Source organism: Papaver somniferum, chromosome 8 (assembly GCF_003573695.1).
Source record: "Papaver somniferum cultivar HN1 chromosome 8, ASM357369v1, whole genome shotgun sequence".
Lineage (NCBI taxonomy): Eukaryota > Viridiplantae > Streptophyta > Magnoliopsida > Ranunculales > Papaveraceae > Papaver > Papaver somniferum.
In genome coordinates this window covers 99,504,687-99,576,775 of record NC_039365.1, presented here as the reverse complement: position 1 = coordinate 99,576,775, position 72,089 = coordinate 99,504,687, and the positions used below count along the sequence as shown (strand labels likewise).

At 36.8% G+C, this 72,089-nt stretch overlaps 1 protein-coding gene and 1 long non-coding RNA gene across 2 annotated transcripts; both read right to left on the bottom strand.

Annotated features, from left to right (window-relative positions):
• Positions 1–21,412: 21,412 nt before the first annotated feature.
• On the bottom strand, positions 21,413–23,204 carry LOC113301679 (glycogen synthase-like). Its single transcript, XM_026550465.1, has one exon. It carries the CDS (start codon positions 23,126–23,128, stop codon positions 21,659–21,661), a length of 1,470 nt encoding a protein of 489 aa, XP_026406250.1. The 5' UTR covers positions 23,129–23,204; the 3' UTR covers positions 21,413–21,658.
• An 11,212-nt stretch (positions 23,205–34,416) lies between these two features.
• Positions 34,417–38,481, bottom strand: LOC113305894. Its single transcript, XR_003338564.1, has 3 exons — positions 37,278–38,481; positions 35,676–35,831; positions 34,417–34,561 (listed from the first exon to the last, which is right to left on the bottom strand). It is a non-coding gene; the product is annotated as an uncharacterized LOC113305894 (long non-coding RNA).
• Between the last annotated feature and the right edge of the window lie 33,608 nt (positions 38,482–72,089).

The window sequence follows — 72,089 nt, the reverse complement described above, 5'->3', positions numbered from 1 at the left end:
AGCTAGGGTCTGGAGTAAAGGTTTTGTGGGTACACCTCTGGTAAACCCTCCGGAGACAACACTCCGCCGCTAGGCCACCTAGCGGTTTAACGGCTTGCTGCACGTGCTAAGTGTAGTCATTTTTCTAGATTAGTTTTTCTCGAGGACTAGCAAATAATAAGTTTGGGGATATTTGATAGACACATTTTTGTGTCTTAGTTGTCCTCAATTTTCTGTATTGTTGGTACTCAATTTCGTACTTATTGTGGTGTTTTATGTGTTTGTAGGTATTTTTTGGAAATAAACGTTTTTGTAAGAATCAACTCGAAAAACTGCTACAGGCACCCCCGGAGGACATTTGCTAAACGCACCCCATATTTGGATAAAGGGCACTTCAATTGAACACCTATTATTCGCACCCCAGGACTCAGATATGGGGAAACCTTCTTCTTCACGAATTCAAATTTGAAATTGGCGGGAAAATGTGGCAGACTATTATCAGAATTAGGGTTCGTGATTTAGAGTTGTTTTAGAGAGATCAATGGCTGAGATTCTTTGGGATGAGTTGTTTGTGTGTAACAGGCGTGGTATGATTGTTTGTTTTGACTGAATTTGGCTAGATAATCCAAGGGATCAAACCAGGACAGTTCGTACAGGGAAAAATATGTTGTCACCTGCATAACTGCTGAATCGAGTTTGAGAAGATTTTGTGGGGATTCTTTCATGGTTCTGGACTTGTATGGGCCTGTTAAGACGAAACAGGACTGGTAACCCGGTTAGTTTGAGCAAAGGATGAAGTTTCCTTGGTGTTTCAGTCAAACAGGGAAGAAATATATTCTCGGCTTTATTTCTGGGAAGTGTTTGAGGATTGCGCGTGTCTGAAGTGTTGGGATCTTTCTGTTCTTGTTCTGAGCGAAATTGGAGTATGTTTGGATGCAACAGAAGCGTGTAGGAGTTAAACAGGGAAAGAAATCTCGGTAATATGCAGTGTGAGTAAAGAGAAGATATTGAAATTAACTAGTGATATTTTGAGGTCCTGTTGAGTATAAAAGAAGTGTTTGAGGGTCGTACAAGGGGTACGGAGTGATTGGGGAGAGACCAGAGCAAAGAAACGTGAGTTTGAGAGAATTGATGCTGCTTCCATTGAAGAACATAAGACCACAGAGCAGTCGTAATTGCTACAGTGATTGCGAAACATAGTTGACAGTCGTACAAGCTACGTGACAACGACAATTTCCTTTTATCGTTCTCTGTAACAGTGTTTTGCAATAATTAAAAACATTGCAAACACCCGATTTTCATCATTTTCTCTCCATTTCATCTTTGTAAACAATTTTTGAAGCAATGAACAAATAGTTTGAGCGTGTTTACACAATGATGAGCTAAACCCATCCTCTGGGGCGAAGGAGAAAGCTATTTCACCAATGAAAAGTGGTAATCTCTAATTTATGCAATTATTATATGATTATTTGCCTAGATAAATAAATTGATAAAATGGTTTTTGTTAATTAATTGTCATTTAAATTGATGGAGCATGCTAGCCTAGGGTTTTGATGTCCCATACTTTCGATTTACAATTGTTATTTCTAAAAAATCAACTATTGCAATATTAAGAATCAATTTGAATGCATGATTTGCATGATTATAATTATAGAATATAAATCACTTTGATATTGGTAAATAGTGGATTCTATATCCCCAGTCTTCTCCATATTTTTCATATCACTTTTATTTAAGTTTGCTATATTTTTAGTCTTAAAATTAAATCTAAAATCTATTGATTTCACAAGTCTCAACGAACCTATTACTCAACATCATTGAAAATCACATCAGGTGAGCCTATCCATGGTGATGGGGAACCCGAGAAAGATGAAAGTTCAGAGTCCAGTGATGGCGAGAGTAGTTCTTCAGACAGCAGTGCTGAATCTTCCTCTAGTCGGTCTGAAAGCGAATCAGTGAGTCTCCCGCATGTTTTTTCTTCTTTCCTCTCGTCCTTTCTCTTTAGAAAATATCTAATCAGTGGTATCATAGTTGGAAGCCGTTTCTGATGATGGCCCTGAGACGGAGACTGGCGGAGATACAGCTTTGTCTCCAACTGTAACAGCCGCACCGGGCGACCTTGAAATGGATGTTGATCGAGATGAAATCGTCGTTGTAACTCAGACAATGGAGAGTACTCCAGTGGCCGCAGGTGCAACTATCGTTAGGAATCCCTTTCCGGTTGCTGATGCAGTCACGGGCGCTACTTTCAACCCTCCATATCTGGTTCCTCATCCAGATCATGTGTTGATCGGGGGATTTAGCGTGCCAACCAAATACGCGGCGCTATACACTAGGATATGGGAAAGCTAGGGACATATCGCCACGACCAAGAAAATTACTAGTCGATTTGCGTTGGTTAAGCGTGTGGAGGAAGCTTTGTCTTCGATTGACGACATGTGCAATGTGACTGGTAATACTGTTTCTGAGGATGTAGTTTCGAGCTGGAGGTTCCATCGTGACACGTATGTAAACTTCAAGTTCAATGTTCCTTGGTTCATTGAAGGTTTCTCTGAGGTTGAAAAGTTGATGGCCGAAACAGTCAAAGGTCCTTCTGCAGATATGGTAAAGAAGCAGAAAGCGGAAGTCGAAAAGTTGTCCAGGAAGATGAAGTTGAAGAGGGCGTCTCTCCAAAGCACGAAAGAGGCTTTTGCCAAGAAGATCAATCCATTGTTGAAAAACTTTCCTTGAATGCATTTCTGTCTTCTAAACTTCTTATTTTAGGTTTTTTTTTTTTGAAAGTCAAATGAAACGCCTAGTTTATGATTTTGATTTCCTGGATTTTTGGTTTGACAGATAAATGTTACCTTGAGGGTTTTGGATTATTATTTGGAACGAACTGTTTTTAGAACAACGATGTTTTTTGGTTACGATTGCGAATGGTGCAAACATCCCAGGAAAGCCACTGAATCGTGAGCATTGCTTGTCGACAGAGAGCATGAGATGAAACATAACATGGCTATTTGTTTCATCATTCCCGTGAAAACCTGAAGTATTAAACCACTTATTTTGTCTAGGCAAGACTTACCCGGTTTTTGGATCTTTTGGTGAAAAAGGAATCTCCCGGATGTAAGACCGAGTTTTGTGGGAAACATCGTCGTGACTGTGAAAAGTCCCCAGTCATTCCTTGTCGTGTTGCCGATCCCTGGGCGTATCGTTTGCTTCTAACCCCTCGAAAGTCCCCAGTCGTTCCTTGTCGTGTCACGACTGGTAATCGAGCCGCCTAGTAGCTGAGTCGTCGATTCCTGAACGGATCGTTTGATTTTACTGTCCTGACGTATGGGTCGAGGTATGAGATAGAGGATTGAAAATTAACATCGTGACTGAAAGATCGACCTCCCACTGTGGTCGCAAATTGTTTGAGGGTGAAAACGGTTTCTGCTGATTTTCGTAATTTCGGGTGTGTGGGTGAGAAATGAGTTTAAACCCTAAACAATGTACTACAAGGGAGTACTTTAGATTCGAGAGATCAATTTGTACAAATCCGGCCTAAACCAAAAAATGGCCATTCCATACTTGCTTCGGTCACAAAGTGAAGGAGAAGGGTTGGTTTTGGGGAGGGAAGCGAAGAGAGTGTTGAGACCAGAATAGTTGATTCTGGAAGAGTAGTTGTTTCACGACTTGTATCATAAAGTGGGAAGCTAACAGATGGAAATCTAGCAAATATTTTCTGAGTGATGTATCCTCCTGACCTGAACTTGTTGTTCGGTGGAAATAGGTAAGACCTATTTATAAAAGTCGAAGTGAAACGTACTCTGGTCTCGTAAGAAATGGAAAACAGATGAGTAAATGGGAGGAGGTGGTAACCGGTAATGCCTGGAAATGATGTTCCATAAAAGAAAGCGTTTCACCATTACTCCCTGTATTTACTAACCGCCTCATCCTTATGACACCGTCTTATAACGGGCGTAGTGTACGCCGCACGCTGTAAAACGCCAAACCAATACACAATGAGCATCCCCCAGTTTGTGACATGTGTTGATGTCTCGAGTGTTTTCGTGGAAAACATGTAGCATGTTGTTGTTCGGAAAGTTGAGCTTGGGAGACTTGCCGGCTCGGTGGTGACCTTCGACGGTCGAGATTTTGCATCTTGAGAGGAAGGGTAGCCGTTGATTATTGCAACCCTTCGTTTGGTATCCAGTGGCATGAAAGCATGGCCGGTACGGCTTTAATATGGCCTAGTTTAGGCGCGGCCATAAGTTAGGGTTTTGGCTTTGTTTGGGCGCGACCAAACTAGGTCTTGGCGTCGGGCCAAAGGTTGTCATGCTTTAGCTGGTAACCTTGGGTTGCTAAGATATACATCTTAGATGGAAAAGTGGTCGTTGATCTTCGCAAGCCTTTGTTTTGGTAGCCGCATAAGGAAGGACGGCATGGTATGGCGCGGCAAGGTGGTTGGCATGCCATTGGCACATGTGGCATGGCTGGCATGCCTTGGCGCGGTTTGGGCGTGGCCAAAACAAAGGTTTTGGCGTTGGGCCAAAGGTTTCCATGCGTTGGTAGGCGACCTTGGACGGCTAATATTTGCATCTTAGATGGAACGATGGTCGTTGATCGTCGTCAACTTTGTTTTGGTAACCGCATAGGGAAGGCCGGCATGGTATGTCGCGGCAAGGTAATTGGCATGCCACTGGCACATGTGGCATGGCCGGCATGCCTTGGCGCGGTTTGGGCATGACCAAAACTAGGGTTTTGGGCAAAAGGTTACCACGCGTTGGTTGGAGACCTTGGACGGCTAAGATTTGCATCTTAGATGGAAGGATGGTCGTTGATCGTCGCAAGCCTTTGTTTTGGTAACCGCATAGGGAAGGCCGGCATGACATGGATTAGGCGCGGCAAGGTGGATGGTGCGGCATGCCATTGGCACATGTGGCATGGTCAGCATGCCTTGGCGTGGTTTAGGCGCGGCCAAACTAGGGTTTTGGCGTTGGGCCAAAGGTTACCATGCGTTGGTTGGTGACCTTGGATGGCTAACATTTGCATCTAAGATGGAAGGGTGGTCGTTGATTGTCGCACGCCTTCGTTTTGGAAGCCGTGAAGGGAAGGATGGCATGGCATGTCTTAGGCGCGGCAAGGTGGATGGTGCGGCATGCCATTGGCACATGTGGCATGGTCGGCATGCCTTGGCGTGGTTTAGGCACGGCCAAACTAGGGTTTTGGCGTTGGGCCAAAGGTTATCATGCGTTGTTTGGCGACCTTGGACGGATAAGATTTGCATCTAAGATGGAAGGGTGGCCGTCGATCATCGCGCGCCTTCGTTTTGGTAGCCGCATAGGGAAGGCCGGCATGGTGTGGCGCGGTAAGGTGGTTGGCATAACGTTGGCACATGTGGCATGGCATGCCTTGGCGCGGTTTGGCGTGGCCAAAACTAGGGTCTGGGCCAAAGGTTACCATGCGTTGTTTGGCGACCTTGGACGGATAATATTTGCATCTAATATGGAAGGGTGGTCGTTGATCATTGCACGCCTTCGTTTTGGTATCCGCATAGGGAAGGCCGGCATGGTATGGCGCAGCAAGGTGGTTGGCATGCCTTGGCGCGGAGGTGTGGCTGGCATGGTTGGCATACCTTGGCGCGGAAGTGCGGCTAGCATGGCATGCCATTGGCGTAGTGGTGCGGCTGGCACGGTTGGCATGCCTTGGCGCGGTGGTGTGGTTGGCATGGTTGGCATGCCTTGGCGCGGAGACGTGGCTGGCATGGTATGCCATTGGCACAGTGGTGTGGTTGGCATGGTTGGCATGCCTTGGCGCGGTGACGTGGCTGGAATGGTCTGCCATTGGCACAGTGGTGCGGCTGCCATGGTTGGCATGCCTTGGCGCGGTAGCATGAGAATTAGGGTTTGGCATATATGATGTCAGTCAGTGTTAAGGGTTCTGCCGTGGAACATGACCCATATAAAAAAAAAGGTACCCCGGTAATTCTTACGTAGGCATGCTGATTGATTCAATAAATGTGCTAATGGTCATAGTGACGTCATGTCAGATGTGCAGTTTTACGATTTTGACCAAAACCACCATCAACAGTATCATATTTCAATGTCTCTTAGGAATTAGTTGAGTTATGGAATACCTCTTGTTTTGGATAAGCTATAGGAATGATATGCTTTGACTGGGTGTTAAGCTCTCAATAGGCTAACCAGATCTTACCATAGTGATATTTAAGAATCATACTTGAAGAGATAGCTCGGACTCAAAGCACATGTGAGTAATAGGAGTTTGTTGTAAGATAACACTACCAATATTGGAAGGAATTGTTACCATTACTAGTGGAAGGCATGCTGAGGAAAGTATTTCTCTATACTAGTGGCTAATCCACCTAGGAGCTTCCCAATAAGTGTAAATTCAATACATGGATGAATATAGTATAAGTACTGAAATACTCCATAAATATATTTAGAATACTGAGATTCCAGCTAGGAGAAGTCCTAGCACATATATACTTATAAATGTATCTGTGATACATATTTAGAGGCGGATTTACAAGTTTTTTCCCTTATCAAGAAACCACTATCAACAGGTGTATACAACTACCTCTATACCCGCAAAGTAGATTTTAACTAATCAATAATAATGAGGAAGATGAGAAAACTTCCTACTGTAGTTTGAACAAACCCTTGTATCACCACTTGAAAAGATGTAGTATTGATGGATAAATCCTCACTAACACTGCCATATAAACTGATGACAAGATGCCTCTTCTTCTTCATCAAGCTCACATCAGATTTCCTTCTCCCTTATCAATCTTATTTTTGATGTCGCTCAAACCTCTCTAAATCTTTCTGGTTTTCATGACCAGGTAGATGGAGAAAAACCTCATTATTGTTCTTAACATAACATAGATATGTTAGATGGTTCCCTCTAACAATTAAGGGGCACTCACTGTTCAGACTTAAGGAGTAATAGGCCTAACAGTCTCCCCTCACGATTTAATACTAGGTATTTAATTATCACTGCCAAACACAAAAGTGAATATGCTTGTGTTTGGTAGTGACTTAGACATCATGTTAGAAACAAATTTGTAAATTATTTGAAGCAAACTAAGAGAGTAGATGATAAAAAACTAATGAAGATCCTACTGATTCAGAGGATTTTGACATGAAAACGCGGAAGGATTTCTTTTATGAGAGAACCATCAACAATCATATATCAAAAATATAGTCGTTATTGAGTTTAAATTACGAATCCCAAGGCTAGAAAAAAGGATAAATCTATGGCGAAATACTGAACTAGACAATAGTAATCCGACTGTAGATGGATAGTCATTATCAGGTGTGGTATTTATGTAGTTTTTGGTTAATTAACAAACCTTTAATCCATTTTATAAATTTAAGAAACATTCAAATGGTCGTATATTCTTTGACTAAGTGATGTCATTTTAAAAAGTCGAAATAATCCTCCAAAATCTTCCATTTTTAACCTAATACTAGTTCGATAAAAACATATTGAAAAATGAGCAGGAAAGTATAATTTTGTTTGTCGGCATGAACTTTCGAACTTGTTTGTAATTCTCTTTTCTTATCTATATTAGCTTTAAATTAGAATCGATAATTTTCAAGGGATTATCTCTAATTTTCATAATGATAATGATATCATTTACATTATTTGGTTCAGTACTCAAAGAGATATGATTGTTTAAATAATATGTTTCAAACTTAAAAAATGGACTACAAGTTTGTTAATTACCACGAAAGACACGAATATACCTCTAAGAATATACTAATTTTACACGTAGGGGCATACCTCTAAGCATATACTGATTTTACATATAGGGGCATATGTCAACATTAGACGTTAGTATATATTTGTTATGTGAAATTCATCTTTCTCGAAGTTTAAAAACCCTAAACCACTTTATTTAATTCATTGTCGAAAATTCTTGAAACGTCCTAATATTTTGTCGAAATTAATTTTAAGCTTACAAAACCTTATTTATTGATAATAAACATTAAAATTACTTTTTTTTAATCAGAAGAGAAGTTGTATTAATAGAAAGAATATACAACAGCTCTACCAGGGGTAGATGAGAGAAAAGGGGAAAAAAGACAAAAAGGTTACAGACTTACAGGACTATGTTCCAATTACAAAGCACTGTATTCGAAAAATTTAGATGTACTTGATGACCAGCTACAGATGCCCCAGCCAGGACAGACGACTTAACTTCAAATATTAGATCATCATCAGTTTTGTAGAGATACTACTCATCAAATCTTCTACAATTCCTTTCGCTCCAAATGGTGTTGACAATTTCCGCAGGAAGTAAGCTCGAAATAAATTTACCAGATTGTGAGAAGTGATTTCCATGCAAAATCTCTTCCAGTAATCTCAAGAACCATGAAGTACCGATACCCAACCTGTACTAGGTAGAAGACGACACCAAATCTTATATGAAATTTTACAGTGTAAGAAAAGATGGTCCTGTGACTCAGTACCCGTTCCACAGATAACACATGAATTATATAGGTTTATACCCTTGTGTTGCAATATGAATCAAGGACCACATTAAGATGTTTAGTTTAGGTGGTACCTGCAGGTCTCCAAATGAAACAATATGGAAAATGTTCCACTCAAAAATCAGCAACTAACCTTGCATAGAGTGATTGACAGTGAACACACCCTTGGAGTCAAGTTTCCATCGATGAGTATGTGCGAGGCCATCTCGAGATGGTGAATTATCGCCAATGATAGTGAGCAGAGCATCAAATTATTCCGCCTCTGAGTTTGTGAGCAGACGCTTGAAATCAAACCTCTAACCCCCTTCCAAAGATATCATATTTTCCATTGTTGCGTTTCTATCTCTGGATAACTTGTACAGGTTAGGAGAAGTAGTCGAAAGAGGTAACTGGCCACACCATATGTCATTCCAGAAAGCGATTATGCTGCCTGAATGCAAATAAAGAGTCGAGTTACACTGATTAGATTCTGCAATAACACGCCAACAAGAGACTCCATATGTTTGAGTTACTTTTCTAGGCATCCAATATGAGAAATCAGTACCATATTTGTCTTCAATTATCTTGGACCAAAGATTTTTCTTTTCGACACCATACCTCCAACACCATTTATCTAGTAATGCTAAGTTCATAAGTTTAAGATTGCACACACCTAGACCACCTATTTCTTTGGTCGCACGAACCATATCCCAATTTATCAAGTGAACCTTCTTTGTACTCCCACAAAAAGTTGTGCATCTTCTTTTCAAACAACTTGAGAACTGAAATTTGGGCTTTGAATAAAGAAAAGTAATAAGTGGGAAGGGAGGATAAGATGCATTCTAATAGAGAGAGTTTACCTCCTTTTGACAAAGATATACGTCTCCTAACTAATAACCTAACATCAAACTTCTCAATTATTGGGTCCTAAATTCCTTTAGAGCCAGGTTTAGCGCCAAATGGCATCCCCAATTACATAAAAGGTAAGCAATCAGTTGAACAACCAAACTCCTGAGCCTAAATGTTTAAGTCAGCGACATCCCCAACAACAGTGAGTCTCGTTTTCGATGTATTAACCTTTAGACCTGCTATGAACTCAAAACATTCTAGTGCTGAAAACAAGTTATGTAACTCCTACTTTTTATTATCTACAAATAAAATCGTATCATCTGCATAATGAACGTGATTGACTACGATACTCGTAGATGAAACAGAAAACCCACTGAATAGACCTTGATTAGATGCTTTATCCATGAATATTGAAAAACCCTCCATAGAAATGTTGAACAAAAGAGGAGAAATTGGGAAACCCTATCTTACACCTCTTGTACTAGTGAAGTTGCCAGATGAAGTCCCATTGATAAGAACCGAGAAGGAAGATGTTGAGTAACAAAACCTCAACCAATTACACTATTTTCTACCGAAACCCATTTGATAAAGTACAAATACAAGATATCGGCCTCCAATGAATCTGGCAAACGCCTTTTCAAGATCAATTTTGCACGCTAAACCAGGATTTCCAGACCTTAGTATAGAATATAGCTACCAACTCGTTAGCAATCAAGGTACCATCAATAATTTGTCTTCCTTCAATATAAGCATATTTCACTGGAGAAATAAGTTTATCCAGAACAAGATTTAACCTTGTTACAAGGACTTTTGCAATGATCTTATAAACACTAGTGAGAAGGCATATAGATCTACAATCCTTGACTGTCTCGATGTGGTCTTTTTTTGGTTTGAGAGTAATAAAAGTAGGATTATGTTTAGAGTAAATAGTACCTGAAACGCAAAATTCAGACACCGTACCCATAATATCTCCCTTGATGAAATGCCAACACTTCTGAAAGAAAAGAATAGGGAAACCGTCCGGACCTGGTGCTTTGTTATTACCCAAATTTCTGATGCCATGTAAAACCTCTTCTTCAGTGAAAGGAGCTTCTAAGATAGCTGCCTCGGTAGATGTGATGGTATCAAATTCAATTCCCTCTAAATTAGGTATGATAATCTCTTCTTCCGTAAAAAAGAGTTTTGTAATATCTTACCATGTGGTTTAGAAATTGTTTCCTATATGACACTAATTCATCTCTGATATAGAGTTACCTGATTCTGTTTTATCTTTTCCTAGCTGAGGCATTACTGATGAAGAAAGACGTATTCCTATCACCTTCCTGCTGGTATTTGATTTTATTTTCTAACAAGTTTCCTCCATTTTTGAAATATTTTCGACTTCAGATTTTTTCTGGAAATGCGCATTGCGTTCTTATTCAGTAAGGATGTTATCTTCAGCTAGGCCATGAAGAGTTTGTATCTCATAGAGGATTGCATTCAGCGTTGTGTTGTTGTGACCAAATACTTCTTTGTTCCATACTTTTAGCTTTGATTTAAGTTCTTTTAACTTCAGCCAAAGCACAGGTAATTGTAAGAATCCATTCTCCAAGAACCACATAACTTCAAACCTGAAAGGATTATGTCCCCAAGAAAGATCGGAAATATCTAAGAGGAGAGGAATGTGATTAGAGGTAGGTCTGAATTTGGGTAATTGGGTAACAAAAGGGTAGTGTTGTTCAAAAGATGGGAGATAAGAAACATGTCTAGTCTGCACATAACAGGGTTTGCTTGACCATTTGACCATGTGTATCTTGCACCCTTTAGAGGTAAGTAAATGAGGTCATGCTCAATAATGAATTTGTTGAATTTTTTCATGCTTCTGATGAGCTTCTTACAATTGTTTTTCATCACACTTCGTAATTGTGTTAAAATCGTCACCAATACACCAAGGAAGGTTAACCCAATATCTACAAACATCATCCAGTTCTATCCAAAAATATGTCCTCTCAACTGATTTATTTGGCCCATAAACGTTAGTAAGAAGCCACTGGAAGTTATCAGGATTGAGAACATGTACTCACTGACTAGTGATGTAGGAGTGAAATATCGCACATGTTACTAAGCATGCGAAGTAAAGACTATAGAACTTAAACGAGGGAGATCGCACACAACAAGGTTGAGATGACGCACCGGACGATGTCAGCAAAGTCACGAGTAAAGTGTGAAGATCTGTGTGAAGTATAGTTTGTGCGAGAACGAGTGGTTGTATACGAGCGAGTGTATCGCATAGAGATTCCAAAAATAAAGGATCTCTTAGATGCCATCCACTATGTAAGATCTTATATAAAGAGGAGAGGTAATTACTTGTGGGGGGAATTCTTTTAGTGAGTGTTAGTTAAGAAATCAGGAGAGAGAAAGTAAATCTAGGAGCAAGTAAGATTGTTGTAATACTTGTATACATCTTGTAAACCGACTTAAGTATTGATAAATCAATGGAGAGTTTAATGATAATTACCTAATATTGATCATAGTTATAGTGGAGTGTGGTTGTGAGGAAACTTGCAACTACATTTTTGGCGCTAGAAACAATTTTGGGTGATAAATCCTGTTAGAAAGTTTACAAAATCTTGAAAAAGAAGATAGATCTGAAGATTTAAGAAAAACTAAGAAAGAACAATAAAGAATCTATGGAAAAAGCAAGAATCGTAACAATACAAAGAAGAGGTAGAGATATGCAGTGTAATTCTATAACCAAAGAATCAATCTCTGATGCGGATTTTTAAGCAGGAATAACTGGAAGGATTCATAAGCTAAATCACGAAATAAAGAAGGTGGAAACGGTAGAAAAGGAGTCTCCATTAAAAGAATGGGAAAAAGTGGAGATTACATTTGCAGCAGATGAAATTCTAGAAGAAAATCTAAACCAAATAAATCCATTGGTAATCACAGTTACAGCTGAACGAGGAAAAAATATTGCGATCAAAAATAAATCAGAGGAATGGATGATCGATAGAACACTGATAGATACATTCAAAGCAATGGGATACGAAGATGCAGAGATGACACGTCCAACTTATAATATACATGGATTCAATAAAGCAGTCATAAAACCAAAAGGGGGAATTGTGATGCGAATATTACTGGGAGAAATAGAAACAAAGATAACACTATGTGTGATTGATATAGAATCACCGTACAACATGTTATTTGGAAGGCCATGGGTGCATGCGATAAAGGTTGTAGTATCAACATTGCATCAATGCATCAGATTCCGAGTTCCAAGTGGTATAAGTGAAATTAAAGGATATGTTATGAGTGCGAAGATTTTCAATCGCACAGATGTACGAAATTATGAAGGAAGAGCAAAAAAGCGAAAAGAACGATAGAGAAAAACAAAAGAACTAAAAAAAGAAGGATGAGCTTCGGACATATATGATCAGAGCGAAGGAGGGAAAAGGAATACCAAGTGAAGTACTAGTGAAGGAAGGTGAACAGATTAAAGAAATTAAAGGACCAACACCAATGGGAGAACCAAAAGCAAACTTTACTGCAGTTGAACCAACGAAAGAGATAAACATTGGATCCAAAGACAAGCCAAAGATATTAAGAATATGAACTAAAATGGATAAAGAAGAAGAAGAAAAAATGATAAATATCTTGCGAGAATATAACGATATCTTCGCATGGAGTATGGAAGAAATGCCAGGAATAGATCCGTCTGTCGCATGCCATAAATTGGACATTAATAAGAATGTAAAGCCGTTCAAACAAAGAATAAGGAATATTGCAATTGATTATCATCCTCAAATAGAAGCGGAGTTGCAGAAAATGTTGGATGCAGGAATTATACGGCCAGCAAAATATCCAGAATGGATAGCAAACATGGTAGTCGTACAAAAAAAGAATAAAGGGATAAGGATCTGCATAGACCTCACCGATTTAAATAAAGTGTGTCCTAAAGACAGTTTTCCTTTACCAGATATCCGTCAAATGGTAGAATCGGCATCGGGAAAAGGTAGAATCTCGATGCTGGATTGGTATAAAGGCTATAATCAAATCCCTTTAGCTGAAGATGATCAACAACATATTGCTTTCTTCTCACCAAGAGGTTTATACTACTATACGAAAATGTCGTTTAGATTTAATAATGAGGCTGCGACGTATCAAAGAATGGTAGAGAAAGTATTTGAAAAGTGGATACATGAAACATTAGAGGTCTATTTAGATGACATGCTAATTAAGGGTAAAGAGACGAAGGGTCATGTTGACGATTTGCGAGAAATATTTGAACAGATGCGACAATTTAATATCAAAGTGAATCCAGAAAATGTGTCTTTGGTGTATCATCAGGAAAAATTTTGGGTTACATAGTATCCAAAAAAGGAATAGAAGTTGATCCATAAAAAGTACAGGCAGTTAGAGATATGCCACCCCCTGCAACGGTGAAAGATGTTCAAAAACTAAATGGGTTGATAGCATCGTTGGGAAGGTTTATCTCGCGTTCTTCGGATAAGTGTAAACACTTTTTCAACATATTAAATAAGGGAACCAAATTTGAGTGGACAGAAGAATGTGATAAAGCATTACAAAGCATAAAAAATTACTTGGTGAATTTATCCATTACGCAAAAGGCGAAGCCAGAAGAGCAATTGTTACTCTATTTAGCATCAACATCGCATGCATTAAGTGCAGTATTTTTACGTTCGGATGAAGGAATAGAAAAACCAATATATTATATAAGTAAAACATACAACTCAGCAGAGAAAAACTATTCAAAAATTGAAAAATTAATTCTCGCACTGGTGTATGCATCATTCAAGCTTCGCATTTATTTCCAAACTCATAAGATAAAGGTATTAACAAGAGTACCAATTGAAGCCACAATGAAGAATTCAAAGAGATCAGAGAGAGTTGAAAGCTGGAATACACATTTAGGAAACTACGAAATTGGTTATGAAATTTTATCTTCACCAAAATCTCAAGTTATCGCAGAGTTTCTCGCTGAGTTTCCAATAGAAGAAGATGAATATGTAGAAGATATGATGGAAGTGGATGAAGAACATGGGAATCCTAAAGACTTATTAACTGATCAAAATCCAAATATATGGGAGATATTAGTCGATGGATCATCCAATGGAGAAGGGAATGGAATTAGTATTGTATTCATTTCACCAACAGGAGCACGAGTGGCTTACTCATTCAGGTTGGAATTCGCATCCACAAATAATGAAACTGAATATGAAGCAGTGGTGCATGCACTAAAACTAGCCATTGAAATGAGGATAGAATATGCGAGAATAACTAGTGATTCCCATTTGGTAATTCATCAGATAGAAGGTACATATAGTACAAATGAACTATCTTTACAAAAATACAGGAAGCTGGTTATGGAGTTAGCAGTGCGAATTCCAAAAATAAGATGGAGACATATAGGCAAAAAGGATAATAGACTCGCAGATGCATTGGCTTTCATACCATCCATGTTAGTAGATCCGGTTGCAAGGGAAATCAAAATACAAACACTTCTTTTATCATCTATAGAAAAAGGTGAAGAAAAACAAACAGATGTGATGCTAGTAGAAGATACGGAGGAGGAAAATGTGAGTGAAGATAAGGATTGGAGAACTGAGATCCATTTGTATTTAGAAAAGGGAGAAGTTCCAAGAAAAAGGTTAGAAGCACATAAATTAAAAAGTCGTGCGACAAATTACGAATTAAGAGATGGTGTGCTTTATAGAAGATCATTTCTTGGACCTTCGCTCAGATTTCTTACGCGAAAAGAAGGCATGGAAATCTTAAAGGCATTACACTATGGAGATGTTGGCAATCATAGTGGAGGAAGGTCACTCGCATACAGAGCAAAGATTCAAGGATACTATTGGCCGTACATGCATGAAGACGCAAAACAAGTTTCAAGAAGATGAGAAGAATTTCAGCGTCATGGCAAAAAGATACATGCACCCGGAGCAATGTTAAATACATCAACAAACGTATGGCCCTTTGGAAAATGGGGAATAGACATTGTTGGACCGTTCATACCAGGAACAGGACAAAAGAGATACTTAATCGTCGCAACAGATTACTTCACAAAATGGGTAGAGGTAAAGCCGGTTCAACATATTCGAGACAAGGACATATTCACATTCATTTTTGAAAATATTATATGAAGATTTGGCATTCCTGCACAGCTGGTATCTGATAACGGGAAACAGTTTGAGGGCGAAAATATAGAAATGTTGCTTAATGCGTTCAAAATTCAAAGTGGAAAATCTACTCCTTTATACCCACAAAGCAACGGACAAGTAGAGACAACAAACAAAACGATCGCAGAGACTTCGAAGAAGAAGTTAGAGGGGCATAATAAAGGGTGGTGCGAACAAGTGCATAATGTAGCATGGGCTTACAGAACAACAAGGAGGGAAGCAATAGGAATGTCACCTTTCTGTTTGACATATGGGGTAGAGGCAGTGTTACCAACAGAAGTCATCATTCCTACCACAAAGAAAGAAGCCTGGGAGAAGAATCTAAGCGCAGATCTAATTTTAACAAAACTGGATGATCTAGAAGAAACAAGAGAAGTCGCTTTACAACATATGGAAAATTATCAAAGAAGACTAGCCCGAGAATACAACAAGCGTGTTAAAATAAGAGAGTTTCAGCCAGGTGAATTAGTGTTACGCGAAATTCCAATTTACCAGAAAGGGGGATATGGGAAGTTAGAAAAGAAGTGGGATGGACCTTATATAATAAAACGGGTAGTTGGAAATGGAGCTTATCAGTTAATGGATCCAGAGGGAAGAGATACAGGTCGTAAATTAGATCGACCTTGAAATAGGTTATACTTAAAGAAGTATTATCCATAGAAGCTTGCGAGATAAATCGCACAGATACAAAGTTAAGCAAGGATGTAACATCGAATATAATAAATGAATGCGCATATTTCATTCAAAATTAAGAAATTTTTCTTAAAAGCAAAATAAGACCTTGATATAAGGCAACAGAAATGATATTTATTATCAGATAAACTAGGAATCCGAATGTGGCGTGCAACCTAGTTCGCATACATGCAAGAGGAAAAAGAATATATAAAAATAAGACCTATCGCACGTCATAGTCGGAGAAACCTAGAAAGCATGACTCAAGGAAAAGCAACACCGACCCTGGAACTTGAGTTGTGGAGATTTGGGGTGAGAATAAACGAAAATGCCCATCCGGGAGAGATACCTTAAATTTTCAGTCTAAGATAATAATCTTAGATTGAGAGCCTAAGGTGAGAAAGTCTCTCTCAAGGAGTGCACAAACTCGATCAGGGCGCCGAGGTACCCGGTTGAGTCAAGAGTGCATGGGGCGTCTGGAGCATACCTTGCCACTTTTGACAAGTCCTGACTATGATGCACTCAGTCCGAAGATACCCCACCTAGGGTGAAGTCTCGCAACCATAAACCTCATCGTTAGTGTATGCGAGACTGCAAAATCAACTGGTTGTTGAATTACCAGATGGGAAGAGCCATAACCTTAACCCGGTAGAGGTAAGCTTCCTTGAAGGGGAAATCAGAGGGGAAGATAAGGACGGCACACTCCATTAGGGAGCTGAATTGTGTCAAAAGACGTAAATTTCATGAGACTTTTTACTCACGGGAGTATTAAGACTTGTCATATTTATGCATTAAAACCTGAAGAGGTAATAATACAAGAAAAAGGTAAGACGAGATCAATGGGTCGATACACTACAATGTAAATACTGCATGCGATCTCGTCGCACAGAAATAAGGCAAGATAAGACCTTTACATAGGAAGGAAAAATAAGACCTCATAAGAAAAATTATATAAGCTAATTCTCGTTTTGCAGGTAATTCAAAGACATAATACTGCACACTTGTTTCATACAAGAAATATAATAAGAGGAAAGTATGGGAATTGAAGTACCAAAATATTATCTTTCTTGTAACAAACAAGTTTAAAACATAAGTGCATCGAAACAAAGAAGGGAAATCTTGATGAAAAAAAAAAATTAAGAATGCTCAACAGCGACATTTTGCTCAACCAAGGACTTTTCAGCATCTATACTGGTCCTAGGATCCTCAATTTCAGCATTGAGTTCGCTCACAGGCTTTTCCTTCTCAAGATGATCTTCTTCGCCCTCTTGATCTCTTTCATCGTCACTCACAAAGTCATAATCACTGTCTGCTTCAGGATATTCTTCATCTTCGCCTATGGTAAGAGAAGGGAGCTTTACTGCAGGAAGAGAGTTGCTTAGAAGAATTCTATTGATTATAAATTGAGAATTGGCATGAGCCTTGCGAATAGCTCCTCTTTCAAGGTTTCTAGAATTGATCTCCAAAAAAATTTGTTGATATGTGAGTCTTCTTCGCGCTCTGCCACGAGAAGCAGAAAGAGAAAGCTCCAGGTTCGTATATTCTTTGCGAGCCTTGGATAAATCAGATCTCAATTGGATAACAGTGGATTGATGTAATCTTTCAGAATCTGCGAAGAATAATAAACAATATTAAATAAAAAATCTACATAAACAAGATGCGAAGAAATGACTAAAGAATAATGAGGCAGTCAACTATAGCTGACTACCTTCGCAGAAGTTAGAAAAAGCAAGGGTATTATCCTTCATATTTTCCATAGTCTTGTCAAACTCATCACCAACTGAACCATGAAGACGGGATCGAATCTTCTTTTCGTCAGTAGAGAGAGACTTATTCTTTTTCTTAAGAACATCGTGGGAATGCTTTAGAGATCATATTGTTCTTGAAGCTGATTCTTCTTCACAGTCAGATTTATTTTACTTTGGATAATTTTTTCATTCTGGGACTTTAACTCCTTAAACGATGTTTCATACTGCTCCTTTAACGAGCGAAGAGTTCGCGCTTGGTTCTCGTTTATTTCATGAAGAATTGAATATTGGTGCGAAAACATCGCTTCCTTCTTCAAGAAATAACGCTTCTCCTTAGAAAGAATACGATTTTCTTCTGATAAAGTTTCGTGTACCAGATTAGCTTCGCATGACAATTTAGAAAAGTGGGATATTTGACTATTTAATTCTTCTATTTATTGAATGAGAAGATTATTTTCATGAGTTAAATTGTTAATCTGGTCAAGTGAATATGAATGATGGTTAGAAAATTGATCTAGTTGAGTCTGCAACTTCTTGTTATTCGCTTGGGTATCCTCAGCAAGATATTGAAAATTATATCTTTCCCATATTCGCTTCTGGTTTAAATCTTAACAAATGCATGGAGAAATTTACAAAAATGTTGAAAGGGGAAGAAATGTATAATAGAGTACAACAAGCAATTTGGATATGATGATAAATACCTCTAAGATTTCGATTTTCACTACGAAGATTCTCGGCATCAACATTCGCAACTTCGAGTTCTCCTCTCAACTTTTGCACTTTCTGGAGTTCCCCTTTTAGTCTAGTGACTTCCTTTTCTAAAGAAGCATTCTGTTGCGAAAGTTCCAGCTGGGAACAGTTATATTCAAAATGCCCTTCAGCTAAAATCATGCGACGATGAGAGTCCTAATGAAGAAAGAAGATAAAGTTAGGAGATTAAGAAGTCATAATTAAAATAACATGAAAGAAGATAAAGTTAATATATGAGAGATAGTTACCAAGACATCTAGAGAAACATGGAAACTAGGATCAATTTGAGAGAGGATCTCATTCCTTGTAGCTCTATCAGAAGGGAATTCGCACATAAGCTTACTCAAAGCTGAACATATGCGAAGTTTGCAAGGATCATTGGTTAAAGATTGAGCAGAATTGATAATATCGGATAGAGCTTGAGAAGCAGACTTCACACTATCCAAAGCTTTCTTACTCAGAAAAAGGGAATTTAGTAAAAAAAAAAAAGAGAAGATGAAGAAGAAGGTATAGACATAGAAGGGGAAGGCATGGAGAAATCTATAGGGATAGACAAATCAGCAGAGTTTAGTTGAGAATTGGTATTGATGAACGAAGAGGAAGTTTGATCCATATTCAATACATTCGCAGAGGCAATAGTAGAAGCACCTTTTACCCCTTGATCAGTAGCAGGTTCCTTTTCAGGAAAAAGTTCTTCAAAAGTAACAGAGGCATTCGCATCAGAAGCTTGAACTAGAGAAATAAAAATATTTGCCTCAGGAGTTTGAGTTGTTACAGGAGTAACAGGAGAATTTGTGTGCAAAGGTTGAACTGTTGTTATAGGGGTGACATCTCCGACATTAAAATCAAGAATAGAGAGGTTCGACTTAATCACAGTAAGCTTGCGAGATTTCTTAGTTTTAGGTCCTTTGGCATCACCCATCTCAGAATTGGAAGTCTGTGAAAACAGAATAGATAAGAAATAGAGGCAACAATATTGTTTTAAAAAAATTGGGTATTTCTTACTTCTTTGTTATGCGAAGCCTTCCTCTTATGCGATTCTTTACTCTCGACACCAGAAGAAGATTTAGAGGTTATTCTAAGAGTACTTAGAGAAGAACTTTTCCTGCAACAGTATGGGAATTGGGGAAGCCAAAAGTAACAGTTGTAATCAATAAATCATGATAGAAGAAAACAAACTTTAATTCGGGATTCATGATAATAAAATAGTAGCAGGTAGCAGAAATAAAACAGCAGCAACAAGAAGGAACAACAACGTCAAGAGAGAGAATAGAAGAAAAGTGTAGTTGCAGACGATGAAAGAAAGAGGAAAGGATTATTTTCCACGAAGAATCAATAAATAGGTAAAATAATATGACCGGTTGCAAACGGTTGAACCAGTAAAAAGGAAGAAAATCAACACGAGTAAATAGATAAACTTGGATTCCGGAAAATTGTCGGCAAAGTAAAATGTGAAAAGACAAGCATATGCGATAATATAGGGTGGAAGTTTCTCATATCGCTCACTCTGTAGAATAAGCGAAATGAGAAAGAGGCAAAATGTAGGAGTGAAATATCGCACATGTTAGTAAGCATGCGAAGTAAAGACTATATAACTTAAAAGAGGGAGATCGCACACGGCAAGGTTGAGATGACGCATCGGACGATGTCAGCAAAGTCATGAGTAAAGTGTGAAGATTTGTGCGAAGTATAGTTTGTGCGAGAACGAGTGATTGTATATGAGCGAGTGTCTCGCATAGAGATTCCGAAAATAAAGGTTCTCTTAGCTGTCATCCACTATGTAAGATCTTATATAAAGAGGAAAGGTAATTACTCGTGGGAGGAATTCTTTTAGTGAGTGTTAGTTAAGAAATCAGGAGAGAGAAAGTAAATCTAGGAGCAGGTAAGATTTTTGTAATACTTGTATCCATCTTGTAAACCGACTTAAGTCTTGATAAATCAATGGAGAGTTTAATGATGATTACCTAATATTGATTATAGTTATAGTGGAGTGTGGTTGTGAGGAAACTTGCAACTACAAGTGAGTTGCTGGCTTCCACAAAGTCTCTATCCCAAAAAACTAACATACCACCTGAGCTCCCTACCGAATGTTGGAAAGTCCAACCCACGTTCTTGTAACCACAAATTTGTTTAACATCCCAAGCTGAACATTGCATCATTTTGGTTTCTTGAAGTATTATTATCGGAGCTCTGATCATCTGTAGCATTTTATGTACCACAATTCTTCTACTACTAGAGTTTAAACCTCCAACATTCCAAGTTAGGATCCAAATTAGACCTCTAAACATTATAATTACTCATACGTTTAAAACAAAAAATTCTTTTCTCTCAATCATAAATAGTGTTTTACGTGATGAATTAGAATTTTTTTTCCGAGGTTCGCGTGGCCAAACTACATCGACAAAGTCACCCATGATGAGCTAAAAAATTTATATGGTATAGGAAACCGAAAACTTAAACAACCCATGAAACACTGATATAATACACTATTTGGAGTGCATTTTTATGCATCCCTCTAAAAACAAAGGTGAACAAGTATAAACAGCTTCATAGGGTAGTCGACATTAGAAATCGTTATTTTGTTGTTTTTCTCATTTTCAATGTAAATATAAATCAAAGCATAATAACTTTGTTAAATGAGTTAAACAATAATTCCGCACTCTAATTCCTGGTTGCACAAATTTGGACTCCACTGTATCTGTCTCATCTCCAGCTAACCGGACAATGTCGACAATTGATTCCCATATTACAAGGGCCAAGATATCAATGAACTTAATTACAATTTATACATAGAGTGAGCACAATTTCCAAACCATTTTGTTGCATTAATTTCTTGAACATGGGTTTGAATTTTTCAACGTACTATGTACCGTGGAATATTCAATTCGTTTTCGTATACTCTGATAATAATTATTAATAAATAATACAAAAAATAAAGGAAAACAGTACCAAAAATCGTTAAAAAAAAATGAAAGAACCAAGAGTTGAAACAAGAAAACTTTTGTCCTAAATTCTAACAATCTGTAGGAAGAGGATACCGGCAATACCTTGAGTTCTTCATGCACAAGAAGAACCTTTCATAAGCGGATGCCATCTTCGACGCTGTGAACATTGACGATGCATAAGCTTTACAAGCCATGCCCTTCCTGTGCATCTCAGATGGCCCATCTATTATCGCTCTCTCCAAGGCTTCAACAAACGATCCCACATTAGGAGAAAATGTATACCCAAATCCATCGTTAATGATAACAGTACCAGTGATACTGGGGTAATTCGGTGTCAAAAGTGGCGTCCCACAGTGCATAGCTTCCATAAGGGTTAAATCAAGCCCCTGTGGCCTTAATGTAGGATTAACAAAAATGTCGATTGCGTTATAAAACTCGGCCAACTCTGAGGCATCCAGTGCACCCAGAACCTTAACACTTGATCCTAACTCCATGTACCGTTTTTGCCAGGTCCCAGTACCGGCTACTAATAAAAATACGCCGGGATGTCGTTTGGCTATCTTTGAGAAGGCATCGAATAGAAGTGGATGTCCTTTGTCTCTGACCAAACGTCCAGCAACTCCCATCACCAAACTTGCATTCAGTGGGATACCGTGTTTGTTCCTGAATCGTTCCCCTGCTTCTGGTTCCTGTGTGAATACTGTATTATCAACTCCATTTAAGATGACATGAACATTTCTACGAGGAAGCTGGTAGATATTCGTTAAAACCTCGGCTGCGCTTTTGCTAATGCATATATGCTGAGTGTAACTTGGAAAAAACCTAATCTCCTCTACTAATTTTGGCATGACATCACGAAGTTCGGTACCAAATGTAGACCCTTGAGAGTCCAAAACCAATCCTTGGAATAGTTTTGAGTGCATGATTTCATACCAAATACCATGCCAAGTAACAGCAACTTTAGCTTTAGGAACCATTTTTGCACGCCAATGTGGTAAAGAAACACTCTCGCTATGAACATAATCAAACGGCAATGCATCATTTTCACTATTGAAGATCTGAAATGCTAGCGAACAGTTTACAGAACCATGGTCATTGGCAGCAAAATGAACATGAAGATTGCCTTGGTGGATATCGGGATGTGGTCGTCTATCGGAGGGTACCGTGAAAACGTGAATTTCGTGTCCTCTAGCTGCCAGATCTGTGTATAATTGCTTAGCATGTCGTTCCATTCCACCTGGGTCAGTACCCACTGGCCATGTTTTAGAGAAAACTCCAAGTTTAAGCTTCTCCATAGCCGGTCCGAAACATAAATTGTTCCATGGAGTCTGAATTTCGCGAAGATCACTATGAACATCTACTTCTACTAGAACATCTTCAGTTATTCTGAAATATGGATCGCTTAGATTTCTTCGAGCAGGGGGGGTTATGAAAAGAAGGAAAGAAGTAAGTATAAGAGCTAAAGTGAGCAAGGTTGTAGACCGAAAACTTGAAAATGAAGAAGAAGAGGATTTTGAGTTTTGATGCTTAAAAGCCATGCTAGAGAAAGGGAGTCTAGTACATGAGCCAAGATTTTGATACTTATTTGATTGTATGTTAAAATTGAGGGACTGAATTGTTCATTGCCGTGCTGCTTCAACTGATTAAGCTCAAGATTAATTACTACCTTAATTACTTGGTTTTAATAATATTATTACAAATTTCTTTGTCACCATCCATGTCGGATCTTCTACTTAATTATTATTTCTCTGGTCTTTCAAGCTATTTTACGTGTGAAAAGTTCAATCTTGCACATGGGATTGTTCATTTCAACCATCAAGTGTCAACTCTTTGTCTCTAACCTCAAGAATTTAGAGAAAAATAATTAGGTTTGAATTTGTTTTTCTTTGTCCATTTATTAAGTTCTTGATGTTTGGATTTTACATTGACATTTAAGGATTTTAATTGGAACGACGTAGAGGAAATCGGTCTATTTTTTCTACGAGAAAAATATGGTTTGGTCCTTTTTTAGGTGGATCCATGTCTGATTAGTCCTTTGGGAAAACGCCTTTACTGTTTGGTCCATAATAATTTAAAAATATAAAACAGATAAAGTTACCCTTTCGTATTAATTTTTACTTGTTTTTTTGTAACAGTTCATTCGTCAAAATGAACTCCTGTTAATTTCTACTTACTTTTTCCAGAAAACATATAAACCAGAATTCATTCCAGAAATGAAATCCATATAAAAACTTTAAAAAAAACCAGAGTTCATTCCAGAAATGAACTCCATGTAAAAACCTAAAAAAACAGAGTTCATTCCAGAAATGAACTCCACATAAAAACCTAAAAAACTAGAGTTTCATTCCATAAATGAACTCCATATAAAAACCTAAAAAAACAGAGTTCATTCCAGAAATGAACTCCATATAAAAACCTAAAAAAAACAGAGTTCATTCCAAAAATGAACTCCGTATAAAAACCTAAAAAAAATAGAGTTCATTTCTGAAATGAACTGCAGCATCATCTTCTTCATCGTCTTTGTCGTCTTCAACAATAGTAGAAATAAATTCTTCGTCATCTTCAACAACAACAGCAACAAAAATGACGAAAAAACACACAAATCTTCATCTTCTTCGTCATCATCTTCACCATCATCGTCTTCATCATCTTCAACATGAGTTCATCTTCGATTTTTATAATCAAATCAAGATTTTCGTACTCAAAAATCAAAATCTTTGTAATCAAAAACCAAATCCGGTCTCTATAATCAAATCAAATCAATCTTTAAAAATAAATCTTCTTCTTTAATCTTCAACAGTAGCAGCAGAAAGAAAAAAGAGAAAGAAAAAAGAAAAAGAAAAAAAAATAGATCTGGAAAAATAGAGGTGAGAGAAAATAAATCTGAAAATTATTCTCTTCTCTCTTAATAATGAGTATATATATAGTCCCAATTAAAAGGGTATTTCTGCCACTACAATTTGACAATTACATCATCCATGACATCATCCCGCGTGGGTATTGTCCATCCTAGGACCAAATCATTATTTCTAGGACCAAACTATAATTTATATTTACAAAAAAGACCAAACAGACAATTGACTAGGTCAATTGGACTAGACTCACTCTAATATATTATTCCTATGACTATATGGTATTTCCTACTTTCTACTCCCTCCGTTCCTAAATAATAGGCTGGTTTCTATAAATAGATGTTTCAAAAAATAGGCTGGTTTCCTAATTGGGAAAGTCAAATGTTACTTTAGTTTTCTGGGACCACTTTTCTCTTAACTTCTTTTGTTGATAAGTGTCATGTGGACCATTTCACTTTACTTCTTTTGCTGACAAGTGTCCTGGGGACCATTTTACCTCACTTCTTTTATTGAAAAGTATCATGAGGACCACTTTTATTGATTAGTTCTCTTAATTTCCTTAATTTTCTCTAAAAACAAAACCATCCTATTAATTAGGAACGGGGGGAGTAGTATTTTTTTGTGTCTACGAAGGTTTGGGTGGGGATGGCCGTCCAATTCATAAAATAACATGTCTATGGTACATTCTGGATCCGACTGGCAGAGGATCTGGGTTTTCGCCGACATGTTTAGGCCGGCAACACATCAAAGTACTACTCCCTCCGTTTCTTTTTAATAGGCTGGTTTTTATAAATAAATGTTTCAGAAAGAATAGGTTGGTTTCCTCATTGGGAAAGTCAAATGTTACTTTAATTTTCCGGGACCACTTTTCTCTTAACTTCTTTTGATGACAAGTGTCATGTGGACCATTTCACTTTACTTCTTTTGCTGACACATGTCATGGGGACCATTTCACTTCACTTCTTTTATTGACAAGTGTCAAAAGAAGGCCTGTCAATGGAAGAATAACCGTCGGATATTTAGAAATCCGATATCCGACAGGTTAAGCACTACCGGATATTCGATATTCGATAATATCCTATAGGAAATCAAAATCAGATATCGATTCCGATAGGCTAAGCTGTCGGATATCCGATAAATATCCGATAATATCCGGTTATAACAAAAAAGCTTAAAAACCCTTGTAAAACATTTTCATAATTGACACTTATCGGATATTTATCCGACAATATCCGATACTGGACTCGAAATTAGGATAAATTACAAATAAGTTCCTATACTATCGGATATCGGATATTAACATTTCGGATGGGTTCTAATCCGTTTCCGATACGTGAAGGAAGAAATATCCGATCCGATATCCGACAAAACGGATAAAATCCTATAGGATCTCGAATACTCGAAAACGGATACCGGATATCGGATAAATATTGACAGGCCTAGTCATGAGGACCACTTTCGATGATTAGTTTTCTTAATTTCCTTAAATTTCTCTAAAAACAAAATCAGCCTATTAAAAAGGAACAGAGGGAGTACTATAAAGACCCAATCTAACCTTAAATCTTTAAATTAAAATCACATCATTAAGTCCACTTCTGGTGTAGAACCTATATTACGTCCTGTGCAATGTAAATTAGAAATAAAATGGCGACCATCTTCAGCCCGGAAAAGGTTGAAAATTAAGATATGCCATTTTTACTCTGTCAAGCACCTTAAGATTTTTAACAGGCCGACACCTGAAGAAAGCAGCACCCTAAATGCAGCAGTTTACAATTCCCAAATGGCAACTGTTGGATGTTCGATCATATTTTAATGGAACTGTAAATCTGACGACCATATTTTAATGAAACCATAAATTTGACGATTAATTTGCACACGATCCTCAAAACCACTTAGCCCTTGCATCAACACCATGTGGACCCTAGAGGTGGCCCGTTCTCCCGCTACAGATGCACATACCAACCACATTGCAGAACTTTTTTTTTTTTTTTTGGTTTTGACACGATCAGCAGGGATTAAAAGGGCCCCCAACCCAAACAAAGGAAAGAAAAAACTAAAACAAAGAAACGAAAAAGAAAAAAGAAGACGGTCTGTTATAGAACACCAGACTGTACAGGATTACATTCTATAGTAAATCTTCCCACTGCTATCTTCAAGTAATATCTGATTGAACTCTTCTCCCAGATTTCTCCAATCAAGAACCTAATAGGTTGATGGTGAGTAAGTACCAGCTAGCCATTCTGCAGCACGATTGGTCTCTCTATATATGTGATCAACTTTTAACCAATCAAAATGCTTTCTCAAGACACAGATATGTCTCCAGATGTACAACACATCCCAAGGAACCTCAGGATTCCTGCTGTTAAGGAGAGTAGTTACAGCCATAGAATCCAAACATAGATGAGTTTTTCTGCAACCTAAAGAAATAGCAGCCATCAACCCAATCTCAACCCCCTGAAGTTCATGTCCTATAACAGATATAGCCATTCCAGACCCTGCAACATCCATTAGGCATTCACCAGGCATGTCTCTGATAATAACATCATAACCACCTAAAGTGTCTCCCAAAGAGCCATCAGTATTATCATTAAAACATCACCTTCAGGTCTTAACCAAGTCCATCTAAGCTCCACTTTCAGATGATATACACAATGAATATTCCAGAAAGTAAAGAATTGTCTGACTTGAGGGCTATCATCCACCACAATCTGGTTAGCAGCCAGTTTAAGTGTTACATCTTGGATAATCAACCAACTAACCTGATCAGTAGATAAATTCTGCTTTTTAAAGACTCTAGCATTTCTTTCTTTCCATATGTGGTAGACATAACTGTTGAAAGTGAGTTTCCTTATGGTGGTAATAATAGAAGATCCCACAAAAGCACTGACACACCAATGGATCTCTTCCCTCCAGTTAGCTCTTTGACTAGTGATATACCCTAATTTTATAAGAAGCCCTTGCCAAATCTGGGAAGAAAAAGGACACTGAAGGAATAGATGGTTATCATCCTCATTACTCTGATTACAAAGCACACATAGTGGGTTCACCTCTAAGCCCCACTGAATCAGTCTATCCTTTGTTTTCATTATATGATGCAAGGTCATCCAAGTGATTAAGGAATGTTTTGGTATGTGCATCTTGAACCAAACTAATTTATTCCAACAAGGAACCTCCAACTGAGGTCTGAGAGTGTGATAAGTATCTTTGACAGTGAATTTACCTGAGCTGCTAGGAGACCAAATAAGCCTGTCATCCTCTCCAGAACCAACAAAAACTGAGGCAATCTAATTTGTAATGGCATAAACAAAGGGGTCATCTGACTGAGGTAGCACACACTCTTTATCTGCAATATATTCATCCACAGTGCAATCTCTATTGAGAAAGACATTACTAATAATGTCTTCTGGAATCCATTCCACCAGTCTACCATTTGGGTGCCATAAATCTGTAAGGAAAGCTGTGGAAGTACCATTACCAATGACAGTTCTTAAAATTTTCACAGCTTCATCCCTCTGTCCAAGGATATGTCTCCATCTCCATGAGGCATCTTGGGGACACTTCATAGTCCAAAAGTCCGTATATTTTATAAGATTTGCCTTTATCCATTCTTTCCAAACTGATTCCTTGTTAGAAGCTAACTCCCAAATGTATCTCATCCATGCTGCCGCATTTGTGGTGGCTAAGTCTCTCACAGCAAGTCCCCCTTCTTTGAAAGGAACACACACTTGACTCCACCCAATTGGACAGCTAGTTTTCTTATCAAGTGAAGCCCCAGCCCATAGAAACCTTTTGAAGATGGAGTTAATACATTTTATAGCCTTCTTAGGAAGAGTAAAGCAGGATAACCAATAAAAAATCATACCATTCAACACATGCTTAATAAGCCCAAGCCTTCCACCATAAGTAAGTGGTCTAGATTTCCAAGCTTTGATACGACTAGTTACATTATCAATAAGGGGCAAGCAATCCTTAAAAGAAAGTCTGGTAGACAAGAGGGGTAAACCCAAGTATCTAACAGGTATCTCTCCAACCACACAGTCAAGAAAAGAAATAATGTTTTGAATTTTCACTTCATTAACAGCAGAATAGAAGAGAGAAGTCTTTTCCTTGCTTATTTCCAACCCTGTGCAAATGCTGAATCTATGAAGAGCAGTATTAAGAGAAGAAGCTGATTTAAGATAACCTTTAAAGAAAACTAAGACATCATCTACAAAGCAGAGATGAGTAAGAGAAGTAAGCTGGCATCTGGGATGAAATCCATAGTCCCTTGATTTAACTTGTTGATTAATGCACACACTAAGAAACTCCATCACCATTACAAATAAATAGGGGGATAAAGGGCAGCCTTGCCTGAGTCCCCTTTTAGCACCAAAAAAACCAAATGGGGAGCCATTGATAATGATAGAAAATCTTCCAGAAGTAATGCAACATCTAATTCATTCAATAAACATGGGAGGAAAACCAAACTTCTGCAGAGTAAGGATAACAGCCTTCCAACTAACAGTGTCATAAGCCTTTTTAATATCAATCTTGAGAGTACATCTAGGAGATCCGACAGTTCTATGGTAATTTCTTAATAATTCATGGGCCACTAGAACATTGTCTTGGATTGCTCTACCTCAGACTGATTTGCACTAATAATCCCTCCTAGCACATGCTTCATTCTCAAGGATATGATTTTAGTAATGCATTTATACATTGCATTACAGCAAGCAATTGGTCTATAATCCTTGACAGAGTTAGGGTTCTCTATCTTAGCAACAAGAGTTAAGGTGGTATTTACCTCTTTGAGGAGTTTTGAATGTTTAAAGAAATTTTGAACAGCAGCAGTAAAATCATCACCCAAAACACTCCAGCAAGACTTAAAAAACCAACTTGAAAACCCATTAGGCCCAGGGGCTTTGCTAGATCCAATAGCAGATAAAGCAAGCACAACTTCATCTCTAGTGACAGGCTTAATAAGGTCACACCTATGCCCATCCTTCAACAAGTTTCCAAACTTTAGAGAATCAAGAAATTCTGAATCATCTACAAAAGAACTGTCAACATCATCAAATAAATCAGAATAAAAATCAATACACTCCTCAGCAATCTCCTTGTCCTCTTGAAGGAGCACATTCTCTCTAGACATCAAAGTAAGAATATTGTTCCTAGAGTGTCTTTCCTTCATAGAATCATGAAAAGACCTGGTATTTGAGTCCCCCAAGTCAATCCATTTAACTCTGGATTTTTTCTTTGCTACAGATTTCTCATATCTAGTGACCTTAGCATACTTCTTAATAGCTAATTTTCTTGTTGAGCAGATTCCACACACAAAGGAAATTGTTGAATGTGTTTTTGAATGGTGCATAGCTCATCTTTAGCAATTTCTACCAGGGCTGGAATGCTCTTAAATCTCTCCCTCTTCCATTGGATAATTTTGGCTTTTACTTTCTTGAGCTTGGTAACAATAACAAACATGGGATTCCCTCTCACAGGTTCTTCCCAAACTTCTCTAACCAAATTTAAAAAATCAAGTTCCTCAGTCATAAAATTATAATATTTAAAGGGTGGACGGCCATGAACTCTGTCTTCAAAGATAGAAACCACCATAGGGGAATGATCAGATAGAACCAGCTTCAAGAAAAACAGCTTTAGAGTCAGAAAACCTGGTAACCCACTCCATGTTCACAATGGCTCTATCCAACTTAGATAAAATTCTGTTGTCATCAGTGTGACCATTTGTCCATGTATAGAAGCAACCAGAATAAGCAAGATCAAAGAGGAAACTATCTTGAGTGCAATTCCAAAAATCCAGTTAAGTATTAGAAGTTACATTCCCACCCACCTTCTCATGAGGAAAAAGAATAGAATTAAAGTCGCCCACAATAAGGAGAGGATGAGAATTTGTAGAAGAAAAATTCAGTATATCATCCCACAAAAGCTGCCTAACTTGTGGGTCATTACTGCCATAAACAAACCCCACCACAAATTGAAGACCTCTGCTTGTAACAATATTAACAAAAATCACCTGATCTGAAGCATAAAGAGTAGAGACTGACACTTCTGCAGGGTTCCACCTAACCCAAATTCTACCAGAATCATTATTAGAGTTATTGTCAATGAACTGCCAATCAGGCCTAATGGCCCTTCTTATTCTATCTTTATTTTGACTCTGCACATGAGTCTCAACAATGCCCACAATAGACAAGTTGTTTATTCTAATGAAATTCCTAACTTCTACTTGTTTAAGAGGGTCATTCAACCCTCTTATGTTCCATCCTCCAAGATTAAACATCATTAGAGACTAGAGGTTTAGATATCTTACCTCTAGCAGATTTCTTCAAATTTGTCCCCATTTGGTGCACACTTCTAACCATATAATTCTTTTTGGGAATATAACCTTTAGCACCACTACCACCAGCAGAAGAAGAAACTTGTTGGTGGTCCTTATTTCCAGATTGGGATCTAAATTTTTAGCAGCTGAAGTATTAACTTTAACAGAACTATCAGTATTAGTAACTTCAATAATTGCCATGGTGACTTCCCTCAATACATCAAAGGAATTCCTGGTAGGTATTTGTTCCATATCATTATCCACTGCATTAAGAGGCTGAGAACAAGTCTCATTGAGCAATCTGCTATCATCAACTTTCCTCTTACCAGCATCCTGCATTCTCTGCTCTTCTGCTGCATCATGCATTCTCTTCTCTTCTACATCTCCCTCTCTAGCCACATTATCAGCACCAGTTACATTCTGAACTTCCATAACATCTTCAGGAATTGCTTCCAAAACAGTAGCTGGAGTTGAATCTTGTGTTTTATTTGTGTTCTTAACCACCCAAACAGATTTTTGAGGTGGATAGGTAGTTTGCACCTTTTGCATTTCAACTGGTATTGGTTGTTTAAGTGGACAAGTAGCATCAGTGTGTCCAAAAGTCTTGCATCCAAGACATCTTGGTGGTTTCCAAGAACATTCCACAGGTATCTTAAAAGCCTCCTTGCCATCAATTACCACTGGAATCTCATTAGGGAAATCACAACTTGTATCAATCTCCACACACACCCTAGCAAAGTTCATTCTAGATCTCTCCAAGGTTTTCTTATCAGTCATCAAAGGAATTCCAAGATAACTAGCAATAATCCCAATCCCCTTCTGGTTCCACATAAACATAGGAATCTTCTTAAGAGTGAACCAAACATGTATAGTTTTAAGATCTTATGCCATCTGTTCAACCATTGGAGACCATGGTCGAATCATAAAGAGCCTGCTAGCAATATACACATGACCAATTTCTAACACTCTTTGTCTATCTTCATCATTACTAAAATCAAACACAAAAGAGGCATCACTATGTAATGTCATATTCACCTCTCCTTTGAGTTTCCAAAGCCTAAGTAAACTTTTCTTAGCAAAATGAAAAGGTAAACGACGACCCACAAAAGCCCGAACAATCAATTTCTCATACAGCCTAATATCATCCTCAAAATCAGCTAAAGAGGCAACAGAGGCTTTCTTACCATTGAACAATTGAGGAGCTCGGTACTTCAAATCGTCACTTTTCATCTCAAGATTCCTTAGATCTTTTGAGACCATACCTGCCCAAGAGGTATTTCCACCCCCTAGAGAACCAGAAGGAGGACTGTGAGAAGACGAACAAGAACCCACAAGTGGAGGAAAAGTCTCCATAAAATTCTTCTTAGCAGACTGAAACGAATTATCTCCCTGAAATTGACCCTCAGTCACCATGGGAGGAGGTGAAAGAGGGTTAGAGAACGGAATGGAAGATCTTACGACACCACCAGACGGCGGTACCATGAGATCCGAAGCACAAGAAGAAAAAAATCGCCAAAACCTAAAATCGCCTTGGTCAAACCCGAACGGCCAAGGTCAATCTCACTCCTTTTTATAGCAGCTGAAGCTTGTAAAAGAATATCATCCACATTGCAGAACTTAGTACAACATAAAAATAAATATAAATTAGAACTTCATAAAAAGCTTAAAAATTTCTTGGTGTATTCAAATAATATGTGGCGAAGTTCACGCCCCAAAAAAAATAATTAATGTGCATGTTTCTTCCTATATATTCTAACCTGCAGGTGAAGGTATTGCAACAAAAAGTTACGTACACACATATACTTGTATATAATCATAGAGCGGGACGAAAGCATAGATCTGACTACATGTAAATAATCTAACTGAGTGTGGGAATAAATCTAAGAAAAAACCCTTTCTTGCAAACGGTTCCAAGAAGAAAGAGTACCGTGCTTGTCCAAAACCAACAGGTGAAGAGGGAAAATACAACATTGTCTCAAGCAACATGAATACGACTTTGAGAAGCTACACTAGCGACACAGAGGTAAATGAAGAATAATCCTTTTCTAAAAACAAGAAAGAAACCCCATTTATGTCCCTCGCTAAAGAGACCGTAGTCAACAGACTCGATACACTCTGCTTTTTAGTTTCTAGTGGCACCTTTAGTTCTAAGGAGAAAGTAAGCCTCTGTCTATTGTCAGGACACAATTTCAACACGTTATTCTCCATGCAGGCCACTAATCAGAGCCTGGCAAGAGAAAATATATGATCGAATGCATTTTATTTTTAGAAACAGAAGATCCTGCAGCATCTTCTCTCTTCAAATATACCATCTACACATTCAAGATTTTCTTTTCATCTCTGCCTTATGTTTCTACCTGTCAAATCATGGACAAGCAGGACCTTATGCTGAAACTCGGGTCGCATTTGTTTGTTCATTTGGCCCTTGCATGTTCTACCTATATCATGAAGTTTTAACCACAAACTACATCTCTTTGTTGAGTAATAGAGGACCATAGATAAAGACTGTATAACCAGACAGAAAAGTGAAAAGAATAAACTAGATAAAAAAGGAATTTTCATGGCATATGCTACTGTACCTCACAGTATATCCAAACTTAGAGCAGAAACCACCAAGTATAAAAGCTGAAGTATGCATGTTTTAATAGCATGATCAGTTCCAGAGTACAACATGCAATGTGGGGTTAATGAATGACAGTGCAATCTTCCCTTGGCAGAGAGAACGTGCACTATTATTTTTCTGGCCGCCAAGGGAGAATTGCCCTGCTATTCGCTCACACAATCAGTTAGATAATCAGAGCAATCAATCAACAGATGGTTAAGAATCAAAGTCAATTGATGTATAAAAATCAAAACTACTGTGGAAGCTGGAGTACCCGTGTTACAAATGGTATGACCAGTTGCATAGGATAATGTGTGCTATGTGGGTTTGGTGAATGACAGTGCAATCCTTCCTTGGCAGGAGGGACAACAGTACATAGTGTTTCATGAAAATACACTTGTAACTTTCTGGCTGCCAAGAGAGAATTGCCCCGCCATTCGCTCATCCAATCAGTTAAATTAACCAGACTATAGATCAAGATAAATAAGCATAGGAGACAGAAGAAGGAAAAGAATCAAAGTGCAAACCACCTAGTCTCACAGCTGAAGTAGACATGTTACAATGGTGTGACCGCATAGGATACCATGCAATGTGGGGTTGATCGATGATAGTGCAATCTTCCCTTGGCAGAGAGAACATTAATACAGTGTTTCATGAACTACACTATTATAATTTTCTGTCTGCCAAGGGAGAATTGCCCCGCCACTTGCCCATACAATCAGTTTAAGTTGATGAACTAGATATACCGACCAGTGGAAGGATAAGATAATGGTGTATCACTTTAATATTAATGTGCAGGTGAAGCTCATAAAATAGTGCCGCGGAGAAGACGATGATTACTATCTGCAAAACATCCACACAGGTGAAGAGGATTTCTGTCTATCCAGCAGTTAGCAGATGTATCTTTTCGTTTTCTCCACAATATTTATACTTCATGTAATCTTATAGCTGATAGACAGTGCATGAAAATGGTGCTGGCGTATAAGGAATAAGGTTCCCAAATCACCAACTATTACTAAAGAGTCCAGCAATGCGAATGTAACAACTAACCAGATCTGAGACAATGATTCAACCTTTGAAAAACCAATGCAGGTTCAAACAACAATAAAATAGTATGAACATGCTAACGAAGCTTAACCTTCGGATCCTACCCATGTTCACCCAAGAACTGGCGCTCCCACCATCCTCCATGTAACACGTTCTGTAAATTGAGACAATGAAAGAGCATTTATTTTGGGGACACTAACTCGTGTAACAAAAATATACTGAAATAAGAACGATATTAACTGCATCAGCAATCTAAAAAGGTGGACGCTTCCACAGGCTCTACTCCAATGTCATTCACCAACAGCAAAATGTGATGTATTGAGACATAAGATTTGCAGTATTGCACTAATTTATCTTGAAGAAATGTCTAACAGTGGCTATCAGTTTAAGGCGACACAAATATTCACACTTGCCAAGGCTTGTGGAATATTGAATTACAAGTACATAACCTTAAGACTTGATATCAATAGCAAGTTTACCGGACTTCAGATTGTAATCTCTAGCATAATGAAAAAATGGAGACAGATATCACATCAACACACCAAAAATGCCACAGCAATCTAGAATTAAACAGACAAAGGAAAACAAAAATTGAGTTCCTCCTAGATACCTATTTTCTAAAGAATTTCAAATCGAAGATATAACTTAAAAATGAAATCAAAAATTTGCAATTGAGATATAGATTCTAATGAAACCTGCTAAATTGGTCATAATCTCTTCAAATACAGGCAGTATTACTGATAAATAAATAAATCCGGACCAACGGACCGACTCAGATTATATCCACGCCTATTCAATTGTGTGCAGATGGCATCTCCTTATTAGGCATTACCTCTTGAAATTTACACTTATAACACTTCAATACAAGTGTGCAAAATAAATAAAAATTAGTTTACTAAAAAATTATTTTTTAGATATATCCTTTGTACTAGCCATTTTACAAAATCAGAGGCTGGACAGAAATGCTCATACTATTCCAGTTCAAAGAGAATTATATCACTGTAGATTAAAGAACCTTTATCTGACACAGAACAATTAAAGATGTTCCTATTTAACGAAGAAAGATACCCCACCATTACTCTTACTCTCTAAATAATGCACAGTTGATACAGCATACCCTGATTATGTTTTTGTCTACTGCAGCATTTTTTTTTCTGTTGGTAAGTAAATTGGTATTACTATCCCACCATTCAACACTGACAATTTAACTAAACAATAGATACTTTAATCTCCTCACAAGCCGCCAAATCAAGTTCAGAATATGATACCTTCCAGTTGTACAACTGTTCTTTCATTCTCTGACTGAAGGAAACAAAGCCTATGGTACAAAATGTACTGTTAAACATGAAGGTCCTGGAGCATCTTCTTTTATATTCGCCATACATCCATTCCAACTTTTTCTTTCAGCTGTAGATCTATTTCACCTGTCAATTCATGGATATTTAGGAATGCGCGGCTCCTTATATTGAAGCTCAGGGTCGTATTTTATGGTCATTTTCCCTTTGCTTAGTTGTACGGATCATTCGTTTTTTTACCTTTACACATTTTTCCTATGAAAGGAAAAAGGAATATCATGCCGCATAAAGATTATGAGTGGTCTGTTAACACGTATTCTAACAATAACAAGAGAACAAGCTAAAGAAAACAAATAAATACATAAATATACATAACATGAGCTAGTATTGCCTGTTTGCTAATTACATATCCTGATAATCACATATTTTATATGACACACTTAGGGAGAATACCTGACACTAGATTTATTTTCATTTTTCAACAGACTCATCTTGCTACTTTGCCAGATACAATTGTAAGGCTTCATTAATGGTATTTGATATTAACTGCATGCATCTGTGAAATACGAGGTGCATATGCATGACCAACTGCAAAAGTGAACCAGGATAAACTTCGTATAATAGAAGGAAGTGCTCATAGCATATGCTACTTTACTTCATCCGAATTCAGAGCACTAATCACATAGTATAAAAGGGGAAGTAAACATGTTACATTGGCATGATCAACAACGAAGGACAGTGAGCAAATGCAATGTGGGGTTGATGAATGACAGTGCAACCCTCCCTTGGCAGAGAGAACAATCAAACACTGCTACTTGGTGCTCTACAATCTCTTTCTGTCTGCCAAGGGAGAATTGCCCCGCCATTCGCCCATACAACCAGTTAATTTAAGATGTTTAGCTACTCTACTTCACAGTATATCAAAATATAAAGCACAAATTACGTAGTTTTAGGGCGGTGTATGCCTGTTACATTAGCATGATAAACAGTGAAGGACAGCGTGAAGATACAATGTGCGGTTAATCAATGACAGTGCAATACTCCCTTGACAGAGAGAACAGTCCAACAGTGCTACCTAGCATACTATTTCTCTGTCTGTCTGCCAAGGGAGAATTACCCCGCCATTTGCCCATACAATAGTTACTTTAAGTTGTTTAAATATATTTCTCAATCATCAGATGTTTCTCTGCTATTTACATGCAGGAAAGCATGATCACTTAATGTCGGATAGATTTTCTTGCTATTTGCAGAAGATCCATATAGGTGACAGAGAATTTTTCTGTTCAAGAGATATCAATCTTACCGTGTATTTTTTAGAATTCTTACAATTAACGACGATACATCTGATAGCTGGTAAATGTAAAAGGTGGTGATATTAAGTGCTAACAGTAATGGAAGATAGCTTGCTAATATTTTGGACTGTAGTAAACAAGTGATGACTTAAGACTCGAATAAAGGCACTGTGATGTCATTCTCGTGGTCTTTTTACCCACAGTCTTCATTTAGTGCACAAAAAACATGTTTGGGTAGTAAGTGAACAAAATGTAAACCATAAATTAGTCAATGGAACATTACCTCTTCTGCTTTCCAATGCAACCATCACATAGCCTGTCAAATGTGTGCAGTATGTCACAACATCAGAAGCACAATCTTCAAATAAATCCATTCCTTCACTCAATTTACCCTCCTTGCAATACCCCACCAATTATTACCAGTATCACCTATAATGTAATTGCACACCCTTTTTCGCACATTCATCAAACAGATTCCAAGCATTGGATGAATTTTAATGGTTTTACCGTTGTTTAATTGAGGATGAAATCGTGAGAGAATGAGACTAACAAATTGGTTTCTTCTTAGAGATTCAGAATTATTTAATTTTTGCTGATAATTAGAGGTTTCAGAATTAGGGTTTCCAAAGAGTTGTTGGGCATGATCAGGGTTTACAAGTTTTTCGTAAAGTTCGAGCCATCAACGAAAACATAGATTGGGGGTGTACTTCAAGGAGAGCAGCTCAGTGGGATGCACCAAATAAGCTAATTTGATAAATCAGGTGGATAAGAAATTAGAACTTGAAAAGGCTATAGCAAACATTAGAACTTGGGGCAAAAATGAATTTGAGGCAAAAAAAATGAAGGCACCTAAGAAATTAGAACTTGAAAAGGCTATAGCAAACATTGCCTCAACTTCCAACAACAATATCACTTTTGGAGCTAGTCTCCATCCTCAGATAACTCTTCTTTCCCCACCCCGATGTCCCAGCTTGCCAGTTTAAAAACAAAAAATTAATTATGCCAAAAAAGCTTGAAGATAGCTACAAGAAAAAACTTCCAAAAATGAAAACTGCTGCCAGAAACCACTAAGCAAGAGTACTGAGGCAAGAGAGGACCCTGAGGCTGCTGCTGCAAACATTGCTGCTGCTGAACAGATCTTCCCAGTCTCTTCTGCTCCACAGAAGTTCCTCTTTAATGTGCTTCCCACTCTGGAACAGATCAAAGCTATTATGAATGCTGAAGCATCTAAAAAGAAGAAAGCAGCTTGGAAAGCTAAGAAGAAAGCTCATGATTTTAAAAGTCTTAATGAAAACTCCCAGAACATATCCAACTCTGATGATACTAAAAGAAAGAAACCCCTCTATCATGGAGACAATCAAATTCCTAACTTCTTGGAGCAAGCCAACTTCAAGAGACTCAAAGATTTCCATGATGATTACTGTGAACAGTTAGGAAACACTCCTTCTCCTGTGGCTAATGGTACTATGGATGGCTCTCCCACTGGAAATATGGTAATGTTTTCTTATCTCCTTTCAGTTAGATACTATCTGATTAAATATCTCATCCATTTTGTTTTTCATTTATTTTATCTCTAGAAGGTCAACTTCAAAGTATCCCAATGTTTCCTACTTATGGCAATTTTTTACCTCGGCATGGAACTACCAAGGTCTGGAAATTAGGGATGCAAAAAGATATCTTAATGATATGATTAACAAGTTGAATCCGGATATTATTTTCCTCTCTGAAACAAAACAAAAGCATGATAAATTTAAGAAAACAATGCTTGATATTGGTGTCAACAACTACTGGTCTGTGAACCCAGGAAGGGCAAGTGGCAATGCTGGTGGTTTAGCATTGATTTAGAAAAATAACATTTCTTTAGAAATTAAGGATTACTCTATGAACAATATCAATGTTGTAATCAAACCTGTCAATAGCCCATCCTGGATTTTCACAGGCTATTATGGTAGCCCCTATGACTCCACTTCCAAACTGAGCTCCTGGAAAGTGATAGATAAAACTGCTAGTACCAATACTTTGCCTTGGATGGTAATGGGTGACTTCAATTTTATCCTTCATGACTCTGAAAAGTTTAGTACACACCCTTTGGATAATAATGAAGCTTATCTTTTTAACAAAAAGATTCTTGAACTTGATTTTGTTGATATTGGTTTTACTGGTTGCCCATTCACTTGGTCAAACAAAAGGAGGGGACATGCTCTCACTGAACAAAGATTAGATAGAGGATTTGCAACTGATGATTGGCTAATCCTTTATCCAAACACCACTATATCCAATATGCTAGATATTGGGTCTGATCATCATCCCATATTTCTAAATTATAATCCTCATTGGAAGAATGGAAAGATACCATTCAAATTATTTGGTCCTTGGTTGGAGCATGAGGAATGCTTGAAAATAATAGCTGAATGTTGGAGTAAATCTATCCCTGGATCCATTGTTTTCTCAATTGCCAGAAAACTCAAAGACATAAAGCTTCATATCAGAGTCTGGAACAAGGAAATTTATGGCAACATCAAAACCAATATTGAAGAATGCAAGCAATATCTAACTTGGCTTCACAAAAATTATTTCAAAGAAGATAGAGGACATGCACTAGCTGATGCAAGGAAACACCTCAAGAATTGGCAGGATATAGAAGAAGAATTCTGGAAAACAGAAAGTAGAGACCAACTGATAAAACTGGGAGATCAAAACACACATTATTTCCACAGAGCCACCAAGAGCAGAACAAGAAGAAATAAGATTGATACAATACAGAATGAAGAAGGAATCTGGCTTTCTGAATACCAAGAAGTTAAAGACTGTTTTACTACTCACTTCTCAAGAATGGCATTTGCTGAAACCATCACCATCTCTCTAGAAATCATCAACTTAATCCCCACAACCATAACCTCTACTTACAACACCATGCTCAACAGAAACCATGAACCCAATGAAATCAAATCAATTCTGTTTAGCATGGCCAGTGACAAAGATCCTGGTCCTGATGGATTTCCACCAAACTTCTTCAAAACCAACTGGGAATTAATAGGAAATGACATAGTTAAAATGGTTCAACATTTTTCACCTCTGGTCATCTTCTCAAAGAAATGAACTCAACCTTCATATCCCTTATCCCAAAAATTGAAAACCCAACATCCCCAAGTCACTTTAGACCCATTAGCCTCTGCAATACTACCTATAAAATCATATCCAAACTCATAGCTCAGAGGATGAACCTTACCTTAACAATATTACATCTCCTTATCAATCTTCTTTCATTCCTGGCAGACAAATATCAGACAACATTGTTATAGTTCATGAGATCATACACAATATGAGATCCAACAGAGGGAAAAAAAGGAAACTCAGGAACTATGGGCATAAAAATTGATATGGCCAAAGCTTTTGACATAGTAGATTGGACATTCCTAATAGCCATCATGAAGAAGATAGGTTTCAATGACAATTGGTGCAACAAAATCTTACAGTGCATTTCAACATCCACATCTGTTGTTCTGGTCAATGGCTCTCCTGATAAGTTTTTCAAACCTTCCAGAGGCTTAAGACAAGGGGATACTCTTTCTCCCTACCTCTTTTTCTTTTGCATGGAATCCCTCTCAAGAACTCTCATACATGCTGAAGAGTTGGGCATCATAACTGGAATAAGGATATGCAAAGCAGCACCATCTATCAACCATCTGTTATTTGCTGATGACTGCATGATTTTCTGTAAATCCAACTTGACAGAAGCTCAAAAAATAATGAAGATTCTCCAGAGCTTTGGAAGCTCATAAATTTCAACAAATCTGGAGTATTTTTCAGTAAGAACACAGATCCTAACCTCGTTCCTCAAATCGGTAACTCCCTGGGAGTCCAAATTCTTCAATTAGATGACAAATATCTGGGCTCCCCTCTTTTCACTCATAGAAGAAAAATTAACTCCTTCAAACCTGGAGTTGAAAAGCTGAAAACAAGACTATCTAGCTGGAAAAATATACCTCTGAACCCTGCAGGAAGGGAAGTTCTCATAAAATCAGTAACATCTTCTGCTTGTATCTACCAGATGAATTGTTTCAGGATCCCCAAGAAGACCTGCAAAGACATCAACAATCTTCAAAGAGACTTCTTCTGGGGGGGGAAACATAGAACATCCTACTAGCTGTCATCCAAAAGCTTGGACTGTAGTTTGTAAACCTAAAGAGCTGGGGGGCTTAGGCTTCATGAATATGGAACTATTTAACAATTCAATGATCACTAAAATAGGTTGGAGACTGGAGCAAGATAAAGACTCTCTATGGTACAAACTCATGGATGCAAAATATTTACTTGGCAGAAATGTTCTCAACATGGACATACACTCAAAAGATGGAGACTCCTGGATATGGAAAGGAATTCTAGAAGGCGTCAGCAACATTCAACAGCACTGTATCTGGAGAATTGGCAATGGGAGAAAGATCAAAATTTGGGAAGACATCTGGATCCCGGGAACAACTACAAGACTCACTAAGCCCCAACATTGCCCTCAAAACTTTGAGTACCTAGAATCACTTCTTCTGCCAGAAGGTACTTGGAATGAAAACTTAGCGCAAGAATACTTCAGCAACAATATTGCTCAAGACATTCTTACTCTACATACTTATCCAACTGAAGAAGATAGGATATTATGGCAGCTAAATGATACAGGAAACTTCTCTATCAAAGCCTTATACAAGGCAAAGGTTGGCAATTTATATAGCAATGAAACTCAAAATGGTAATTGGGAGGCAATATGGAATATTGATGTGGCACCAGTAATATGAATCTTCATATAGAAGTGTGCTCATGGGATCCTCCCCACTAATGCTAAAACAACTAGCATTCTACATATATTGATCCTCTATGCACTGTTTGCAACAGTGGGGAACAAGAAACTATGTCACATATGTTTCTAAACTGCCCTGCTGCAACTCTAGTTTGGCAAGAAATTCTTGGCTCTCATAATTCTCAGTTTGACGATACCACTATCTTCATTGATTGGTTGAACTCCTGGATTCAGACTGGGGAAATCAATCAAAATTGTCAGATTTATGCCACTACTTGCTGGTATATCTGGAAAGCCAGATGTGATTTGATTTTCAAACAAATCAAGACAAATGCGGCTTTTACCTCAATGCGCATAAAGCAACACCTTTGCAATCATGATAGGATTCATAACATGCAAGAGCATATTATGAATGACTTCCCTCTTTTACCTGAGGAAACTGATGCAAATATGCATCACAATGATACTGCTTATGATCAGGAACTGAATAAGACAACCACTTATGGGAAAACCATCAGGATCTGTACGCTTCAAGATCCTGAGAATTTACTCTACTATACTGCACTGACTATGGTGGATTTTGCAGGAAACAACATTGGAACCAGAGGATATCCAGGATACTGTGGAGCTTGGGGAGAAATAGGAGGAGTATACCTAGCTTTCCAATGGGCCAAATAAATGCAGAGCACAAACATAGAAATATTTTTTGAATCAATGGAAGTCCTCAATCGTTTCAAGCTTTTGTACCATGCAGCTGTCGAAGGAAGATTTCACCTCAGATGTCATGAAAGTAATACTCACCAACATGACCTGGAAATCACTCCAGTTACTTTTGTCTTATTAAAACTTACTATTATCCATCGTCTTCAAAATATGGATACCTTTAATTTAGCTCTATCTTGTAAGAACAACAAGGACAGGGTGGTGAGTCCAACCTTTGTCAATATTGTGTACCAGTCTTAGTGTCTTTCTTTAAAGGCCTAAGTTTTTATATAAAAAAAAAAATAAAGATAAATCAGGTGGACGGGCAAACCCAGTTTTGGGCAGTGGAGAATACCGCAAGGAATGCAACGACCATCCCAGGTTGAGCCGACAAGGGTTGTATCCAGCCGCCAAACAAAAATGGTCACATTTTCAACACCTGTAAATGCCATACTCATTTAACTTCTTAACTCACGGCAAAATTCATTCTTTTTTTTTCGAGTTTTTCTCTACTGTCTCTTTTGATTTAATCAACTTCTCTAGATTTTTCAATACTAATAGCTCAATTTCGAGATATTAGGCGACAAAAAAATAGGAAAAAAATACCTCTAAATAGACCTAGTCAACCTAAGCGGGGAACACAATCAGGCTCTGATGGAGAGAAAAATCTCAATTTATTTTCCGATCGAGAATTAGCTAAAGCTCAAGGTCATATGTCTATAAAAGTTGAGTGAGATAGGATGCTCAAAAACCAAGAAGTGGTTGTTACAAAATTAGTAAAGTTTATGCAGAGCCACCTCCTGGTGCTAAACAAATTGTCGATAAATTTCCTTGGATTACTTTGTACCATATTGATGGAAGAAACATCATCCCAAATTGGTGTTTGATTGGTGGAGCGTCGGTGATGTACTCACACACGTTTAACTTTACAAACTTCGAAATAGGTATGTCAAATATTTTGTAATTAATACGAAAATGCGTATGAAATTAACAATTTTAATGTTTTACAGGAATAACACCATTAGAATCGTATTTCCTACTTGGAATATCTTTCGGTGTGGGAGATGACGTTCCACTTGAACAAAAAAAATGGTTGGGAGAAGATATATATGAAAAGGAGAGGGTACCCAAATATACCTCAAGCTAATACTTTTCCTACCTATAAGTCCTTTCTCCGAAAGTGATTGTCTATGGACTGAATCGAGACAATACAACTAATCGGTTCACACTTCGTGTGATCGTCTATGGATACGAGATCGAGACAATACAACAACGAAGTACATTTACTTGATATAAAGGTTCGGACTTAACCAAACACAATAGGATTGCTTATCAAGTAAATAGGAATTAACGTTTGTGTTACTTTAATTATAATAAACCAATTATAATGCGGAAAATAAAAGAAAATGACACAGCAAGATTTTGTTAACGAGGAAACCGCAAACGCAGAAAAACCCCAGGACCTAGTCCGTAATTGAATACTCTCAATATTAAGCCGCTACACAAAATTACACTTAACTTCGTATAATTGAGACAAAGTAACTAACCCTATAGTTCACCTAGTTCCGTATGTATTCCCACGCCTCCGACTTATGAATAAGTCACGTACTTGGAACAATCCCTTTGGTTCATATTCCAAACAGTAAATAACAAGAAATCTTTTTGATATCAACTCTATTCAACCAAGTGATATGAGTCGGACAACGGCTCTTCTGTTTATCTCAACATAAACTCCTTCGTCGGGTCTAGATCTATCTTATGTTCAATTACCCAAAGGTAATCGATTAAGATTAACCCAACAACACCTTTAATTTGAAGAACCGTGTTGATACCGATCTACTCACTTAATAGATCCAATCTACCACAAGGATAAACCGATTATTAATTGCTCTTTTACCCAAACAAGTATTGTGCATACCAAAGATTATAAAACCCAAGTCAGATCTTCAATATCTTCTTTGTATTAAAATCTTCTTAAATCTTCAATAAAAACCTGCACACAATCACTTGAATCTCTTGTGATCAATCACGCACAGAACGGAGTCTGTTAACAATGGATTATCACAAGATCGTCTTTAGAACTAACAACAGTCTAAAGATCCCTGTCGAAACTCAGAACTAGTTTAAGTGAATCTTATATCAAAAGAGAAGATTCTCAAGAATAAAAAAAACTAGGTGCAATCATATTTCAACCATCATTAGTCAATCAAATCAATCGAAAACAAAGATAAACCGCAATTATCTAGTTTCCCACCAACGGGTCGCGCTGGAGCTTCTCAATCCCAAAGAAGACTTTAAAACGAGCGGTCGTAAGAGATTTCACCTAATTAGATTACTCTCCTCTTCGACAGGCAGCTACACCATTAACAAAGACTAAACAGGAAGTCTATTGTTATGAAGGATTAGTTTGCTAGAAAGGAAAACTTCATGCATTTATAGACAAGGAAGTTTGGACACCAAGGAATTTCCAAAACCGAAAATATTCTCAAGATATTCATAAATGCACAGATTCGGTTTTCATAATTCCTGGAAATGCTCTGTCCAAAAAATACAATCGAAATCTCTCGGAAAATCTAACTAGCAAATGCACATTACTAATTTTGTAATTTCCCAACAAAGATAAATTAATAACCTTAATTAAAATATTCTTAACTTACTTATGTTTCGATCCTGGGATTCTCTTCCCTTAGACGTTAAGGAATATCTTTGAACAATTATAGAAATAAACATTCACAGCACGTGTTCAAAGTTTGTCGACATCTTTACTTTGTAAGTTTTCTTTCACACTTACAACCTTAAAACTGGTTTGCCACACTTCCAAACAAATTTAGAATTGGTTCATCTGACTTTCAAGAACTATGTGATTGATCAAACCAACATTCAATCACAATCATGGGTTTACGGTTCTACCAAAACAAGTTTCGGTTCTACCTCCATGTGAGTATTACGTATAGTCACACTAGCTTCCCAAAGATTCGGTTGACTAGGTACTAGGACCGGTTCCCCACATATATATGGTATCTAACTTATATGGTTTGCACATGTCCATAGGATCGGTTCCCCTTTCTGCTATAAACCTTGCTGCACCCACACAAGGATCGGTTCCCCTTGATGTACTGCACCCCTTACAAGGATCGGTTCCCTTTTCCTTACTAGGATCGGTTCTCTTTCCATTACAAGAATCGGTTCCCTTTCCATTACTAGGATCGGTTCCCTTTCCCCAAGGCATACATAATCCGATCATACCACAGGTGATTACTTAAGATTGATTTTACTAATAAAAGTTATACCAATACAAAAGTCATGACTTTGTGAATAGTTCTACCAAGAACATAACAAGTTGTGAGCGGTTATACTCTATCACACATATTGGTTGTTCATAAGATATGCAATGAATAAAAAAAACAAACTCCTGGCAATTTCTTTTCAGTTCACAAACAAGTTTATGAACTTACTTCTTTAGAACACATGTAAACATTGTTCTGTATGATGAAATCCTCACCTCATACCCATACATAATCACAATAGCATTTAAATGGTTATGGCGATGTCTTATCTATAAAGTTTAATGGTTAAGCAATAAACCTCATATTGTATTCATTAATACTATGCCTATCTAGAGTTCATATATGCTTCGCAGTTATGTTTGCAATATGCACGACTTGAAAGATACGTTAGGGAATGAAACAGTTTAAGTCAAATATCACTAACCTCAAGTGGAAGGATGATTGTTGTCGTTGTAGCTCCTTGCTTCTTCACATATTCAAGACTTCGCAATACTTGTAATGTCTCATATCTTAATGCTTTCAAGCTAACCTCTATGAAGTTTAAATCTAGTACATAATCAAGCGACCCTTAACATGAGTTTTGATTCACTAAAATATGACAACCAAACATGACATACCAACGCTTGGTGGGTTCAACCGAGCAATGCTCTAACAATCTCCCTCTTTGTTAATTTTAGTGACAAAACTCTTATATCATTTGGATAAAAAAAATTACAAGAATTCATTACACTCCGCTTGATTCCCGATTCAACAGCACAGTAAAACTGCTTACATTCAATCCTTGAAAATGTCATTGTTGACATTATAATAACAAAGAAAATACTCTCCCTAAGGAAGATAGGTATATATTCAATCCGCAAGTCTTTGTTATACCAATCTATATGACATGTTACTCCCCCTTAGTCTGTGCTTTCACTCTTTCGTTAGATAAAACATTCAAGTACCAATGTTCTTTTCCTTAGTGATACCAATTAATATAAAATCAATGCCAGTATCACTTGTTTACTCCATATATTTCTCCCCCTTTTTGTCACAAAAATGACAAAGAAACGAACAAATAAAGGACAACACGAAAAGAATCTTACAAATCTCATAATAGACTTGCAAACCTGTAAAGTTAGGCACGAGGGTTCCACAAATCACATTCTGATAACCAATATCAAAACTGAAACTACAAGTAGTCTTATTTTTATATGTTACCAAGGAAACAATTTCCCGAAACAATTTTTCCCATTTAGTTTAGCAAACCAAAAACAAATAATCACATTAGTTCCTTTGCTAAACCGATTGTTCAAAAACAACTGCTTAATTCGATAAGACCAAAATAAAGATTAAATCCATTTTTCTCATCAGATTAAAATTATCCATAAACTTAGACCTTTCAATTTTAAACAAACCAAATACTAGGTTAGTTAACTAGCATTTCCTTGTTTAGGCATTCGATTAGACTTGAATAACCAAACCTCACTTCGATAAGACAAATTAAGATCAGAATTAACTTAGTTTCTTATCCGGAATCGAATTGGACTAAACAACTCATCCCGTACACATATTATTTCGTTAAGCCATAAATAATTCATACAAACCCACATAAATCAACTTGCATAATTATTCACCTCAACCGGAAGAAATTGAAACAACATAGACATTAAAAGCACCGCAATTGCACCGTAATTTTGTAAGCCTAAACCATTGAAACTATACAAAAGCAAGATAACAATAGTTTTTCTTAACCGGAACCAATTGAATCACACACACATCAATTGTACCGAAATTTTGTAAGCCTAAATGATTGACACCACATAATAAAGCAAGATAACAATAGTTTTTCTTAACAGAAACCAATTGAAACACACATCCACACAAACATCATGGAATAAATATCAGTTGATCCTAAATTTTTTTAAGCAAAAGCAACAAATATATATAATATAAACTCAGGCTTTTCATAAACAGGAAAAAAATTAACTAATAAGATTGTTACCTCAAATTTCGCATCCACTTCTACAATCTGATAGCATCTTCGTCCAGGGAGAATTGATATCGAAATATCACCACGTTGTCATCCTTATGCATAAACAAAAGAATAACAACACACCTTAACCTTTACCAGAGAAAGGTTGAAAACTAGTTTTAACAATTGCAAGCAAAAGTTAAAAACCGTTGAAACACATATGATTTTATGCTAAACCAAAAACCGATTCAACATATTGTGACTTTTTCACATACTGTTTCTATTAGAACCCTTCACAATCCTTTGATAAATCCTACCTACTAGGGCTAGAACTTAATCTCGCTAAATCAAAAAGTCACCCAAACCATGAGGGTTCACAATATATGAGATCGAATATTAAGGTAGTAAAACTGAAATCAAACATCCCATAAACATATATAGCAATAAGATAAAAACAATTAAGCACAAGCTATGTAAACCAAAAACTACCACAAGAAAAATTACTAATCAAATATTTTTTTATTCATAGTAGTGTTATTCATAATAGACCAATACATTCAATGAAAGAAATCAAAAATTGATGTCTATTATACTAGAATAAGTAATACAGCAAATAACTTATTCTTTAGTGACCTACTGACAAGATTTTTTCAAAGGTCATCCTCAATTTCCTCAAATTTTTCAGGATCTTCATCGACAGCATCTCGATCGATATCTCGGATTTTGCACACAGTTCCTTGGTTATGTTCACAGGCTAAAGCATTAACCTTCTGATTAATATTTCTTGCATACTCCCTATCACCGATTCCAAGTTTAACCAGTTTCCTTTGGTTACGGATAACAGTTCTAAGTAATGCTGCCTATCTATGATGAGTTTCGATGGTACTGAGGAGGACTTGTCGAAGATTGATAATATCAACCTTAGCATCCAAACTGTTTTGGACAAGAAGATGAGTCATATCATCCTTTTCATTATCGATGTTTTCACAACCAGATTTCTTGAAGGTATTATCAAGATGTAAATTTTCCTTAGAAGTCACTCCACTCAAGGCTTTCATAAGCTGTGCTTGGGATCTGGTTTGAGAGTTCATTCTTTTGTATAAGTTCTCTGACACTTTGAGTACTAATACAAGGAATACCTTTAACACATTCCTAACTTAGATATCAGCCTTAAATAAATAATTCTGACAAGATTTGAAAAAGATTTTTGCATCTAATGTGTTACAGCAACACAATATTTTTCAAAGAGATTATATCCAAAAAAAATCAGTATCAATAGATACTAGCTTATCCTTTTTACACAAGTTGTTGTAAGTCAACCTTTCTACCAGAGAGATGATTTATGTCTTTAAGGTAGATTTTGTAATCTCTCTATGTTGAATAAGAGATATTAGTTGGATACCAACTTCCCAGGTATGTGTGCTTCCTTACATCCGAGGATTGGGCAAGGTAAGGATGCACACTCCAATGCGGCTAAGCATTGGGATGAGGATAATCCTCATCATACACTTCAGGTGGAGATCTTTCTCCCTTTTGAATATAATCATGTTCTTCTTCGTGGGTTATGAACCCATCCTTTTTGTTAAGGTAATTGTGAGATACAATATCCTTAATTACATTTTTTTCCCAGGATGGCATGTTCCTTGAACTTGAACCCGTTTCGTCTAGATCTGCCAGTTGACAGTTTGCTAACGTCTCTTGTTCAAGACATTCTATATGTCCTCTTAAGGTTTTCATTCCTTGTTGGAAATGTTTTTCTAAACACTTGTTCATATATACCTCTTGGCATGTTACTGTAAGAAGGTTCTCAATAAGGGCCTTGTTCCTTATCTGTGAGTGTTCCGGCGAATGAGTAAGATTTTCACACTCTATAGTCTGTTGATGATTTTCATTGCATAAAGCCAATTTTTGTTCCTCATAAGCTATAAGATTATTTTGAAGACTAAGTGTTTCTCGCTTTCCTTCACAAATTCTTACTTTCATTTGAGCAATAAGTTCTAGGACATCATCTAGACTGTCAATGGATTTACCCTTTTCTGAAATTTTTTCAATATGTTTGAAAAATCTTTCCATCATCTTAGAAAATTCAGAACTTGGCCTAACGAGTGAATCGAATCCCTTTTCAGAATATTTTTCACCATGAATTGGAGACGAGTCCAAACCATGTTTCTTGAGTTTCGAACTCACCCTTTTTTATCAGGAATCTGATTCGTAATCAAATTATTAGTCATAAACTTTTTCTATGATTTTTGAAAATACTTTTGATACCAATTTCCATCGGTTTTCCTTGAGATCTTATTCTCAATATCTTGACTTACGTTAACTGAATCATCCTTTGGATTCATTCTTATAGGTTGGATCGCACCAAACACAGATTGTTAGATCTTTTCGTATTTTCCTGCTCTGATACCAATTGAAAAGGCGAGGGTACCCAAATATACCTCAAGCTAAAACTTTTCCTACCTATAAGTCCTTTCTTCAAAAGTGATTGTCTATGGACTGAGTCGAGACAATACAACTAATCAGTTCACACTTCGTGTGATCGTCTATGGATACAAGATCGAGACAATACAACAACGAAGTATGTTTACTTGATATAAAGGTTCAGACTTAACCAAACATAATAGGATTGCTTATCAAGTAAATAGGAATTAAAGTTTGTGTAATTTACTTTAATTATATTAAAACAATTATAATGCGGAAAATAAAAGTAAATGACACAGCAAGATTTAGTTAACGAGGAAACCGCAGATGCAGAAAAACCCCGGGACCTAGTCCAGAATTGAATACTTTCAGGACTAAGCCGCTACACAAAATTACACTTAACTTCGTATAGCTGAGACCAAGTAACTAACCCTATAGTTCACCTAGTTCCTTCTGTATTCCCACGCCCCCGACTTATGAATAAGTCACGTACTTGGAACAATCCCATTGGTTCGTATTCCAAACAGTAAAGGAACAAGAAATATGTTTGGTATCAACTCTATTCAACCAAGTGATATGAGTCGGACAAAGGCTCTTCCGTTTATCTCAACATAAACTCCTTCATCGGGTCTAGATCTATCTTATGTTCAATCACCCAAAGGTAATCGATTAAGATTAAGCCAACAACACCTTTAATCTGAAGAACCGTGTTGATGCCGATCTACTCAATTAATCAATCCAATCTACCACAAGGATAAACCGATTATTAATTGGATTCTATTTTACCCAAAAAAGTATTGTTCACGCCAAAGATTATAAAACCCAAGTCAGATCTTCAATATCTTCTTTGTCTTCAAATATTCTAAAATCTTCAATAAAAACCTGCATACAATCACTTGAATCTCTTGTGATCAATCACGCACAGAACGGAGTCTGTTAGCAATGGATTATCACAAGATCGTCTTTAGAACTAACAATATTATAAAGATCCATGTCGAAACTCTGAACTAGTTTGAGTGAATCTTATATCAGAAGAGAAGATTCTCAAGAATAAACAAACTAGGTGCAATCAGATTTCAACCACCGCTAGTCAATCAAATCAATCGAAAACAAAGATAAACCGCAATTATCTGGTTTCCCACCAATGGGTCGCGCTAGAGCTTTTCAATCCCAAAGAAGACTTTAAAACGAGCGGTCGTAAGAGATTTCACCTTATTATATTACTCTCCTCTCTGATAGGCGGCTACAACAGTAACAAAGACAAAAGAGGAAGTCTATTGTTATGAAGGATCAGTTTGCTAGAAAGGTAAACTTCGTGTATTTATAGACAAGGAAGTTTGGACACCAAGGAATTTCCAAAACCGAAAATATTCTCAAGATATTCATAAATGCACAGATTCGGTTTTCATAATTCCTGGAAATGCTCTGTCCAAAATTAACAATCGAAATCTCTCGGAAAATCTAATTAGTAAATGCACATTACTAATTCTGTAATTTCCCTACAAAGATAAATTAATAACCTTAATTAAAGATTCTTAACTTACTATGTTTCGATCCTGGGATTCTCTTACCTTAGCCGTTAAGGAATATCTTTGAACAATTATAGAAATAAACATTCACAGCACGTGTTCAAATTTTGTCGACATCTTTACTTTGTAAGTTCTCTTTCACACTTACAACCTTGAAACCCATTTGCCACACTTCCAAACAAGTTTAGAATTGGTTCATATGACTTTCAAGAACTATGTGATTAATCAAACCAACATTCAATCACAATCATGGGTTTACGGTTCTACCAAAATAAGTTTCGGTTCTACCTCCATGTGAGTATTATGCATAGTCATACTAGATTCCCAAAGATTCGGTTGACTAGGTACTAGGATCGGTTCCCCACATATATATGGTATCTAACTTATATGTGTTGCACATGTCCATAGGATCGGTTCCCCTTTCAGCTATAAACCTTGCTGCACCCCATACAAGGATCGGTTCCCCTTGATATACTGCAACCCTTATAAGGATCGGTTCCCTTTTCCTTACTAGGATCGGTTCACTTTCCCTTACAAGGATCGGTTCCCTTTCCCCAAGGCATACATAATCCAATCATACCACAGGTGATTACCTAAGATTGGTTTTACTAATAAAAGTTATACCAATACAAAAGTCAGGACTTTGTGAATAGTTCTACCAAGAACACAACAAGTTGTGAGCGGTTATACTCTATCACACATATTGGTTGTTCATAAGATATGCAATGAATAACAAAACCAATAACTCCTGACAATTTCCTTTTCGGTTCACAAACAAGTTTATGAACTTACTTTCTTAGAACATATGTAAACATTGTTCCCTAGGATGAAATCCTCACCTCATGCACATACATAATCACAATAGCATTCAAATTATCATGGCGATGTCTTATCTACAAAGTTTAATGGTTAAGCAATAAACCTCGTATTGTATTCCTTAATACTATGTCTATCTAGAGTTCATCTATGCTTCGCAGTTATGTTTTCAATATGCACGACTTGAAAGATACGTTAGGGAATGAAACAGTTCAAGTCAACTATCACTAACCTCAAGTGGAAGGATGATTGTTGTCGTTGTAGCTCCTTGCTTCTTCACATATTCAAGACTTTGCAATACTTGTAATGTCTCATATCCTAATTCTTTCAAGATAACCTATACGAAGTTTAACTCTAGTACATAATCAAGCGACTCTTAACATGAGTTTTGATTCACTAAAATATGACAACCAAACTTGACATACCAACGCTTGGTGGGTTCAACCGAGCAGTGCTCTAACAATATCCCCCTTTGTCAATTTTAGTGACAAAACTCTTACATCATGTGGTTAAACAAATTACGAGAATTCATTACACTCCGCTTGATTCCCGATTCAACAGCACAGTAAAAATGCTTACATTCAATCCTTGAAAATGTCGTTGTTGACATTCTAATAACAAAGCAAATACTCCCCCTAAGGAAGATACGTAGATATTCAATCCGCACGTCTTTGTTATACCAATCTATATGACATGTTACTCCCCGTTAGTATGTTCTTTCACTCTTTCGTTAGATAAACATTCAAGTTCCAATGTTCTTTTCCGTAGTGATACCAATTAATATAAAATCAATGCCAGTATCACTTGTTTACTCCATATATTTATCCCCCTTTTTGTCACAAAAATGACAAAGAAACGAAAAAATAAAGGACAACACGAAAAGAATCTTACAAATCTCAGAATAGACTTGCAAACCTGTAAAGTTAGGCACGAGGGTTCCACACATCACGTTCTGATAACCAATATCAAAACCGAAACTACAAATAGTCTTATTTTGATATGTTACCAAGGAAACAATTGCCCAAAACAATTTTTCCCATTTAGTTTAGCAAACCAAAAACAACTAATCACATTATTTCCTTTGCTAAACCGATGTTCAAAAACAACCGCTTAATTCGATAATACCAAAATAAAGATTAACTCCATTTTTCTCATCAGGTTCTAATTATCCATAAACTTAGACCTTTCAATTTTAAAAAAACCAAATACTAGGCTAGTTAACTAGCATTTCCTTGTTTAGGCATTCGATTAGACTTGAATAACCAAACCTCACTTCGATAAGACAAATTAAGATCAGAATTAACTTAGTTTCTTATCCGGAATCGAATTAGACTAAACAACTCATCCCGTACACATATTATTTCGTTAAGCCATAAATAATTCATACAAACCCACATAAATCAACTTGCATAATTATTCACCTCAACCGGAAGTAATTGAAACAACATAGACATTAAAAGCACCGCAATTGCATCATAATTTTGTAAGCCTAAACCATTGAAACTATACAAAAGCAAGATAACAATAGTTTTTCTTAACCGGAACCAATTGAATCACACACACATCAATTGTACCGAAATTTTGTAAGCCTAAACGATTGATACCACACAATAAAGCAAGATAATAATAGTTTTTCTTAACAGGAACCAATTGAAACACACATCCACACACACATCATGGAATAAATATCATTTGATAAAGCCTACCTACTAGGGATAGAACTTAATCCCGCTAAATCAAAAGTCACCCAAACCATGAGGGTTCACAATATATGAGATCGAATATTAAGGTAGTAAAACTGAAATCAAACATCCCATAAACATACATAACAATAAGATAAAAACAATTAAGCACAAGCTATGTGAACCAAAAACTATCACAAGAAAAATTGATAATCAAATAATTTTTATTCATAATAGTGTTATTCATAATAGACCAATACAATCAATGAAAGAAATCAAAAATTGATGTCTATTATACTAGATTAAGTAATACAACAAATAATTTAATCTTTAGTGACCTTCTGACAAGAGTTTTTCAAAGGTCATCCTCAATTTCCTCAAATTTTTCAGGATCTTCATCGACAGTAAATTGAACAGTAAAGGCTATAAAAGATATGAGACATTATTCACCCCTTGTGATGATGACCAACATGATGAGTGGTTCAAATCGGTTGTAGAGCGGATAATTTGTTAAGATGTTTAACATAACTATGGTTTGGATTTTTCCACAGTGAGTACAGCATTACCGAAAATTGAGTGTCCAACACATCTATTGTCAGTGATTTCATCTTTCGTCCTTTATCCTTCAGCAAGAAATTCATCTTCATCGGTGCATTCAAGAGCAGAATCTTCATTGGCTGGGTACGATTTTCCAAAATTGAGTTGGGATCTAGACTCTCTTACTCTCGTTGGAGAGATTCAGATACTTTCAATGTCTCGCAAGATCTAGACCATCCTAGTTCTTATATATGAACCCGACTTGTCGTGAAAAATTGGTAAATCAATTGAATCAAATAGAGTTGAGAGATATAGAAACTAGGCGTATATATGTACAAGAGATATGCAGAATGGGAGACACCATGAGCTTTAGTCCTTATTTTTTGACAAATACTGGAACTCTAATATCCCATGATAAAGTGGCAGACTCACAACTCAACATCATGCGAAGAGAAGGATATCATCCAGTGCAACAGTTTATAGAGGGTCATTAAACTTCAAAAGCTCTCCAACCCAAGGATTAAATCAATGGTTTGGGAATCAAAATGAATAATATCAAGGTGCAAGAACCTAATATGGAGGATCAAATGAAAGGTTTAGGAGTATGACGCATGGGGTGCGTATAATAGGAACTGAAATGGGACTGAGTGGTTGTGCTTATGAAAACTTAATGACGTTTAATTAAAACTAGAACTAATCTATTTATGTAAACTGTTACATTTATTCAGTATTAATCTTTTCTTTTTTTTTTGAAATAAAAGCTAAACAGTATTTTCATTAAGGCACAAAGCCAAAAACAGCAACATTACATGACTCTTTTTTCACTCTCTAATCTAGACCAAACACACAGAGGGGGTTCAAAACTCAATTTCCTAGGACAATTATTATTCCTAACATACTTAACAAGTAGATTAGCTACTTGGTTACATTTCCTATTCCTGAAACACACTTGAACATTACCTAAACACTTAACTAGATGTTGACATTCTCTGATAACATTAGAATCTTCCCATATGGTAGTAATCTAAGTACCCTTTTGTTGATGGTGGTTTTTAGATTAGGGCGAAAACTGTAAAAGTCTGTCTACCTGACCCGGCATCAGAAGTAGTAGACTTTGATATATCTATATTCCGCAGAGAATTTGGAGAATATATCAGAATATTATGAGTGCCTATGTCTCTCTTCATATTATATTGAAACTCAAGCTCCTAAATGAATTGTTCACTAGTATAGAGCCTAATGAGTGTTTAAGATCCTAGATGCATTACTCACTAATGCCGGAGCCCTCCTAGTATTTTCCTATGTTATGTTCCCCAGCTGAACTCTCAATGTTGGCATGACATGACGATTGATGTTCACTTGCAGCAGAGTAGCACGAATCTCCCGAAGTGTCAGTATTTAGATCTGCATGAAAGTACTCACACAGGCTGCGTCACTCTCTGATAAAGAGATTTTTCGTGTCAACGCGCTTTTTAATTAAAAGTTAGCACGATCGACTCACTTAAATTCCTTAAGAAAAACCTAGACTGTCCATGTCATTCTTGAAGAGCAATCACGGCCACACGATTTGGCCAGCCAATTTGACAAGCCTAACCTACTCCCAGCGGAACTAGGCCATCATCGTGACGACCACCGGCGGGCCCACTAGCATCCCAGATGGTTGGATTCCCTTAAGTTCACCCGCAACGCCTTTGAACAGTGGCCATAACATGGGTGATCACGCTGTTGAACAATGAGCTCAAACGAGCTAAGACCGGCAAAAACGGTCTCAAAAACATCACAACTACCCAACTTAGCTAGCCTAGTTGGATGGATTAGATCTTCTTTCCAATGATCAAAAGGGTACTGGCGTGTTCACCGGTGACCCAACTCCGTCCTTGGTCGATCGACTTGCTCATAGCAAGCCAATAGCGCATTGAATCGCTTGCCCAAATTAGGTTGAACGCGCTATTTTGGAAACCCTAAGTTGTGTTGCGGAAACGTGTTACTGTCGCAAAATGATCACACCCATCCGTCTTCATCGGCCAAATCGAGTGGCTTAGATTCAATTTCAGGCGGCCCCGAAGGTATTAGCGTGCTCACTGGAAACCCACCTTTGCACATGGCCGATCGGCCTGCTCAAACTAACGCTCAGTGCCTTGAATCGTTCGCCCAAAATAGGGTTGGCCGCACGGCTCCTAAACCCTAAATTACATCAACGGCAATATGAAACTGCCGCAAATCATCTCGTCCATCCAACTTCGCTAGCCTGGTTGGATGGTTTAGATTTTTTTTCAGGAGGCCAACAGAGTAATGATGTGATCATCGGCCACCCCTCCTCCACAGGGAGCGATCGACCAAGTGGTAGCTCACCCATAGGGTTCTCAAACGATCATCCAAAGGTGGCCGGTCATACTACCTTTTTAAGACGCTCAATTCGCGACTAATTCTAACGAGCTCTAAAAAAACGATGCTTCCTGCACATCGAATATTTTCAACTACTTGTTTAAATGCGATGCTTTATATACATCGATTATAAGCGATGTTGATTTCACAAATAATTTATTATTTGACCTAAAAAGCAATATGTGCTACTTTTAGCGACGAGTCTCACGACTTGACCCATTCACTTGAGACATCAAACATGTCACAAACTGGGGGATGCTCACTGGGGTATTGGTCTTGCGGTTTACAACGTGTGGCGTGCAACGCGCCCATTACGAGAAAGTTTCAGGAAAGGAAGGACGGTTAATAGTATTGAGAGTAGTAGGTGAAAGTGTGACCAGTTCTCCCACGTAATGGAAATGTGGTGATCTCCACTTTTTACACAACCCCACTTGTCCACTGCTTAATCACCTCCACTTCCTACGAGATCAGGGCGTGCACGAACATGACTTGTACAAATAGGATTTCAACCTATTTCAACAGGAACACAAGTGTCAACACAAGTATCCAGAAAACACCGAGAACTGATAGCTTATATTCTACAAGCCAGTTCTACATTCTGATACAAGTCATAAAATAGCCACACCTTCATAATTCAACATTCTAATCTCAAACACCTTCTTCGCTTCCCTCCCTAAGATCAACCATTTTCCTTCACTTTGTGACTGAATTGAATCTGGAACGACCATTTCTTGGTTTAGGTCATAGTCTTACAGATTGATCTCTCGAATCTAAAAGTACTCTCGTGCAATACATTTGTTTAGGGTTTGAATTCGTTTCTCATCAGTACGCCCAAATTTACCAAAAATAGCAGAATCAGTTTTTACCCCAAAACACCCTTATACTTTCCATAACCTCTTTTTTGTCTCCTTCCACAATGACATTCTTCAACTGCAACTGGATGATCCAATGTAGAGATTTTAGAACTGCCATTGCTTCAGCCTGGGCTACATCTCTTGCTTTTTCTACCAGAGTCCAGGCTTCCACCTTCCTCCCTGTAAAATCTCTAATGATTAGAGCAATACCAACAGTAAAATGATCAGGAAAAATAGAAGCATCAATGTTAATTTTTAGTTTTCCTATAGGAGGAGGAATCCAATTATTGTTATTGCAGCCAACCTCATTTCTGTTTATCAAGTTTCTAGCAACTTGATCTATATTAGCACTGTGATTTATGTGAATTTTATTGTAAGTGCAGAAAGTTAGAATCATGTGCTTTAGGCTTGATCTTGTGCATCTGTTGTTGTTTAAGATTAGCTCACATCTGGATTTCCAGATGAACCACATAGTGATTATGAGATTTATTCTTGTTATTTTGTGGAAGCATATGTTATTATCTGGATTGGTCTGGCTTTTCATCCATTGTTGAATATCTGTGATACTGCTAAGTTCTTGGCAGATCTATGGAGCAACAACATTCCAGACATTTCTAGCATAGTTGCATTGGAGCAGCAGGTGGATGATAAATTCTTCTTATGAATTTCATCTTTGGCATTGCACTTGCTGAGATTGGTTGTATCTAGGAAATCTTTCATTCACAGGGACTATATCATGAGCAACTTTCCAAAAGAATAATTGACACTTATGAGGAATCTGCATATGCCATAAGCTAAGACAGAACTTTGCTTCTTCCTCCTTACTTGCCAGGTTTTGATTCTTTTGACATAGAATGGCCTTGTAGGTGGAGTTAACTGTGAATTGACCACTTCTGGTTAGGGACCAAACAATATTATCCTCATGCTGCATTGAGGGTCTGATATGTAAGATTTTCTCCATCTGATCTTGAGTGAAATATTTCTGAAGTAAATCCAACTTTCAACTTTGTGTGTGTGTGTAAATTAGCTCATTCACTCTCAAGTAATAAGGATATTCTTCATAAGTGGAGAAGTTTTGTTGAACCTGGTGAGCAGTGAACCTTTCTATACAAGTTGTTCCTAAATGCATAGACATTCTTCCCATTCCCAATCTTCCATATATGGAATTGTTTCACCCATTTGATACCAGTACATATGCCTTGCCAGATGTCATTTCCATTACTTGAAATATCATCTTGCAAGATATCTTCTTCTTTGAAGTTTTTTGCTTTCAGAACTTCAACCCATTTCTTGTCTTTTTCTTGAACCAATCTCCAGGCTAGTTTAGTTACCATGGCTTCATTAAAGACTTTCAAATTTTTGAATCCTAAACCTCCATATCTTTTTGGAATGCTAACACTTTCCCAAGACTTGAAGCAGCCTCATTTTCCTTGTTTATTGTTCCACCAATATCTTTTTTGCATAGCTTCTAGGTTGTTTATGTTTTGTTGAGGAAGAATGAAACAACTCATCTGAAACTGAGTCATAGAATGGTGACATATTGTATTTGAATGCTCCTTCCAGCTTGATTGGTTATCCCAGCTTGCCATTGAATAAGTCTTTTATGCATTTTCTCTTGTATGTTGCTGAAGCATTTGGTTTTCTTTCTTCCAATAAATAAATTTATTCCAGGATATTTCTTTTCCATTTGCATAACATTCATGTTCAGAATATTGCATATTTGTTGCTTAGCTTCCTCATCTAATTTTTTATTGAAGTGAATGCTTGACTTATTGAGATTCAGCATTTGGCCAGAGACTTTATAGAATTTGTTGATGATGCATTTGAGATTGTTGATGGAGCTCACATTTGATGAGGAGAACAAGATATAGTCATCTGCAAAGAACAAGTGGGAGATTGGAGTGTTTTTCTTGGCTGGGTAGATAGGAATTATGTATCTATTGTCCACTGAGGCTTGAATCATTCTGCTGAATCCTTCCATGCATATGATGAATAAATAAGTAGATAGACTATCTCCTTGCCTTAGACCTCTTGTTGGTTTAATGGTCTCAATTGGTGACCCATTTAGGAGAATAGAGATACTTGTAGTGGAGATACATTGGTTTACCAACTGACACCAATTTTCTGAGAAACCTAGGCTTCTGAGAATGTTGATGATGAATTTCCTCTCCATTCTATCAAATGCCTTGGACATATCCAGTTTTATTGCAACTGCTTCATTGCTGTTTTGAGTAGTTTTCATATATTGCATGACTTCATGTGCAATGATTGTGTTGTATATTATGTTCCTCCCAGGGACATAAGAAGCTTTCCAAGGGGAGATTAATTTGTGTAGAAGAGGTTTCATCCTATTTGTCATGATTTTTGAGATTATCTTGTAAGAAATATTGCATAAGCTTATGGGTCTAAAGTCTGAAGGGTTTTCAATACAATTGTTTTTTGGTATGAGAGTTTAAAAGGTGTGATTTAGTTCTTTGAGGAGTTTTCCTTTCTTGAAGAATTCTTGAACCATTTTAACCACATCACCACCAACTATTTCCCAATTTTGCTGATAGAAACCTGCCTGAAATCCATTTGAGCTTGGAGCTGACCATGCTCTTATCTAAAACACATTGTTCTTGATTTCTTGTTCAGTTGGAACTGTTGTTAGCTCCATATTTTCTGTCTCTGAAATACAAGGATTAATAAGATTCAAAACCTCATTGTCATCATCAGGTTGACTAGAAGTGGCTATTTCTTGGAAGTGTTCTCTGGTAATAGCAGCAATTTCTTATCTTGTGTCCTTCCATTCCCCTTGCTTGTTTTGCAGAGCATCTATTTGGTTGCACCTTCTTCTGTAATTTGCTTGGGCATGAAACACTTTAGAGTTCATATCCTGATACTTGATTACATTTTCTCTGGATTGTTGATAAGCAATTTTGTTCTCGATTTCATACAGATTCTTTAGTTGTTGTTGTAGTCTTTGATGCTCCTGGTTGTCTATCACCTGCTGATTCAAACAATTTTGTATTTGCTCCTGTGTTTCTTTTATTTTCATGTATGCATCTCCATATTCTTTTATTCTCCACTATTGAAGGCCTTTTTTGGTAGCTCTGACTTTGCTTGTCAATTTGAAAGCTTCAGATCCTTGAGTGTTGCATCTCCATCTTCTTTTGATTTCTTCTTTACAGGTTTTGTTTGACAGCCAGTGTTCATAGAATCTGTAAGGTTTTCTTAGGTTTTCTGATTGAGGAGCATGATCGAAACCAGAGGGGATAAGGTTTTTTAGAGTTTCATTTGGGAATAGGTGCATCCAAGTGGGTAGGCATAAGGCTCTATCCAATCTTGTTCTGACTTGATTTATTTGATCTCTATGATTTGACCATGTAAAAGGGCACCCTGAGAATGGGACATCCATAAGGCATAAAGATGTAACAGTGTTAACAATGATTGGGTGAGATTGAGTTGGGTTAATAGAGTAACTTTGTTTTTCGTAGCTGTATAATGTGGAATTAAATTTTCCCATTATGACCCATGGCATGCTCATATTTCTTTCCATTTCTTGAATAAAGCTCCATTAAACTTGTCTATCATTATCATATGAAGAACTATACAGACAGGTTAGAAACCACTCCTTGTTAGCTTCATTGTTTTTTATAATAACATTCACCATATATTTAGAGCTATGAATGAACTCTAAATTCATGCCATATTTCCATAATAAAGCTAGACCACCAACTCTAACTCTATCTTCATTGCACCGGATATTAGGATATTTCATTTGTTTTAAAAGATAAGAGGTTTTTTTCACAGTTGATTTGGTTTCAGAAAGAAAAATAATTTTTGGACTGTAATTTAAAATGAAATTTTTGAGGTGATCTCTGGTTAGTTTATTTCCTATCCCTTGAAGGTTCCAAGCTAGAATTCTCATTTTTTGACTTGAAAGAGAGATAATATTTACTTAAAAGATTGGAATGATGAAAAGAATTTAAATAAAGCTTGTTTAGAAAGTATACCACTGAGTTTCTTTGTCCTGCATTTGCACCTTGGTTGTTGTTGATATATTTGTCTCAGTCTCCTTCTCATTGAGCTGCATTTGAATGTCATTATCCATGTGCTCCTGACTAGATTCACCCTCATCATAGCCCTCAGTCATCTGATTAGAGCTGACTCTTGAACTTTCATTCTCCCTTGTTCTCTTGAATATTCTGAATATTCTACTCCTACTGACTTGGCCTCTATTTCCTTGAGAGACAGTATTTGAATTCTCTTTCTCTTGAACAGGTTAAGTGTATATAGAGTGACAGTATTGTCCATCTTCTGGTCTGACAAATAGCACCATGTTGTAATTTTTGCTTTTGTTACTCTTATTTGGTTAAATTCTTGTTGGGGCATCATCAATGTTCCAATATTCATTCCTTGTCATGTCATACGGAATCTTGTCAAGAAACCTGAACAGGTTCTGAGATAAATCCCTGACATCCTTAGCTTTGTCTCTACATTCATCATTATTGTGATTAATGATGAAGCATGTTGGGCATAATTGATGGGGCTTCTTCTGATAGTAGAAAGGAATCCATTGTGTGCAATCAGCTGCATTTTGAGCTAGAACTCCTCTGATCAGAGACTTGGAAATATCAATTTCAATTAGAACTCCAATATCATTTGAATCAACTGGTTTTGCATCTTCAGGATCTAGTTCTTTGACTTCACCTAAAATCTTTCCCATTTCATTAGCCACATACACATTGAGAAACTCCTCTGGTAAGTCTTTGAAGATGACCCAAAATTGTTGTTTATCAAAAGCAATATCTCTATAATTTTGGGTTGGATTCCATGGTTTTATAATCCACAGGAACCCATCCAGACACCATGGCGCTTCAGACAAAACCCAACTCCAATCTTCTTTGGACTCAAAGGTGACTGTGAATAGGTTTTTGCTTTTCATTCTGAGCTCGAAATTACCAATCTTGTTTTCCCACATCAACTTGACTTGTTTTTCAGCGAATCCTCTACTCATAGAGTTATGAGTGATAACTTTAATTTTCGATAATGCTACTTCCATTCCTCTGAAGACGCTTGGGTTAATTTGAGCAACATTGATAACATGCCTAATGTCATCTGAGGAGTCAATTGAAGTACAATCAAATTGGTTGGTGAATTTGTTAACATATTCAGAAGGCATGACTGAGCTCAAAAGTAGGAGATTTTGAATGCAGAAGTAGTTGATAATGAAATTGACTAAAAGTATAACTGTATTTATAAGGGTTTTTAAGATTCTTATCTTTCTACGTGTTTGAATTAGATTGAAACGTGTACAATTGGTCATACCAGTTGTGACAAATTTCATACAACAAGAGTAAGAACCTGCAACTTTCTTCACAGCAGAATTTAATCGAGATGACGGATTCTTCAAAGTTTCCATGGAATCGAGAAAACTCTCTTTGACTGGGACAAACGTCTGCAACAACAACACCAAGGTCTTAAACAAGACAAGAAAACTCGAGAAGAATCATAACCTGGAAGCCATAAAGAAAGAAACGGAAACCAACGAAGAACAATGAGTATTTTAAGGAGAAGAAAGCAAAAGAAGAGGGAATCTAAGATTTAAATTGAATTAAAGTGAATTTCGGTAAGGGAGTCCCTTTAATCATTGACAGGAGAACAATAACTACTCGAACGGTAACTAGATTCTTTGAAGTTATGACATGCAGAAGGATTTGATCACATTAATGACGAGAAGGGTTTGGTGAGTCAATCACCGAGTTGCAGAGCTTGACTCGGTCCTATTTAGAGCCAGGATATTAATCTATTTAGAAAGGAAAGTAAAATTATAATTATATTTAGTCAAAATTTAAAACAAGTCCATCAACATATTGCTCGAGTAGTATGTGTACTTTTTAACATCACATGTTATCAAAAACTCCTTAGGGATTGTGTAATGAGATTCGAAAGCAAATTTGTTTTTTTATCTTCGTCATTCCTATTGAGATTGCAATATATCTTCAATATTAGTTTCACCTTTAGGTCTATATTGATTGACAATCTGCACAAAAGCTATAAATTCTTATATTTTTCTTTTTATAGTATAAAGGCAAAGCAACCCAGCTGCATTATGGTTATTCGACGTACCGCTGTCAGTATACAAGTTCTCATAAATTATTCTCAAATAACTCAAATTTACTAAACCATTTTGTATCGTTCTGCACTATTAGACGGATAACATAATACAAAGTTTGTACATAGAGATAAATCTTCATCTACGGTAAAATCTGCAAGGTTGAGCCAATACTCATAAATTATGGGTGTAAAAGGTGGAGAAGATGTGATTTTAGAAGTGTAAATAGTTGAATTTATAGAATATGAGATTATATCCGTTGGTAGACTTAGTCTTTATGAACCCAGAGGAGGTCGCTCGACTTAACTTGAGACGACTATCATATACAACATGAGCCGAGCCTCGGCCTTCTCCAGGACGAGCAGCTCTACGGATCAACTTGAGACGGGATGGAAAAATCCTAAATTTGAGTGTTTTCCCATCCGTTTTGTCTATTTTCCTATTCCACTATGGGGTGGGAATGGACAAATTAGCTCATTTTCCCATCCTCATTGTCTTTACTCTAACAAGGTACTAAGTTGAATTGTCCAAAAAAAAAAATGATGAGACCTAAAACTATAGCAAAGAGATTGACCAGTAAGTTATTACCACCACAAATTAGATATTAGTAAGGCATATGATAGCTCATATTGGGGCTTCTTCGGGATAGCTTTTACCAAGTTGAGATTTTCGGATTTTTTTGATTATATCATTCTCTGCGTTTCAACGGTTACTTACTCAATCAACATTTATGGTACAACACAAAGTTATATGCATAAATAAGGGTTATTCGACAAGGAAACTCGTTTGTCTTCTTATGTTTTTATTATATGCACGGAAATCCTATCAACGAACTTAGAAAGTCGGGAAATCCCAAAAGCTTATAGGATGAATACGCATTTCTTGAAAGGATCCACTAGTTTTATGTTTGATGTATGCAGACGACCTCCTCATTTTTTACAAGGCATCAGAAAAAAATAGTAACCATGTCAAGAAACTGCTTCACTCCAACTAATTTAAATAATAAAATCCACAAATATTCATCATCCAAATTTGTAGTAGCATGAAGTAGACAAGATACACCGTTTCTTCAACATGCCAACCACCTCAACTTCCCATATCTACCTGGGGATCCACTTCAAGCGGGGGAGAGCATCTCGCCGCATCTTTACTCCCATTCTTCAACGACTGGCACGCAAAGCAAATTTTTGGATGATAAAAAGCCTAAAACCTGCGGGAATGTTAGTTCTCATTAAAACCTCCCCACCTATGTGCATAAGTAGATAGATCGAATCAGCGGGAGTTTTTTCTGGGGACAAAACTAGACAGTTCAAAAGCTTCATCCCTAACGGTGGGATGAGCTAACGAAACTCAAAATCTGGAGGAGGCATGGGCATTAGTAAAAGCAGTGATCATAATAAAGATTAACTAATAAAAAGGGTCTGGAGTTTACATGAGCAACCTGATTTTTTCTGGGCCAGCCTCTGCAATGAAAGATATCTCAAACAACAACCTATTTTTCAGAACACAACACCCAACCCATTTTCAGTTAGCGCATGATGAAAATAGCTTGCTTCCCTCATCCAAACATTCAAATAATATATTTTACATTGTATTCGAAACGACCAATCCACTCACATCCAAGCAAACTAGATTCCTCGTCTGATGCTCCTTGATCATGCGTAATGCTTCCCTATCCTGACAGTGGTAGACATCATAGATTCTCTTACCTATAATTGGATACATGAAAAGCTAAACAACCTCCCACCCACTGCAGCTATCCCAGAGAATCATAAAAATCCACGTACCCTAAGATAACTCCCTAATACGATTGTTTGTCCACACTCGAAATCTGAAAGATACACTACTTCTTAAAGATACAAATGCCTAACCTAAGTAGTTGACCAGACACACTAGCACCCCCTCTCAGTCACCAATTTTCCTATGGGCATTACGATGTCCTCCAAAAATAAAAAATTTCTTGTGGAAAGCAAATAACGAAGGTCTCACAACCTTTGATACTTTCAACCATATCCACTTCACCAACTCCAACCTTTTCCCCCAGTACAATAATAACCCAGAAACACCTACTCATATACTCCGTTGGTTCTAATTGTAGGCCACCATGTTGAACGGTCTTGTCACTCGACTTTCAAACTAACCAGCTGCCGTCCATAATTCGAACAACAACCTAACCCCTATAAACAACAATCTAATAGCTCATGCAAAAAAAAGCCTCATACTCAATCAGTACCTTTTTCTTTTTTCTACTTCGGTACTTGTAGATATCTAGAACTGAACTTATATATATTGCCAAAAGCAATCTACGATAGATAACGTGCTACATATGTCGATCACTCTTTAACAAGAATACACTTGGGATAAAGAGACATTGCCTACAACAACAATGACCAACAAACACTAAAAAAATCAATTTGACTTCCATAATATATTGTTAGTTTGTTAATCAATTTGAATCCATTATTTTGACTCTATATTTATTTTCCTAACCTTTTTTTCTTTTATATATATATTTTTGTGGTCATTTGAAGTGCAAATATTGGAAAATTCTTTTTCGGGTGTATAAATTGTTGACAACTTCAGAATTTATATACATTGAATTACTGGGCTTGTATGTTTTTGCACATGCCAACAACATGTTTAAATGGTTGGATTTTATTAGTTTTGATTTTTATACTTACAAAACTAACGTGGGATTGATCGTATATATGTATTTGAGCTCCGACATTTGGCATTTCTGTATAATGCAATTAGGACTATTGGCTATTTGTAGATTTTTGACTCAACATCACCAGGTTACAGTTAAATCAGATACATAAATAAGATTAAACCCTACGTTTAGTTAAATATAAAGTTGGGTTGGCCACTTAGATCAACTTATATAACACATAATATTTTTTTATAATGCACACATTTTCTAAATTCGAAACAATCATCTTATAAATTGGGTAATACTGTACACACAAACAACAAATAGTTGGAGCTGATTTAGAGGTAGCGCGAGCGTCGATGATTGTTAAATATGAGATATGGAGTAGTGTGATCATCGAGAAGATAATGAATCAAACTTTTAAGTCGTGGCATATATGTGTTACACATGATACATACGTTTGGGCACTATGCACCCTAGTTACGTACATTTGGGCACTATACAATATGCACTTTCAATTTGTTACTCCAAGACCATACCTTTATTTTTTTTTCCCGAAAAGACAAAAATGATTGCATTTCTTTCAACATTATCGACGATATCGATAATAGGTAGAAAGTAAAATTAATATTTAGCTTGATGCAATTTGATTTTCTGTATGGTAATCTTATTATGTTATTCTACTGGTGTGGAACATCTGTTATCTTAAGACAACACAATCCATTTTCATGTTATTCTAAGCTTTTGATTCTTTGTCACATTTTTGTTATGTCAAGTAGAAATAACAATTCTTTAATAACGATGTCATAGTGCTTATTGTAGATGTCAGATTCATTATTATGCACTTATTTGTACTTAAATATTACATTGCAGGTTATTTGAAATTGAGGAAAAATCTGAAGTCATATTCGATGGACGGGATGTCTAATGCAAGAAAAGATACTATTTCATTGTAAATGCTTCCTTGAAAGTAAACTGCACAATGAATGTTATATGCTATAGTTGGTGCTATAAAGATGAAAATCTCAGCAAGACATATTTCAATTAGGATTTACAAAATCAGCTTTTTGGGGAGTCGGATGGACTGATGTATTCCGGTAATCAATTGAAGACAATGATTTTGAGAAATTGGGTGTTCAAGAAGAAAAATTGTGAATTGTTTGCTCGATGGAGGACAATTTCAGTTATTTTTTCTGTCTATTTTTTTATTAATGTGAGAAAATTATAATTTTTTATCTATTTTTGTTATCTTTTATTCCAAGTAGTAGTTTTTTATGTGGTGGGTGACATTGTTGCTCAACATGTGAGTTTGAACAAAAACCCAAGTTTTTACGTACAATGAAGTTTTCTTGCCTTGGGAAAAATGTAGTATTTGTATCAAAATACATTTTGTGTAAATGGGTGTGACTCAAAATTTATTGAATAAATAGTTCAATTTTTTTAACCGGAACGGCAAGAGCGTCGCGCGTACGTCTAGACTAGTCCTTTCTAACTCACATTTCTATCAATGATTCTATAGGTACTGCTAACCCACGTGTAATAGGAACATGACTCAATTGATAAATTTCATGCTAAAAAAATAATCAAGTAATTCTTGTCACCAAGGTCATCAAGAAAAAGTTTATATTGCATCCGGTGTGGGTCGAATTTCGCACGGTACAGTTTGCCTCAGTTTTTGACTGAACTAATACTGAACCGATGTATTTTTATGGAACTCAAAATTGGTATTACCATTATTAAAAATTGGTTCGGTTAAAACTGTCAGTTTTGATAAACCGATAAAATTAATTTCGAAAAGAAGAAAGAAAAAAGTAAAACCTAAACCAAACCAAACCAAACAAAACAAAAAAAAGCCATACCTCATCTTTGTATTTATTTATCAGATGCCAACATTAATGTCTTTTATTTTTCAGTCACTTTTTTAGAAAAACCAAGTAATATCAACTCTCAAATGCATCCAATCTCTTCCGAAATGCCCGGGATCTCACTGAGATTTTTAATCTCGGCCCATGTCTGAGACGAGTCTCTTAATCTCAGCAAGACGAGATTTGACAGAGAAACTCGTCGAGATGACCGAGATGCGGATATGAAAATTTAGTAATAAAAATCAAGTTCAACCCTAAAAATTTAATATTTTTTTCCACTTTTCTTAAAAGTTGATATTGTTTTTTTTATCTCTATACACTAGAGTTTACCTGTGTCTTAACAGCACGGCTTCTATAATAAGTAGTTTTTTTCCTTGTTAGTTTTGACCCTTGTCATTCATTTGTTGTTACTATGTAAAGTGACAATTATACCTCGTATTTCTTAATCGTCATGTTTCGAGTTTATTTTAACACTAAAGAAAATAAACATGACTTCCATAATATATTGTTACATGTATAACGACACGTAATAGACATTTGCTACTACCACAATGATGCCGGTGTCGCTTTTAATCATCCATTCAGTGAACCACTTGACTATTATGGATTAGTTAGTGGCTTTAGCATCCTTGTTAGATATGTTGACTTATATAGAGAAATATGGCAGAGGTATGGACATATTGCTACCACCAAGAAATCTGAGCATGCTTATTTTCTAATTAGGCGAGTAGAAGAAATTCTTCGTATCTCTAGTGAGATGCGTACTAAAGCCAGAGGTGTCATTACTGAAGGTGTACTCTTTGATTGGGAGTTCCACCTGAAGTCCTCTGAAGAATATGATTTTAATGTGAAACGGCTTCGTCAGGGAATTGATCTTATTAGAGCACTGCTCGGTCGAACTCGCAACCGTTGCTATCTCAAGATTGTTTGTCAAGTTTAGTTGATCAAAACTATAAGTCTTGATTTCTGGTCTGCTTAGAGCTATGTCTCGGACTAGGATAGAATGTGTAGTTGAGCTTTAGACTTCACGATGTTCATCGATTGAAGACGAATATCTACTGAGGAGAGCTTGGAAGAACTTCATCAATAAAAGGTATGTGGATACTAAAACTTATCTATCACTCAGAAGTCTATTTTATTTTATCTCCTATTGAGACTAAGTCGTATATCTATATAGACTTTTACATTATACACATTTGATATTTCGAGCTGAATTTAACTCGCTTATATCTTTCTAGAAATACGTGTTTGAAGCTTATTGCTTTAGCTACATTCATCATTATTCTTGACGAGTTTAGTTGGAAACAATTTATTTGTTGGAAACTAAATAATGAGTCAAAACATGATCATGTGAAAATTTCCTTGAAACATCTTACATGATTTGTGTGAGACAGTCATTTGATGTAGACTCGGAATGTTTCGTATTGATCATTCGATCACTTGAAAATTACTTATAAACTAATAGTTTGTGTGAGATAACTATTGTCATCTTCTAAGGATGTTTCGATGATTGAAATGGGAGTTTATCACAATTAACCATTGTCTAGATATAACACAGTATGCATACCAGTATGCAAACTATTGTGGTATGATTGAGGTCCGGAAACCAAGTTTGCATACTAGTGTGCGAATGGTTTTAACTGTTAAAGTACGGGAACCAAATATGCATACCAGTATGTGAACGGTTCTACCTGAGTTAGGTCCGAGACGACAGTATGCGTATCGATTTGCAAACTGTCGGACAAGACCAAAGTCCGGAACTTAAGTTTGCATACCCTTTTGCAAACTAAGTTGGTTTAAGTTCTAAAATCGGTTAAGTATGATTTCATATTCATGAAAAAATACATATATAAATTAAGGATGCAATCTTTACAAAACAGCCGGAAACCAAGTTTGCATACCAGTATGCGAACGGTTTTAACTGTTAAAGTCAGAGAACCAAGTATGCATACCAGTATGCAAACGGTTCTACCTGAGTTAGGTCCGAGCCGACAGTATGCATACCGGTTTGCGAACTGTCAGACAAGATCAAAGTCCGGAACGTAAGTTTGCATACCCGTTTGCAAACTAAGTTGGTTTAAGCTCTAAAATAGGTTAAGTATGATTTCATACTCATGAACAAATACATATATAAATTAAGGAATGCAATCTTTGCAAACAGTGGATAAATGTTCATGAATTGACAATCTTGAATCAATCCAATTTTGTTTCAATTGTGTCTTGTATACTTCTATGAGAATATAAACAATTGAATAACTCTATGAGTAACACAATTTGATTTATTTTATTATCATTTGATCTAGAAGTGTTAGATGAATGTGGTTAATAGAAAAGTGTTCATATGGCTAACTTCGGTTAACTATTGTTGAGCCAACTCAATATACATGTTTATGTACGGTTACCCATATCTAAATGAAGGTATATTTCATTTGTGTGTAACAAGCTAAGACCATCTAACGATGGAGAGATATTTCTTTGGTTATAAGCAAACTTAGCTTGAATATTAAATCAGGTTTTCATCTAACGGTATATATTGATCGCTTTTTTCAAAGCTATCAAACCCTGGTTTGAAGACTATATAAGGGAGAACTCTAGCAACTGTGAAACCTAATCCCCGCACCTCTTGTGTGATACTATTTGCGTACTATAGTTGATTCTCCTTTAACCTAGGTTTTTCCTAAAACCATTATAGGTTAAAGACTTAAAGACTTCATTGGAAGTCCGAAGCCAGACCCAACTATTTTCTCTGTAGTTGTGTGTTTTGATCTTACTTGTTATATGATAGGTAAGATATGAAAGGTAATCACAAATCTCTTCGTCTCATTCTTTGTGATTCTACAATAACTTGTTCTACTACCATATAGTTAAGTTATTGTGAGGTGATTGGTATTTCTAGGTTGTTATTAGGGAATATAAGACCGGATTATCAATTGGTTCCTGTTCACCTTGATTTATCAAAAGGCGGAACAAAAACTTCGCAGGTATTTATGTGGAAGACAAATTTATATATCATAATAGACTTTTCTGTGGGAGACAGATTTGTTTATAAAGTCGAAGACTTTGGGTCGTAGCAACTCTTAGTTGTGGGTGAGATCGGCTAAGGGAATCAAGTGCGTAGAGTTCTGCTGGGATTCAGAGGCTATGGAACGCGATTGTACCTTAATCGTTGTGATACTTGGTTAGGGTTCAATTACATTCCAGTCCGAAGTTAACTTGTAGTAGGCTAGTGTCTGTAGCGGCTTAATAGAATGTGGTGTTCAAATCTGAACTAGGTCTCTGGGTTTTTCTGCATTTGCGGTTTCCTCGTTAACAAAACTTTTGGTGTCTGTGTTATTTCTTTTCCGCATTATATTTGTTTATATAATTGAAATACCACAGGTTGTGCCTAGTTCAATCAATTGGTGAATCCAAGATTTGGTTGTTGATTGAAATTGGTTGACACTTGAACATTGGTTTTTGATATCGTTCAAGTTATTACTCATATCAATCGGGCTCACATATTTTTATGTGTTCGATTGCAGATT

What these genes read in the sequence shown, in the direction of transcription:
- LOC113301679 (XM_026550465.1), bottom strand. Translation starts at nt 23,128, where the DNA reads ATGGCTTTTAAGCATCAAAACTCAAAATCCTCTTCTTCTTCATTTTCA.